Source organism: Glycine soja, chromosome 6, assembly GCF_004193775.1.
Source record: "Glycine soja cultivar W05 chromosome 6, ASM419377v2, whole genome shotgun sequence".
In the NCBI taxonomy this organism is placed as follows: domain Eukaryota; kingdom Viridiplantae; phylum Streptophyta; class Magnoliopsida; order Fabales; family Fabaceae; genus Glycine; species Glycine soja.
The window spans coordinates 16,259,559-16,331,118 of record NC_041007.1 but is presented as its reverse complement, the minus strand read 5'-3'; the positions used below and the strand labels follow the sequence as shown (position 1 = coordinate 16,331,118).

General features: G+C 32.3%; 6 protein-coding genes across 15 annotated transcripts; 2 read left to right on the top strand and 4 right to left on the bottom strand.

The window, feature by feature from the left end:
- Positions 1 to 928: 928 nt before the first annotated feature.
- Positions 929 to 4,454, bottom strand: LOC114416490 (protein EDS1L-like). Its single transcript, XM_028381372.1, has 3 exons — positions 3,904 to 4,454; positions 2,466 to 3,275; positions 929 to 1,943 (listed from the first exon to the last, which is right to left on the bottom strand). Exons 1-3 carry the CDS (start codon positions 4,216 to 4,218, stop codon positions 1,206 to 1,208), a joined length of 1,863 nt encoding a protein of 620 aa, XP_028237173.1. The 5' UTR covers positions 4,219 to 4,454; the 3' UTR covers positions 929 to 1,205.
- Positions 4,455 to 9,118: 4,664 nt separating this feature from the next.
- On the bottom strand, positions 9,119 to 11,989 carry LOC114416489 (formin-like protein 4). The gene is made up of 2 exons (XM_028381371.1): positions 10,937 to 11,989; positions 9,119 to 10,664 (listed from the first exon to the last, which is right to left on the bottom strand). Exons 1-2 carry the CDS (start codon positions 11,776 to 11,778, stop codon positions 9,335 to 9,337), a joined length of 2,172 nt encoding a protein of 723 aa, XP_028237172.1. The 5' UTR covers positions 11,779 to 11,989; the 3' UTR covers positions 9,119 to 9,334.
- An 11,202-nt stretch (positions 11,990 to 23,191) lies between these two features.
- LOC114416488 (two-component response regulator ARR6-like) lies at positions 23,192 to 25,544 on the bottom strand. Its single transcript, XM_028381370.1, has 5 exons — positions 25,200 to 25,544; positions 25,033 to 25,109; positions 24,861 to 24,938; positions 24,627 to 24,697; positions 23,192 to 23,699 (listed from the first exon to the last, which is right to left on the bottom strand). The coding sequence occupies exons 1-5, from the start codon at positions 25,336 to 25,338 to the stop codon at positions 23,450 to 23,452; spliced, it is 615 nt and encodes a 204-aa protein (XP_028237171.1). The 5' UTR covers positions 25,339 to 25,544; the 3' UTR covers positions 23,192 to 23,449.
- An 8,119-nt stretch (positions 25,545 to 33,663) lies between these two features.
- Positions 33,664 to 35,308, top strand: LOC114416487. The gene is made up of 3 exons (XM_028381369.1): positions 33,664 to 33,836; positions 33,927 to 34,015; positions 34,947 to 35,308. The coding sequence occupies exons 1-3, from the start codon at positions 33,810 to 33,812 to the stop codon at positions 35,098 to 35,100; spliced, it is 270 nt and encodes an 89-aa protein (XP_028237170.1). The 5' UTR covers positions 33,664 to 33,809; the 3' UTR covers positions 35,101 to 35,308.
- A 2,863-nt stretch (positions 35,309 to 38,171) lies between these two features.
- On the top strand, positions 38,172 to 59,939 carry LOC114416485 (E2F transcription factor-like E2FE). 10 transcript variants are annotated; one of them, XR_003667475.1, is made up of 11 exons: positions 38,173 to 38,407; positions 38,505 to 38,625; positions 38,718 to 38,795; positions 38,885 to 38,941; positions 39,263 to 39,374; positions 40,151 to 40,218; positions 40,306 to 40,366; positions 40,727 to 40,788; positions 41,048 to 41,456; positions 57,749 to 57,844; positions 58,780 to 58,916. XR_003667475.1 is itself a non-coding variant. In XM_028381359.1 (10 exons), the coding sequence occupies exons 1-10, from the start codon at positions 38,340 to 38,342 to the stop codon at positions 46,181 to 46,183; spliced, it is 1,215 nt and encodes a 404-aa protein (XP_028237160.1). In that variant the 5' UTR covers positions 38,172 to 38,339; the 3' UTR covers positions 46,184 to 46,236. The 10 variants fall into 10 exon arrangements, 9 of the variants coding, with proteins under 9 accessions (XP_028237160.1, XP_028237162.1, XP_028237163.1 ...); XM_028381359.1 differs by lacking the exons at positions 57,749 to 57,844; positions 58,780 to 58,916 and adding an exon at positions 46,005 to 46,236 and having other exon boundaries at positions 38,172 to 38,407; XM_028381361.1 differs by lacking the exons at positions 57,749 to 57,844; positions 58,780 to 58,916 and adding an exon at positions 59,347 to 59,939.
- Positions 59,940 to 60,245: 306 nt separating this feature from the next.
- On the bottom strand, positions 60,246 to 66,023 carry LOC114416484 (mannose-1-phosphate guanyltransferase alpha-B-like). Its single transcript, XM_028381358.1, has 15 exons — positions 65,741 to 66,023; positions 65,210 to 65,307; positions 64,996 to 65,096; positions 64,826 to 64,904; positions 64,598 to 64,658; positions 64,389 to 64,435; positions 64,205 to 64,297; positions 64,006 to 64,096; positions 63,791 to 63,839; positions 62,835 to 62,951; positions 62,606 to 62,753; positions 62,147 to 62,239; positions 61,997 to 62,065; positions 60,688 to 60,730; positions 60,246 to 60,558 (listed from the first exon to the last, which is right to left on the bottom strand). Exons 1-15 carry the CDS (start codon positions 65,796 to 65,798, stop codon positions 60,458 to 60,460), a joined length of 1,248 nt encoding a protein of 415 aa, XP_028237159.1. The 5' UTR covers positions 65,799 to 66,023; the 3' UTR covers positions 60,246 to 60,457.
- Between the last annotated feature and the right edge of the window lie 5,537 nt (positions 66,024 to 71,560).

Here is a 71,560-nt window from a genome sequence, read left to right as displayed (position 1 = left end):
TAAATGAATGTTGAAAATCAAATTAAGAAATATAGGTTAGAACAAGGAGATTCAAACACAATGAATACGAGATAAAAAAAAAAGACAACACATACCAACATCTTTATTATTTTAATCATTTACTATTTTTCTTACATTTTGACCACATATTTTCACATTATTTATTTTTGCCCTTATATTTTCCTAACGTTGCAAACTTTGCCACCGTATGTTCATACTATTCCATTTTGCCACTATATTTTTCATAATGTTGAACATTTTATTTCACATATTTTTACAATGATGAAATTGATGTTTAATTAATAGAGGAGTAAAATTCGTGACAATTTGAATCATGGAGGAAAAAATGTGTAAACAAAAATGAGAACAAAATTTACAAAAAAGTAATCAATTAGAGAAAAAAATACAATCAAGTTAAATAATTATTGTTCATCTTTTAATTTTTTTTCACAATTACATAAACTCAAATATATTTTCGGTCTATGTAAAATTAGTAAGTTTTAATTTTAGTCTTTTGTGAAAAAAAATTCTTTGATTTTCATCTCTCAAAAGGTTGAAATTTAATTTTAGTCCCACTTATTTACTATTTTGTAATGCATGTGCATTGATATCTACTATCCATATTCATATTCTATATAATAGCAGTGTCACTTTGTAATACTACTTCCTGAGTTACAAAATAATTGTCTTCTTAAATTATTTTACTCATAAAAAAGTAAAGTTAAAATATAATTTTAATCACTTTATTTTTAATAATTCACAATTTTAGTCTTCCAAAACCAAAACAAAAGAATCAAAATTATAATTTAACCAAAAAGTAAAAAATAGATGAAATAGAATAATAATTTTATAAAATTAATTTTATATCATATTAATTCATTTTTAAACTTCACAGTTCATAAGACAATTTTTTTCTCTTATCCTACACTTGTAATGGAACCAAGGGAGTATTATATATGTTTTTCATGGTAAAACTATGTATTGAAAATGAAAAAAAAAATAAAAAAATCGTCTAGTTGTACATAGCCGCAACCTTGGTTGTGGCATTTATTAAAGGAAAACGATATATAGAATCACAAACCGCACACGAGAAGGAACCAAGAAAAACTACATAAGAAACAAAGTAAACAAGAGAAACAAAAAAAGCTCACTCAGCCAATTAACACTCGCTGAATGGACTTATTGCAATGCATGTTTGTCTCGTGTCACTCTCTAATAAGAGTTTTAATGCATGAATGTTGCTTGTGTTGTTGAGGAAGTGCTTTCCACCACTTCACCAAGGTAGAACCCTCCAAGAAGACATCCTCATCTAGTTCCTTTCTGTCACTCCATGCTTTTATTTGAATCTCTAATTTCTCAATCCTTTCCTTAAATTGTTGATCCAATGAGACAATGTTACTACTCCTACTTGTCTTGTAGTGAAGTTCTTCCACCTCGGCCCAGAAGCAAGATGCTGAGAGAGATTCATGTGACTTTCTCTCAGCATGTTCCAACCATCTTTGAGGATATCTATATCGTTTTGGTCTTCCCTTAATCATGTAAGAAGAAGAACTGTCCTCATAATTCCTCCCATGTCGGTAATAATTGGCAATATCCAGAGGTTCCATAAGTTTCCGAAGCTCAGTTCCAAGGTCAATGTAATCTTTGTTGCCTTCAAATTCATCTGGGAGTTCATAACTTCTTACCTTTTCCATCATCTCGTCCCACACACCTGCCAGCTCTAGCCTCGTCACGTTTGCTTTGAAGTCATCCTCACCTTGCTTATGCTCCCTGAAGCCATCGTAAAAACCCACCCTTTTATCCTTATACATTTTTCTGTATTCCCGAAGAACGTCCAATTTTTTCGCAACAAAATCTTTCTTCTCTTTGATCTTATTCTCGTTGTCAGTTCTTCTTGCCTCCCACTCTGCTGCTGCCCGGAGGCACAGTCTTGCTCTTGGAATCTAAAATTCCAAACAAAGGAGTTATCACATATATGTTCTGTAAATTCGTAGCTAAATCGACTACAATAAGAAATTAATGTCATATCCTAAGGTAATGACTTTTAAGGTAATTGTCATAAAAATAAACAAATATCATAGATAGTGATTTGTAATTAGATGATAGTGTAAAACTGTTTACACTGTTAATATATAGCCTATTTTCTCTCAAGATATCACAAAAAACCATGATGATCTTTACTAATATTATAATTTTCATTAGTCAAAAGTTATACCGAGGACTTAACGATTACTTTTTAAATTTGTTATAGTACGACAGCTTCTTTTTTCTCCTGAAATGATTAATGTATTGTGCCAGTTGTTCAACAAAACCAATTTGTGATGGTTAAGAAACATATATCTGGGATTTTATGATGTGATCTTATTAGATAGTATATTAATTTCCTAAGTTGCTTATTAAGGTCAAACCAGTACATGCTTATACTTTTTCCAATTATGTAATGCAGAAGAAATGTTAGTACTTACCAGGCCAAGGTCATTTAAGGCCGTGTTAATGGTTGCATTTGAGCCACCAGCACCATCTTCAGACAAAGGAAGATTCTGGAGCTGATGTTGATCCAAGTGCACAACATTCTGAGGCCCCATTTGTTGCAGTTCGGTGCCATAAATTGTATGATCTCGTAAGCTCCTATAGGGAACTTGAGCAGCTTCTGCTTCAGTGCTTAATTGAGCAGAGAAAAACAGGACCTGTAGAACTGCATTTGAGTTTGTTATCACAATTTTCTTCCCTGACTTTCCATTTCCAGTGCAGAAATAGTAAGTGCCAAAGGGCCTATAAGGGCTTAAGGTAATGAAATTTGACCAAGTTTCTAATGTGGTATCTGTGGTTCCCATTAACTTAGAAGCAGCATGGCTTGTGACAGTTGCAGCATTTGAGATTATGGCAAAGTAGAACTCTGAAGTTGTTTCTGCACTGGCTCTTCCCACTGAGTCACTCATGAAAGACTTGGATTTGGGGTTGAAGGACTGGGAAATTGGTTCAAATTTTGGGTCAAGGGAAGAGAGGGGAGCAAGGAGGATTCGTGGCACTATGTCATATCTCATCACATAGTGAAAAAAGTAGTGAGACCAATTTTCACGCCTTGTGGCATGGGAAAATATGTGGTTCCCAACTAAGGGAGAACCAAAGGTTACACACAGGGGAGGGATGCCACCGTGTGATTTAGGAGGTTGGTAGTTTTCCAAGGCCCAAAGGGTTGCCAGAATAGCCACCGCACCACCAGAGGAGTGTCCTGCAAACACTATTTGCTTCTTTTTACTCATTGCTTTCTCCACCTGCAGATTCATTCAAGTATATGTTTTCCTTAGGCAGAAAAGTTATTTGATGCAAAATAATTAGTAAGAAAAGGGATGGATATCGAATGTTTGACCAATTATGTTGTGCAAGACCATACATGAATGAATGAATTGGAACAAAACTGAGTTACCAATAAAACTGTAACACCTATTATTACTAGAGAAATTCTATGATACTATTACATTTTTTTAAGGGTTTTTGTAGTGATATTTTTTTTAAGGGTTACAAACTGAAAGTGTAAAAAGTTGGTAGTAATATTTTATAATTTGATGAGAATGTAAAACTTTTTTAAACTATTGGTTCATAAATATTGAATTTTTTTTTTCACTAATAGTTGAACGAGGTTCTATTCAATGAAGCACTTTCTCTCTACGTGTACCCATATTCATTCATTCAATTATTTACCCCAAACAATAATTGTGCCAAAAATTTTAGCAACTTTGGATCTTATTACTAGTTGACAAATCAATATCAATTACTATTTACGAACAAATACAGATGATTTATGATAGTGGCACTGGCAAAAAGGAAAGAAAAAAGCCAAAAAGTGATGGTTTGCATAACCAAATCATAAAGGGTAAGAGAGTTGTTGTTGTCATACAATACCTCATCCGCAAGTGATGGTTTGGCAGACAAAATTTCTTGGAATTTTTTCTGAAAGGCCTCATTCACCAAAGCTTGTTCATCGATACCAATGCTTCTGAGTGAGGGAAACAGACCAAGATCTATTTTTGTTTCACCAAAGTTTTTCTGAGAGTACCAATCCCTGACAGCACCTGATCCTGGAAAACAAAAGATAACTTCTTGAGGGTCGTTTCTGTTGATCTTTTCAATAAGGTAAGGCTTGTCTGGGGACTTGTGAGCCTTCCAAGACCCAGCATAAGCCTTCTCAATCACCTCTCCTCTCATCACTTGAGTCATTTCTATTCTCTCTAGCTACTCTACTTTGCTTTTCACACCCTCTTGCTTCTTCTTGGTCTTATAATGATCTAATAGAAGAAGGTTTTTGAGGTTTGATCAATGTTTAGTTACTCACTCAACTGCGGATGCTTCTATCTGATCAGATCAACATTACTAGTACCGTTGGCATTGACTTAAATCTCCACCGTTCGATGAACCAAAATGATGGACTCACCAATCCGCGGAACATTATGTGTAATGTATAAAACCAAGACTTGGCAAGTTGACTCATAAACTAAAAGTATCCACCCACTGTCCAATAAACTAATGATGGGTTCACCCGTCAGAGTTGAACATGTGTATAGTTGTGTGAAACCAAGACCACCCTGCGAAGTAAATAATATAAACAAATATCACCAATCAGTGTTGAACATGTGTATAATTGTGTGAAACCAAGACCAACCTGGGCTGCGAGCAGGGTTTCTCACATTTACCTGGAAACTCATATGGAATGACTTTCTGAAAGGGTCAGGGCCCAGGGATTACTTTTTGCATAATATTTTGTTCTGGTGGTAAGAATCAAATCAAAGATCAATAGAAAAAATTTATAATAATTCACATATATGATGTTTAACAAATTGAATTAGATTCTCTTAATCTACTCGTCTTTCTTACTTGAGATTATATATGAAAAATATTGGCATTACTTTCTCAAACTTGTTTTATGGTTAATTATTTTTATAATATTAATTAATTTTCACATGAAATCTAATCGAATTTTGTTAACCTTTTTTGCAAATTTAAATTTTTTATTGTATATGAAAATTGGTTGATACTATGGACACAGTAATCTCGAAACTTATAATTAGTGGCAAACCTATAAGGAAGTGAGTATGTACAAATATACCCCTTACTTCCCTCTCATTTGAGGAAATAATAAGTATATATTAAGAGTTTTTTTTACTTTTTCTCTCTTATTTTTACATATTTGAATCTACTATCTCTAATTTTTTACTCTATTGTCAATTTTTGTCTTTTAATTACTAATTTATTTCTTACATTCCATTCCACTTTTAGGTCTCATTTCATCAGTGCTTTCATTTCATTCTATTCTATTATAATAATTACATCCTTCTTATAAGAAACAAGTTTCACCATAAAATTTGTTTCTTATAAAAAAGAATCCAAGAAAATTTTATTTTTTATTTTTTAAAATAATTTGTTCATGCTAACTTGTGGTTTTGAATCCACTAGTACAAATAAAAAATTTTACTCTATTGTCAATTTTTGTCTTTTAATTACAAGCTTATTTCTTACATTTCATTCCATTCTTAGGTCTTACAGTTGGACATTTCATCTAAGTTCATATTTCATTTTATTTTATTATTATAATTAATACTACCTCCTATCTTTCTTATAAGAAACAAATTTCACTGTAAAACTTGTTCCTTATAAAAAGAATCTGAGAAAATATTATTTTTTTTATTTTTAAAAATATTATGTTCCTACTAAGTTTGTGGGTTTGAATCCACTACTATAAATAATTTTTTTCTTCAAACACATGTTTATTGACTGAAAATTGTTAAAAATATTTTCTTATTTAACAAATTTTACTCACGATTCTGTAGGTTTTAATAAATTTTATAACTTGCCTTAAAAAAATATATAACTAACATAAAGAGTATGTTAGTAACAAGTATTGGAGACTCAGATTAGAGACTGTATTGCTTGTATTATTATCGTTACTCTTTACCGGTGTAATGCAAGCAATGTATTGTCGGGTATATTCTTTTTTTTTTTTTTTTTGAAAGCTTGGGTACGTATATTCTTTTCCAATGCAACTTTTTTGTTATTGGATAAATTTCATATGATTCTCATTAAAAAAAATCCACATTAATAAATAAATAAAACTCGTAAAATTTACCTAATAAACCAAGGTATATTACATAGAGGGTATTAAAAGAGTCTGTTGTTATTTTTTCTTCGTTGATCAAAGTACAAGGAGTATCAACTTTCATGTGGGTTTTCTTTTTCTTTTGTCATTTTTCTGTTTGTCTCTTATTAATTTGAGAACTTTATTTTTGGAAGCTAGCACAACAATACGACTCACATTATAGCATCTACAATGAGAATATTTATGTGAATTATTTAATTTTAAGTAATGTTGTTTAAGTTTTTTTCTTACTATAGCGTATGACATGAAATTGCTTATATAAACATGGGCTTACTAATATTGTATCATATAAATAATATATTTGTAAGCATAATAAAATCCTTTAAATTAATTTAAGCACTCATTTTAATAATTTTGATATTGAACTGACTTTTTGTTTAAAATATGAAGTTATAAGATCCATAAAATTATGATAAACAATTCCTAAATAATTATGCCCTACACCGGATATGCTCTTAATACGGTTATTATTCTTCACTGAACCGGTAGCCATTGATAACTTCAACGGTTGTTGAATAGGACTTGCCCCGTTAATTAATAATCTAATTAATCTACCGAAGCCTTTAACAACCTTATTATTTGAACAGTAATAGGCCATATGACAATCATCAAGTCACATAGTTTCTTCCTACTTTTTGGTCTATTTTTATTGCAGGGACAGCTTGCCCTGTGCCCGTAGCAAATTTCTTTTATATGCTAATTGCTAATCATCGTATTTTCTTGTGATAATTGTTATGTATGCGTAATTTGTAAATTTAAATCATATAATAATTATCTAATTTTTATCTTTCTTTTTTTGTTTTTTTTTGTGTGTTTAAACATTAGAAATTTAATGTGTTTTTGAGTTTTTATCCGGTAGATATTAAAGTTAGTAAATTTATAGTGTTTTTAGTAATATATTTTTTGTAAAGATACAACAGAATACATGGAAGAAGAGCTGGAGAGTCGCCCTCAACGCGACTGCCTTACTCAGCGCATGAGGATCGTTCATCGCGACAGCCCTGTTTAGTGCAAGAAGTCACATGGGAAGACAGTTGTCACGTGCAAGCGCACTTAGCGCATGATGCACACTTAGTGCGTGGTCACTTAAACCAATTGGATTTTTTTTGTCACGCTCAACATTCCATCTCACTCAGCGCATAGTCAATGTCGAAAAACATGATTGTATTGCGTTTTAAGAAGAAAAAAAGAAGGGATCTTATTATTATTCATTCTATTGGGCACCAGAGAGTTGGGGCACAATCGGTGGAGCATTCCACCTTCACTTTTCTCCATCTTCCTCCATTTTCTTCCACTTCATTTGCCCCTTATTTTATTTATAAGTCTTTCATGACAATGAGATGTTAAACTTCTCATTATTGGGAGCTTAACAACCAAACATTATTGATATAATGATTCTAACTATCTATTTAATATTATTTTGATATTATTGTCTCTTTTTTGTGCTTATTATCGTGTTTATGGCTTGATCACTTATGCTCATGTAGTGTTATAAGGTTTAGGCATTGAAAAATATTTATCTCAAGAACTAGAAAATAACATCTAGATAATCCATCTTTAGGGATAGAATGATGTTTTCTAGCCTAAATTATGCATGTTCATAATGCAATTTGTTTGATTTATCTCTCAAGGGATTAGAAATGAAATTAGGTAAGTCAGGCTCTTTCATGTGAGGAATCATGACTAGAGTATGCAAGTGGATGTAGGTAATAATTGAAATAATATTGAATAGAGAAAAATCATTGACGTTGCATCAAGGGTAGTTATGATAGACAAAGCACCCAACATGTTCGTATTTCTATATCAACTTTTACTTTACTGCTTCAAGTGTTTGTTTTCTCACCCTTGCACATGCTAACTTTGTAGTTTAATTTATGTCGAATTTACATCTATGTGTCATCACGTTACAAACATTCGATTCAATTCATTAACTATTTAAAATTGGACACATATAGATCCTAAGGATAATCAAAATTCTTGTAAATTCGAAACTCGATCTTATCGTTTTAAATTAGTACTTGAACAAATTGATATATTTACCAAGGAGTTAACACCTTGCAAGAAAATGAAAATATATAAGCAATGAAAAATGTTTAATATCATGAAATAGATATGATGTGAAAATTTTGTAATCTATATTTTTCCTTATAACATAAACATTATATGGGCAACATTAAATAGGTAGACCCTTATCAAAAATTGCAAATATTTATGAAAAGAGAAATTTGTGTGTGTAACAAGGTCAAGTGAAAATTTAATGAGATGATTCATTTCTCCCAACAATTAATCATTTGTTTATTTTATCATGCTTAACGTGAGATTTTGATGTCCGGATTCATAGGAAAAGAAAAAGGTGAGTTGCTGAAGCCATGCTTCATGACACGTTTCATTTAAATTCATTTATGTACGACCAATTAACACAAGTTAATAATCATCATAATGTTTAGGCTATTTCATACAAACTATACCGGATATTATATCAGATAGGTACTCGGCTAGGATAGTCAAATACCTATTCGACCCATTATAAGATAAGAAAATCTCCCGAGAAAGTGACGGTAGAGGTTAAATTCCTGCTTAGAGTCAGATTACTAAGATGGTAGTTATGCCAAGAAAGCCCAAAGTTGAGTCCGATTACTAAGATGATAATTATCCCAAGAAAGCCCAAAGTCTAAGGTCTAAGGTCCAAAAAGATTTATGTTAATGAAATAAGATTCAAGAGGTAATATTGATTGTTGACACTCACATTTATTATCCTTATATATTGTTCAAAGCCAAGACCTAAAGCATCTCAGTGTCTTTGTATCCACCCTTTAGAGAGACATCACACAAGAAGGTTATACCGAAGCGAAGGATGTAGCAGAGAGAAAAGTATTTGGCCATCTTTACCCAGGAACACAGACAAAATGCTAGAAACATGGATTAATATAAAAGGTAGAAATATCTTAAAGTTCATTACTCCAAAATTCTACAGCAACTTTCTGACTCAAAACTAGTACCCTTAATTTCAATTGAACCAAATCACCATTATAACAAACTTATTAGAGTATATTCATAGTCATATCTTTTGTACACCTTCGAAATCCATCAAAGTTAAAGATTTTATATAACAAATATTTGATCATTGAGGGAACACCAGAGAACATTTTGCTGAACCAAATTGATACAAACTCAAACCCAGCTTCAGAAATCATCTTCTGATTGGCTAGAAGATGTAGTTTCTGACACATTCGATAGAAAATACAAATCAAAGTTAGGGAATCTGAGCGGCGTCCTCTTTGATGGTGACAAAGGTGGTGTTGTTGACACAGCCTCTCCTCCCACAATATTCTTCTTTTCTACCTTCTTTTTTAGTTCTATGCAAGCCTTATCTACCATGTCAACAAAACTCTTCACAATAACAAACAGTTGAAAAGGGTTTACCATGTTGTCTTTAGATGCTCCTGCTAGATAGTACTCGTTTGTTTTCTTCACAAGCTCCATGATCCTTGTCTGCTCCTCTTTCACCACGTCAAGTTCTCCCTCACATTCCTCTAGGAACCCTTTCATTTCATTGATAAATCCACCACTCCTAATATTGCCACAGCATGTTATAATCTGTCTGATTTCACTAACATGAGCATTGAGAGTTGAACACATAGTGATGAAATTATGATACTCAAGACTAGCTGCTTTCTTTGCTTCAGATAACTCTTCACTTAGCCCACCTAATACTTGCAAACCAAGCAATACATGTTCTTTATCTGCCTCTTGTTGTATGAGGCTATATGAATAAGGTCTATTATTCACATTGCTTGTTTCACCATTGCTTATGTGAAGTTTGTGCTTTTGATAGATAGCTTGTCTTTTTCCTTCTGATTGAACCACTTGTTCCACTATGAAGTGAAGCAAACTAGTCTTCCCATCTGTGCTTTTCACATCAGAAAGTTTTCTAAGAGAACTCAAGTTGAAACCTTGTGCATTGCCTCTTGATGTTCCGGCATTCATCCGGTTCCCAGCTTTGAGAATGGCCTCAAGGAGTTTCAAAAACAGGCCACTAGTTCTCAGTTCCTTGCAACCCATTTCAAGTGCTTGTAGCTGTTCCTTGAGCTGAAGAACTTCGCAATTGTAACTCGACCGGAAAAGCATTGCTTTCAAACGGTTGAATGCTGTTGGAACTGCTTTAAGAATGAAGTATAGGAAAGATTCAGCATCAGCAAGCTGATCCGGGTTGCCACTGAATTGGATGATTTTGGCTTCCTCTTCTTGTGTGGGAGCTATTTTAGTTAGTCTTTCTAGTGTCTCAACACTTAGTCCCTGACCATCAAGAACTGCATCCAAGATTCCCTTGCGAGAAATAGCAAGTGATCTTAGCACAATTGCAGTGTTCTGAGATTTTCTTGGCTCAAGAATGAATATTTGAGCTGGTGCATTGGAATTGGACTTGGCCAAAGTGGAAAGAGTTCTGTTTCTTTCTTGGGTTTTATAGCTGCTTGAATATCCAAAGAGTGATTCCATTAGTTCATCATCAAACCTGTAAAACGGGGAAAGAACTTCTTGTCAAGTTGCCTACCAAAAAAAACTTCTAGTCAAGTTGAAAATGCATTGATATAAAAACACTCTTTTAAGGTTTTAAAAAACAGTTCACGACTACAATTTTGGCTTTAACTTCGAGATTTTGTGACTGCAATTATTATGACCACTTCAGCAGCATTGCGATATCAAAAATTATAACGAACGCAATTTAAAATCTTGGAAAACAGATAATAGTCAAATTAACAATGAGGAGGATATATATATATATACCTGAAAGAGCCATCATTGATCTGATCCCACACAGTTGAATGATCAACATTTGCTGCAACCTTATCCCAATGTAGAGGCTTCAGCCTTGTTTGACCAACACCCTTCTCTCTTGAACTCTCCCCTACCATACCCTCTTTAGTGCTTCTTATGTTTGTTTTCCCTTTGGGAGCAGGTGGGGGTTTCAGTGATGAAATGAAGCCACTGGCCTTAGGAAGTGGAGGTGGACCAGGTGGTGGTGGTGGAGGACGAGTTGGAGGAGGAGGAGGAGGAGGAGGAGGTGGTGGTGGTGGTGGTGATGGTTGAGTTTTCTTGTTCTCATCAATCATTGGTGAAGATTGTGGTAGTGGTTGAGGTGATTGTGGCAAGTTTTGTCTTGGTGTTAGTGATGTTGAAATTGATGATGCTTGTGACACTGGCTTAACTTGATTCTCATGACCAACAACACTAGGAGATTCACATGCCTCTGGAATTTCAGGCTTGGATACTTTGGACCTTTGGACCATTATATCTATTCTCTTTTCTTCCTCATCAAGTTCGTAACTTGGATTGAATATACTATTTGGAAAACCAGTAATCAATGGTCTTCTTTCTGTGTCCATCACATAAAGAACATCCACCCCATTTTCTTCAACAATTAGTCCCTTCACATTGCCACCAACTTTGTTAATATACTCAAGGTTCACTCCTGATTCTCGAAGCAAACTTGCACCAACTTTGTGTCTCTGGTGGTATCTAGCAAGAACAAATTTGTAAAAAAAGTAAACAAATATCGCAGCAATAAGTAACATAGCCCCAGCTGTGGCAGCCACAGCCTTTACAATTGCATGACTAGGTGCTGACATTGATATATATTTTTGAGATGAGAATTTGAAGACTCAAGTTTTTGTTTATGTTTCTTAGCTGATCACATTCAGAGGCATGAGATATAGCAGCAAACTATGAATTATCTGGTTGAAGGACAGAGGGAAAGTGCAAAGCATAACAAAAATTGAAGAATAGTAAGATGACAAGAAAAAGAAAATGGAACTCTCGAAATAGTATCACTTGTGTAGTATGTTTTCAATGTTCTTGGCTACGGTTGTTGATATTTTCAATGAGGTAGTTGTCATTGGTGCCATGTCAGTAGGAGGCTTAAATTGGCCATAAAGGGCAATTCCAAATTCATTACCAATGAAATTATACACTAGTCGGCCAAAATTTGGATGTTAGCATAGATGAAAAGGAAGGGACAGAATTAGCCAGTTAAACGAAAAAATTCCTTTAGGGTGCATTTGGCAAAATTAAGAGGTAAGTTAGTTCAAAGCTAAAAAATAGCTTATTAGATTGAAAGTATTTAATAAATTTTTAGTTATTAGCTTAAGTGATAAAAGTAAAAATAAAATACAGAATGACATAATTAACTATTAGGCTATAACTTGAAATTTGATAATAATATATTTTCAAATAATTATAAATTTTAATATTTTTGTTTATTCCAAATCATTTGTTATCTTAAAAATTAGGATTTTTTTTTTTAAAAAAAAAAAACTTATTGCCGTTTTGTCAAACATGTCTATTTTACTGAACAAATTCTTTTAACCAGTAAAATAAGTTTAGTCGCTAAGAAGTGTTGCGCAATACACTCTTTGCATCAAATTTGTTCAATCCACTAATTGGGGAAGCCAAAGAAAAAGTTCAAAACAGACCGAACTGGTAACGGTAACAATTGTTGGTTTATTAGTTTGAAATTTGAATCAATTATTTTTGTTAAAAAAATATCCTTGGAGTTAAAAACAGGTTCAATTTGAAGTTAAAGGGAACTCAATGGGTTAAACTAAACTTTTTGATACCATATTCAATTCTAATGAATAAAAAAAAAAATACACACACCACACTTAATATACGCACCACACTTACACAGACTCAAGTTTAAGTAAAGCACGACAAGGGTTGTCTCCCCTCTTCACCAGTCCCTATTTTTATATATTGTATTCTTAAAGAGAAAAATATCTGTGCATGGATAATATTGTTATATAATCATCATTTATGATAAGTTTTATAAAATTATGTCATAAATTATGTAAATGATGATTTGTCATTGAATAACACTGTACAATTATATTATGAGTATACTTATTTTTTAAACTTGTATATCCGTATTTAGAATTTTTATACCGTATGTGATTTTGAAGCAATAATTATATTTTATAAGATATTTGTAACAATTATATTTTACTTTTATTGGAAAATCTCATTCGAGTCACACCTTGGTTGAGATACAGCTAATCACCTCAAGTTCAAATTTTGTACCATTCCATTCCAAGTTCCAACCAAACCACATCTCAGTTAGTACATGACATAGCACCGTCACTCTTTAGGCTTAGCATTTAGGAGACTGTAAATGAACTCAGCCGATCCACATCAAACCACACTCATGCATGCATTAGCCAATTCACAACTAAGAAGTTACTCTAATTCTCTTCAGCTTATGGTGCTATCTCGGTCATCCACATTAGATGCCAACATAGACAGCTATATCTATGGAGTTGTATTTATTATTATTATTATTATAACTAGTCTTTATGTGTCTATTGGAACATTTTCTTTCGTTTTAACACTTGAATGTAGACCAACATCTATATAAATGTAATAAGCATCAACTTTTTCACACAATCTTGTGAAGCATATTCAGAAAACATTTTAGATGTTATAGTCATCAAAATTGAATATTGTTTTACTTATGTGATTTTAACTATTTTTCATCATTTTAAATAATTTCTGATTCAAGAAAATTGGTTACATTTTTAATTTACAAATTTTATTTCTTAAAAAATAGTACAAATGATATTCTTATTTTTAAAAAAATATTATTTCATAATTCAGTTAACAATAACATAATAAAATTAAAAAAAATTGTAAGAATTACTTATGAACGTAAAAAAAAAGTTATATAACGTTGAAAATTCACTTAATATATTTTTAATAAAAGAAAAGGAAAATGCTAGGTTGGAGATGCTGATGACAAACTCTAGACAAAGTTACACATCTTAGAGACACAGAATCCACCCTCAAATACTACAAGACCCAAGGAAGGGACCTAGTCGTTTCTCTCAACGATAACACTTAAACTATTATTGTTCACTATCTTACAAGAAGTATAATGCAATATAATACTACTGATGAGTTAAAATTTTACTGAATCAAAGTCCAATCAGGGTTTCGGATGGGTAAATCCCGAAACAATGCTTTTCTGAGTGCAGTGCAACCACCGGTTCAGTGTTTTTTATGAAGAAAATTATATATGGCTAGTGATAAATGCTCCCTCCGTTGACGGTGAATATGTAATGGTTCTGCCGTCCCACCTCCAATTTTATTGCAATAGTTAATTAGGCACATAACTAATTGACGTTTATCTTAGATATAATAAATGCTCCTATGTTGTGTCTTGCTTGCTGTCTATGAAAATGGTTACTTGGGAGGCCACATCAATAATCTTGCTCCAGCTGTTGCATTGAGGAAAGGTTGTCGGAATCTTAGCTTGAAGGGGTCGAAATCGAATGATACTTATTTATTGTATAACTTATGGTTGATCGTGTGACTCAGAATGGTTAGGAATGGCACAGCTTGTTTAAAGGATATTGTCCCTATTCTATCTTTGTTGGATGCAACGTAGTTATTTATGGTGCTACTGTTTTCTTACAAGAATCACGCTGGACAAGTTAAATTGTCAATGATAAAGATCACGGAATTTGGACTTACTTGCTAGCTGCCGTGTGACATGATTAAAGGAGCATACCATAATTCATGCCACATACCATACGTGTTTGGATGAGCATTCAAATACTTAATTTTATAAAATTGATCTTTGTTAAAAATTTACTGTGAAGTGTATGATTTATGTTTGAATTTATAAAATTGAGTTAGAGTAAAATTTACTGTAAATATTCTTATTTAACGTAAAAATTATTCAAAATTACTTTAACTTAAAATTAATCTTAAATATAGACTTAATTTCAAGATGTTATTCAATGTAAAAGTTGAAGTCTCATCTAAGATAAAAATGAGAAATTAGAAGTTAGAAAAAAATTATATATTTAAATTCTAAGATTTTAAATTAAAATATAATATTAAATTTACTTATGTAATTATTTATTTTTTGATTGATTATCCCCAGTTAAGCCTAGGCAAAGTGGAAACTTTCATATCAATGCAAAACTTTTGGTGCTTGATAACAACTACAGTAAAATATATTGGTATTATCCCATTGTTAGAGACAATAGGAACTTCCTGGAATATAATATAATATTTATTGTTCCTCCAATTCTGTTGATGATTGTGGAGAAAATAAAATTAGTTTGACCATGTTCACTCGATAAGAGTGGCATCTCAGATTTTGGATTTTTGGGTTTATTTAGATACTACCATCTACATTGGAAAGTTTCAACAGAAATGGGATCTATGATGAACAACTCAAATTGATTTAATTGAGAACTTCTAGAAAATTGAGAAATAACCTTACTAGCACGTCACCTAGAAAAATGCTAAACCACTCTATGAATATCTTGTAAAAATGTTTCTTCACATTAAAACTAGTATTACATCTGCCATTTGATTTTAAACTAGCTATATTTTACTTTGTTTTGAATATATTATTTCATTTCCATCCGCCACTTACGGTGCATGCAGATTATCTCTTTTTCGGGTCATTCATTACATTTGTTTTATATTTATAAAATAGTAAGAAATATCTTATTTATATAATAAAATTATGTAAACTTTTTATTTCTTATTTCCAACAGATTATATAATTTTCTCTCGCTTATTTTTTCACTTTTCATTTATAAAAAGAAGCATAATTTTTATTACATATATAAAATCTCTGATAGTAAAGTAATATTATTTGTTTCCTTGAACTTTGGTATTATCTCGAAATTTTTAAAATATACCTATGCTAGTGGTAGGAATTTAAACTCATGATTTTTCTCCCTCTCATTCAACCATCGTGATTTTTGACTCGTAACATCGCATGAGTGTTGGGAAGGTCTTCAATGCCAACTTGCTAGTGAGACCGCTGTTGTGATCTTCAATGCTCAATCATGAAATGGTCGATTCCCAACCAGTTAGCAAAAACCCCATTATTTTTGCTCCTCCTTCGTACACAATTTCCTACCTTGTGCAACTTCTCCTACCTATTTTTTTGTGTGAATCCCCAGCTTCCACAATACCATCCGTCAAATAGAGAGAACACTTCCTTTCATCGAATACACTTGCTCCTCACTCAGATCCTTACCCATTTTGCCTTTTTCTTTTCCCCCTTCTCTTCTCTCAACTACTGCATTGGCTGATAAAATTTGAAAAATAAAAATGCTCTCCTCTTCCTCTTCTACTCTCTCTATATCCTGGGATATGATGATAATCTATATATGGGTTGTATCCCATGCTACTTTTTTTTTTCCATTTTTTAATTTGCAGAGTTGGGGAGTGTATCCTATAAAAAGAAGATATTTTTGAAAAACAAATCAAAAAGAAGAGTGAATAACTACCAAAGAGGGGAATGGATATAGCAACCACCTAAACAGATGAATGAATGATCACAGTAAACATATGTGGTAAATTATTTAAAACATAATATGTAATATATTCAACTAAATAATGATACTAAAAATTATTAAATATGATAATAAATCAATGAATAGTAAATTAACAATCATAAAAATATATTTAATAAATACTTGTGGAGAAAATAAGATCTTATGATTATTGATTTACCAATTTTTACCCATCTTCTCAAGCTAAGTAGTAGAATCTTGATTCTAATGACAATGTTCTCAATCATCAAGTTAACCTAATTTGTTTGAATTTTATTTTTTTTAAATTAGATCAATAAATTATTTTATTTATAAGTTTTTCTATTTAAAATAAATTATTTAATATTCAAATTTGTATAACCTTAACATTTTTGAAGAGTTTGGTGCCTGTTATTCACACTTAGTGTGTACATCTAATGTTATAAGCTCATGGTCTAACACAATAACAATAAAGTGTTGTTGTTTAAATGGGACAAGAAGTCACCAATAGATATAGTTAAAAGGTAACAGGTTGTCCCAAAAACTTACTACAATTTAAACAGAATTTGTATTTCGCATTGGACATCGTCTAAGACCCATAATGCCCAATGGATTTGAGAATTGGTGTTCCCTTTAATGTCAAAACAACTACCCAAAAACTTACTACAATTTAAAAGAATTTGTATTTCGCATTGGACATCGTCTAAGACCCATAATGCCCAACGGATTTGTGAAATTGGTGTTCCCTTTAATGTCAAAACAACATCCACACAAGTATTATCATCATGGGCAACGGACGGGAGGAAGAAGAAAAAAAGGAATGCAAGATTTTACATTGATAAAATATTGTACACACTTTCACTTGCACCATAACAAAAAGGAAGCAAGAGAGAAGCGAGAATAAGTATATGGACATCTATCTTTGTCTACTACCGTGAGTATACATAATATTTAATGTTTTGTAGAGAATAAGTGTAATTTTTTTAGAGCATTTATCAACCGATTCTTAAAAAAATACAATTCAATTAATCCATACTCTAAACATTTATTTGTCTGGTATTATATTATACTTTTATTTGGGAGTAATTTCTCATTTTGGATCTTAATAACTTTGAAGCAAGAAAAAGAACAAATAAATCTCTCAAATTGAATTTTGTTAGTCAAAGAAGTGTTGATTTGTGTATAGTTGGGTGGCTTCTAGGTTCACTTGATATGGTGATGCACTTCATGGAGTCACTACATTAAGACCAATTGATATCAAAATCGTAATGACCACAAATGTCATTACATGAAACACTAAAGCTTTAATGTAGAAAAAATCATTTTTAGTCCCTTTAAAACTCTTGAATAAGTTTAATTAATGAAAATGTGCATAATTTTTTTCCATGAATACATGCATGTCATATAAACTTCATTTATAAAAGGTCCTCAAGTCGTAAAATATAAAGGTATGTATGCTTCAATGCATTACATCGTCAAATCTCATAAACAAATCTCCAAACAAAACTCAAGGGTCCAATTCAGGGAATAAATACAACATAGATCCATGAAGATACATAAACCCTAAGTTGATTCTCACCAAGACAAAACATAAATAAATAACAAAGGGTCAGATCTCGTCCTTAAGTTCACCAAATCCACATCAATCACGAGTAACATGTTCCTCATAAACTACATCATAATTTGCTCCCTATCAAATGACACAATCATGACAGTTCAACAGAAAGTGCAAGGATAAACTCATTTTAAAAGAAAACAACATGTAAAAGAAATATAAGATCAATATGTTAAAAAAGATATAGAAATCCTTCATCTTCCCAACAACCATGTACTAATACAACTCCTCAAGTTCACATCATTCTCAAGTCACAATTATGAATGCACATGTCTAACTATCATGTTATGTCATGTTATCTCTGTACTCCCAGAAGATTTCACCTTTTCAACGATTAACCCAAGTACATCCCTTAACATGTCACACTCTATGATCTGATCATTTAGGGAGACTTGAATTAACCATGCAGAAGAATTGTGGTTTTATCGAAAATGGATGAGTGTGGATAGTGGCTTATCTCAGTAAAACTTGCAAAGACCTTGACCTATCTAGGGATTCACCTACTCATTCATTCTATAGGCCCATTCGGCATTAGCCACCATGAAAACCTCCAGCACTAGGTTGAGTGTCTTCCTAGCACCCCCCCAACTTACATGTCTACTCACATACAATGTCATTTATCAATGCATATATATTATGATCATTCAAATTAATATCATACATCATCACAAATTCATTCATCAATTTCAACATCATAAGAGACTCACCATTCATACGTTCATCACACTCATGAACTCACATATAGTTCAATAAGCATAGTAAGACATTTCAACATCTTGAATTATTGCAAACAACTCACCAAAAACTCATATGAATGTGAATTTCATGATCAAGATAAAGTCAACTCTAATAATAAAATAGCATCATCTCAACCGCATCTCATATCATCATAAATTCATTAAGATTTTAAAATAGTTCATTTATGCAAGAAAAACAAATATTAATCACATTCACATCAAAACTTATCATTGGACTCAAAATGGTTACTTTACTCAAAGCTAATCATTGGACATCACTGGACGCGAAAATAGTCACTAGACGCGAATTCTGCAGAATTTTAAAATTACTATAGAATTGCCTCTGATGGCTTCCAAATCATCCAAAAACAAACTCAAACTCTTTCACATCAATTCCAAATACATAAACAACATCAAAACACTTCACAAATAGGAACTTTTAATCAATATTCATTAAATAAATAAGAACTTAAATTTTAAAACTCAAAACCTCAAATGTTCAAACTTCCTTTTTTTTTACAACATGGTTCATTTTCCAACAACCTTGAAACCAATTCTCAGCAACCCAAGCATAGAAAAGGATGAAACTTCCTTTACCTATCAAACCCAAGATGATGACTCTTTGAAGAAGAAAGAAAAAATGAGTGAGTTTTGGGTTCAAGTAAGGGACTTTCCTTCAATCCCACAACAACCACACTATACTAGCATCAACTCAACCCAAAAGCCAACCAAAAATAGAATCAAAACCACTTAAAATCAAGCTTTTTCATGAAAGTTCATGGTTGATCTTGGGAAAAAGAAAATGAATTCAAGGAGAGAAAGAAGAAGAGATTATCTCACCTAGGGCCAGTCAACAACCGCTAAAGAGAGAAAAAATGAACTCTCCTTTTTTTTTTCACAACACCAAAGTTCAAGGTTTTCTAATGATGATTTCTTGGAGAAGAGAGAAGTATGTTGAGAGAGAGAGAGAGAGAGAGAGTTTTAACACAAAAGAGAGTTTTAGGGAGATATAGGATTGAAAAGATTTTTCCTTCATGCAACTAAGTATTTGCTAGACTCACACCACTTTTACTAATCATTACAAGCTCATCTTTCTTCATGTCCAAACTCACCAAAACTCACTAAACATATATAAATATAAGCAAAGCACCATCACACCAATCACTAATTAATTATAGACACTCAAATATAAATTTAATTACTCTTATAATTTAATTAAATCACTTCAACAATCAACTACAAAAAATACAAAATTACACGGATGGTGCACATGGTTTTGACAAGAAAATCAACTTTTGGAGTTACTTGTCAATTGAATTTATTCCCGGCTGGGATTTACAGCTTATAGTTGTCAACTTTTGTAATAACGGATCTTTGGATCAAGTTAGAGTTAGTTATTTTCTAGCAACTCTGGTTATATTTGCTAGTTTGAATGCAAGTGATTCCGTGGGAGTTTCTACTCCCCGAATTATTGTCTTTTAATTGTTTATTTTTGGGCTTAAAGTTCCACGAATTTATAGGAAAAAAATTATAAAATAAGGTACATATATAAATTGGAAAATATTTTAAACTTGTTATAATATTTTATTGATTCAAATAATTACAACAGATATTAATTTATTGATTCAGATTCAAATTCAAATATTTATACTGATTAACTTATAATGATATTAAATTTGATTATGTTATTTTTTTCTACACAAAAATTAATCATCTTAATATTATTATTTTATTAAATATTATTTAATGAGATATTATTGGGACACAAACTTAGCACCTCATTCTTACACACAATCAATAGAAAATTGACAAATGATAAAATATAAAACAAAATATTCATCATTTATTAGATTTAATTTGATTTACTTCTAATAAGGATTATGATATAATTTTTCTTTGATGAAAAAATTGATCTAATGACGATATGTTAAATATTTATAGTTTTTTTTTTTACAAAATTCTCTTATTATCTTGTGTTTATGTGAATGAAAAAAGAAGAACCTAATAGAACGTATTGTATCGATTTTTTATTAGTTCTTATTTAATTAAAACATAATAAAAGTGATGCGACAAAATTGAACGTTGTAATTAGTTGTGTGTGTAAAGGTGCTTTACCTGACATGAACATTTTTATTTAAAATAAAATATGTAATCAACTTAATGAGAAATTTTATAAATATACTCTCTATCTTCTTTAATATATTTTGTATTATTAATTAAAATTTATAAGAGAATCATTTTTTCAAGAATAAAATAAAAAATAATAATCTCTTATTAATTTTTGTTTTCTTAAACAAATTAAAACATAGTTCGTCTCTTTTTATTTTTCTACATTTGACATCTCCCTACAATCTTTATATACTTTGTCTTTTATTTACATTATTTTATTAACAATTTTTAAAAACTTAAATTTATTTAAGATTATTTTTTAAGATACGTGACTAACTCTCCAAACTTTATACATGCCTTGTATGTCATTTCCTTCTCAGTCTCTCTTAATAAAAATTTGAATTATAATACAAAATTATTAAAAATACACAAAAATATATTTATAAAATTTATCGTTTATAAGCAAGTTTATTATGTATTTTAGTTTATTTACATAAACAAAAGATAATAAGAGAAATTGAAATTTTTAATTATATAAAAAATTATAAAATCAAATCTTTATCAAATGAAGCTAAGTATATCGTATCCTTATTAAAAGGAAATCAAATCAAATTTAATAAATGATGAATATTTTTTCTTTATATTTTATCACTTGTCAATTTTTTATTGATTGTTTAAGAATAAGGTATTGGGTTTGTGCCCACAAAAAATTATTGCAGTAGATATTAATTGATTGATTTAAATATTTGTTTTAATGAATCAATATTAGTTTTAGAATTACAATTTTTACAAATTATGCAAATATTCTGTTATTCAAATTATTAATAATCTTAATTTCATTATTTAATAAATATAATTTTTTGTGGAAATAATAAATAAATTTTAGTTTAATTGACCCAAGTAAAAATCGGATTAAACAATTCCATCTTAAATAACCAATAGAATTTAATCCTATTTTAACCTTGGTCAATTAGACAAACCCTTTGTAACAACCTTTGTCCACACTTTTTTTTTTTAGTGATTGTATTAATAATCAAAGAAGATCTACCATAACGAAAAATACACGCTGGATGCTGTTAGTTACACATGCATGAGTCATGACGTGCAAATATGATGTTCTGTCCAAAACTATGTACAACCTTTTTATTTTCGTGTGACTTTGGACAATTTCATGTTCAGTTGCTGATTGTTGCATGCTTTTTTGCTGTACTACCTATAAACATTGGGGGAGGGGGTGTAAATGCCTTGTCGGATGATTCAGTAGTGCTCTTCAGCAAAATACTTTCAAGTACGATTGCTTCCAAATTATAAGGAGAATTCAGAAAGCAATATGTTTAAAGCTAGAATTGAGGGACAAATCATGTACTTCAAACCAGTAGATGGTGTTTCTTTTTCACATGACAGAAAGTTGGAAACAAAATTGTGTTGAACATTAGAATGCTTGGTAAGGAAGAGGCAGAGGCTTATGGCGTGTTTGATTATGCATAGGAAATGATTGGATGCGCCTAACTTTGAAACAAGATGACTTAGTTTTTCTACATTTTTTTACTGTGTTTAGATGCACATTGTCTTTGTAATTTATCATGTATAACCATAAGTTAATAGCTATAACTTTCACATTTTTAGACTAAATTAATGTGATTTTTCTCTTTCTAATGTGTTCAAATATGCACTTAGATGGTTAACATGAAAGTTTACCTAAATGTGTGATAAATGTAGAACCAAACACACTTCTGGATCCCCATTTGGCAGACTCATATCCTTAACCACAACTTAGGCAAACATTCATTAAACATGGGAATGCTAAGGACGGTGATCAGTATTACATAAAATAAAAGACACCTTAGAGTGAAACCCCTACGGCAACAACAATGTTTATGAAGCTCCAAAAGTGAATAAATCAAACAAATAAAATGCATAAAAAATAAGAAAAATAGAATAAAAATGACTACTCTAAATTGTTTGTTTGCTTGAAGTGAATTGACATGGAACGAAAAAGAAAGAGAGAAGAAAAGTTGAAACGGTCCTCTTCAGAATAAAATACAAAGTGAAAATTGACAACTCTTGTCCTTCTCTTACATTTAATATTTTTTCCTCTCACTTTTCACTACAATACATATTTTTCACTTAAAATCCACTTCAGTTTCTACCTTTTTTATTTCAACTCCCATCCAAACATAGGCTAAGTAGAGGGTCCAAAAATTTGACATAATTCAGAATGTTGTTAAGTGAATATAAAGAGACAGAGTAAACAAAAATTTGAAGACCCCTCAAAATAGAGGGTTTCATTAATTTAATGAACTTTCTCTGTACAGCAGCAAAATCAGCAAAAAAATATGTAAGCGACCGAACTAAAGAACAAAATGACTCTGTCATCCTCTTCCTCATTCCTAATTCTAGTAGTCGTTGTCAGCAATGTTTAGTGTAAAAACGCAAATTACATCAGAGGCTTTTGAATATGAACAATGGTTAGGCAAAAATGGAGACATAAACATTGCTGCTCAATCTATATGCTCAATCTAGATTTCTTCGATTGCGATACACATGGTGATGGAGGTGATGATAGATCACATGGATGAGAAACTGATGCAAATGCAGTTGATAGAGATGGAATGCAATCATCTGATCGGCTTCTTTTTTTAGATCTTTTTACTCCTTTCATCCCTTCGCCTCGCATGATGAAATCTGTTACGCGTTTTACATCTGACAACTTGACAGGTTTCAACAGAAACTCCTCTGCTCCTTCCTCCAAGCAACTGCCAATCAGTAAAAGTAAAAAAAAAATAAATGAATAATTGGGTCTACAAGTCAAAATAATTATCAAATTTGAGAGGTAAAGATAAAGAATATGGTATGAACTTTGTTCAAATGTTGAAGTAATTATTAACAAACTATATTCATAATCAATTGAAACACTGAGGGTGAGCATAGCCTAATGGTGTTGGCTAATAATTTCATGTATAGATGCATAGAAGTATTGATAAGATGTATGATTATGTGGCAATTATAGTGACAATAATTGCTTCCATGCCAACAGGGTCCTTTACAACAGTTGACCGTTAGGCAAGTGGGAATCTGGATTTCTTCATATGCTTCAATCATTGTAGCCACAAGTGCAAGTTGGAAGCAACATGTTCCCAAAACACTCCATGTGACTAACATGATGAGATTATTAATGAATTAAGTCTCAACAGATGAATTTTACCAGAACCAACCTAGAATGAGAAAGTATATGGGGATCTAATGCAACATCAACAATCTTATTCCATTAGGTGAGATCAACTACACGGAATACAGAATATCATTGACCTGTAACAAAATCCAAATTATTCACCATAATATTCCCTTGACTCTTTTAATAATTTCCTCAGATATCATTGTCTCCTCTCTCCATCCCTTTTTCACATGGCTAAACACCATGTGATCTGGGTGCCCTAATCCTGTCCAAACCCTAGGTGATCTAATCATATCCAAAAGTATGTTCATCATGTCTTTCACTAATGCAATTCAAGTCTAGATGTGAATCATGTCCAAACCATTAGCATAGGTAAAATCAACAAACATCATCCAAATCTAGTAAATATCATCACATAAATCAAGCAATTATATCAAAGAATTCAAACAAAAATAAAGGCTTATATCTCCTAAAACCAAACAGCATCTTATCTTAATCAAGAGCTTACCTATCAATTCTGGTCAAGATATTCTCAGACGACATAACCACCACTGGAACCTCTCTAAAAACAGATGACTCCTGCAGATATTAACAAAGAGAATTAAAAATCAGGGAGAAAAGGGGGAAAACCACTACTAATAAATCAGGAAAATATCAATAATTCTATCTTCTCTTCTGTTAATCTTCGACAAGAAATTAAACCAAAATCAAAATAATAACAAAAATCATTATCATTTCTCACCTTAATCTTTTTGAGCAATTCGTATCCTGTCATCCCCGGCATGGAATAATCCGTCATTATCAAATTAACATCCACACTCTGTCAAAACAATCATCAAATAACAACATAAGCTTCACTTCCGAGTAACCTGAAAAGAAGTGCCTTTAACAATTCAAAAGCCAAGTTTTCTTACATCAAAACCAATGGAACTTTTTTCTCCATCCAACCCCAGATACTGTAGAGCCCTGCTACCACTTTCCACCACCGTCACTGCCAAAGAACCCATATCTAACAACCATCAGAACCCAATAGAAAAAGAACAACAAAAGACACTCAAATTCAGCATCTTTAGCTCTTTACCTTTGCAAGACGAGATTTTGAGCAACCGCTCGATCACCTTGCGGTCCACGTGGCTGTCATCAACAGCAAGCACGTGTAACTTCCCGGCACCACCAACTTCCGGCAAACCATGCCTGAAAAGATCGCCGGCGGCAGCCATCCTTGGATTGAATAAGTAGTGATTGGTAAAAAGAAATAAGAAGAATGGTATAAAATGAAAGAAGACCTCAAGAATGAAGAGAGAGAGATGGTTATGCTTTATAATGAATGGTGAAGTTAGGGGAAAAGGGTGAATAAATAATAAGAAGAATGTGAAAATGAAAAGAGGGAGATTCGGAGGATCGAAATCTGAGAGATCTTGTTTGTTGTTTTTGGAAATGAAGCAGAGAGGATTATCCCACCTGCACTTGTCGCTTCTCCTGTCACAATCATACTTTTTTATCTTTAAAAAAAAAAAAAACATTAAACAGTAACATTGTTGATGGTCAGACACGACCAAACGTATCTTGTTCGGGTCCACCTTCGCTCTCTCTGTTTCCTTCCTTCCGAGAGCCATCTTTGACTTTCACACAGTTTACTTTCACTTTCACACAGTTTACATTTTGAAACCATCTACGCGTACCTAGTTAGTTGGATTTGGATTTGGATTTGGATTGGATCATCACGCTTTTTACCTGCTTTTATTATTATTACAATTTCGTGGAATTTACGTTGCGAATTAATTTTTCAATTATCAAAATATTATTCAGACAGATATTTTAATTGATTTAGATTATACTACTGTATATGCTTTTATTCAAAAAAATGTGAGATTTGATTTTCTAACTTATTTTTTTGGTGTTAAGCAAAGTCCAACAAACTGAAAGGAACAATCCAATACTATACTTTTTCTTTTTTCTAACTTTTGAATAAACATATCCTTACTTTAACAACACAATACAACACGGTTGAATCTTTTTCTTTTCTTTTTTTTAGTATTTGCCTTTTGCCCACATGCAATTTCTCAATTTCTCGGCAGTTGTAAATTTGCATAACATTGTAGCAAATTATGGTGTACTCTTTGACTTTATTTTTTTACACGATATTTGTATGTTTATGTCCTATTTCTCTATTTATCAAAGAATATTTTAAATATAAAATTTATCATTTTATTTTATTGCAAGTGTTAGGAATACTCACTAATATCTATCTATAATGGAGATTGAGCCATAATCTAGGAGAGTACATAATCCTTTCACAGTGAATTAGCATTTTGATCTCTGACTTTTGATCCATTTTACAAATTAGTTCATATTTTTTTGAAATGTAAAAAATAGTTTTTATCTTTGCATAAGTTTTACAAAATAGTCATTGCCGTTAAATTTAAAAATAACGTCGTTAGTGAGATACATTGTTAACAATTTTAGTGTCACATAAACTATCCAACGTGACAATTTTAGAGGTTTCAGTTAACTCCTTCCGATGAGAGCCATGGAGGAGAAAGATTGGAATAATGACAGTCTCACCATGACCACCGTTTCTCAGCACTGTTTCGGCAATGATTATGAAGCACCAAGCTTCTCCATCTCCAACATCAAGGTTTTTCACTTCCCAATCCCACTACACTCTCCATGAATTTCCCAACCAACTAACATTTACTCTTCTTCTCGCGGAACATGAAGGACGAATATGGCCTATTCCTGTGGCCCTGCAGCGTAGTTCTCGCCGAGTATGTTTGGCAGCACAATCATCGATTTTTAGGAGCCAACGTTGTTTAGGTACCCTCTTATTTCAAATTCTTGTCTAATGTTATGTGCTCATTTATTATTCTCCATTATTTTTTCTTATTGTATTCATGCATCTAGGTGTTGGAACTTCCTTGCCTAGCTTGGTTGCAACAAAACTCGGTGCCTGTGTCACTATTATCGATGACTTCACCAGATTAGGGGTATTACACTGTTACCATCCAATTTTTATTTTATATACTTTTATAAATATTTCAAATAAACTACTGTCAACCACTAAGCACGTGGATCAATTGCTACATGATTGTTTTGATTTAATCAGTCATCTTTAGTTTGAGTCCTACCTTGGGTTTGCAGCTGTGTTGCGATGAATAATTGGGGAGAGCACTTACGTGTGATTTTTACAGATAAAAAACTAATTGTCAATATGACTCATTGATTTCTATTAATAGTATTCTTATATGATTTTTATAAGCTTGTGTTTAAATTAATGGTTGGATCCTAAAAGTTAATATATCTAGCAGCTGATTGCTTCTTGTTTGGTTTGGGCCTGCAGGGAAGTTTGCCATTGATAAGTGATTACATTGGGCATGTGGTGAATAAGCGGAAGTTTGCCAATGCTTGTTTGTGCATGTTCTTGATGTTGAAATTTTATCATATTGTTTTTGTTAATTTGAATGTTTGCCTTCTATTTGTAGGTGTTGGGATTGACATGGGGAGTTTGAGATTCATTCATATTCAATTTACAACCAACAATTATTCTAAGGCTGATTTGTTGTATGATTCAAACGGTGAGAAAAAATGGGTTGCGTTAGTTATCTGTCACCTTCCTCTGTCTATTGGCAAAGCATCACTGTAAGTGGTAACATTCAATTGGCAGAGATAGCTCTTATCTCAAAAGATAATGCCCGGGGTAGCTCAAAATTGTGATAAAGCTTAGCAGTTCTTTTTTTATTTATTTATTTATCCGGCATCCATTGTTATTATTTATGTTCTTTTTGCTTTGAGAAAATTCCATTTCATATATAGATGATCACCTTATTATGTTTTTTTATCTAATTCTAACCAAACCATAACTGAAAAGCTAATTAAAGTAGCAATGTAGATGAGATACCTAATACCCAATTGAAGATTAAGCATCAAATCATAATTCTTATGCCCTTTAGAAACCGTATGACCCGGTTTCTTAACATCCCCATCAATAGAACCACAAGGGCTCTTCTGCAACTGTACATCACTTTCACACACTCTTCCGCCATCATAAATCATAGAAGCCTCCACAATATCACAAGTGATATCCCCAGCTTCATCATTAAGCTCCCAAATACAAATTATGGGAAAACTCACTCTTATTATCATTATTATTACACTTATCCATCGACACATGTTTCTCATTCACAAACTTTTTCCCCCAATTCCCAAAAGAAGTGCTTCCATCACGCCACATAAACACCCCTCTCCCCTTTGAAACATCGTTCTCCCAACACCCTTCGTAACAGTTCCCGTTCTTCCTCACCAACACACCATTATCGGAGAGGGCGCCGTTCTTCCACTCTTCGACGTACTTGTTCCTATTGCGCCATGTGTACCTCTCTTCCCCTTCTTGCAGGTTGCACCTCCATAACCCTTATGACTAACAGTGGGTTGTATCATAATTTTTCAATTCAATCCAAAAACTTGCCATATGAGTTTGCTTACATGGACAAAGACTTGCCACATAGACATATGATTAATAGTGGAAATTGAATTTTAACAATAAGGACTTATTTACATAACGGAGGTAAAAATATGAACTATTTTTTACATTTCAAAAATATAGGGACTAATTTGCAAAATGGGTCAAAAGTTAGGGACCAAAATGCCTATTCACTCAATCCTTTCATCTTGTGCGTGAAAAGCATATTACAAAGTTACGCAATAAGATTTGGAATAAGTTGATTTGCAAATAGGAATTGATAAGTGGAAATCGACCTAGGAGGATACAATTTCAGAAGGATTATTTGGTTCACTTTAAAAATATAAAAAATTAAATTAAAATTTTTAAAAGATAAGAAAACAAATTGAATATAAAAAATAACAGTGTACTTTAGTCTAAATTATTTATTTAAGTACAATCTGAATAAAAAAAATGTTTATTGTTAACCATGTTTATTTATTATCACTCTTTTAATTATTTTTATTTCCTTATAGTATTATGAGTTAAAAAGTTGTGTTGAATTTTTAACTTATTATCGTTCCTATGTCGTAAATTTTAATTAATCGTTCATACCAACCATTTATAAATCTTTTTAAATTTAAAAATATGCTAAGAAAATAATCACATTATTTATAATATGTTTGATTTAAAAAAAATCAGTTAAAATTCTTCTTATTTCTTCTTTTTTTCTCTTCTATCAGACACAGCGTAAAAACCAAAGATTGATTCTCGTTATTTCTCTTTTCTTCCCGTCATCTTTGTCTCCAATTTTTACCTCAATAAATATGGGGTGAATATCACTTTATACACAAGTACCAAAATTAAAGTTTGAATAGCGCGTTTATGAGATCACATTGGAATGGCAAGACGACCAAGGCCGGCAGATCGTAAGTCCAATTAAAGATATAGAGATTGACTTCGTCATCAGTCACCTGAGCAGCGTTTACTCGTAGTACAGTCTTGATGGTTTGAAACATCAACATTCAACAATACTTATATCACATAATCTCTCGATTTCCTATTATACCACGTGTACATATATTAAATAATATAATTAATTTATTGAATTTTAAAATAAATATATTATCTTTTTTTTATAAACAATAAAATGTAATTTTTTTGTTCTTAAATATGAACAGTGTTTTTAATACTTTCACATTATTTAATGAGATCATATATAAAATATTTCTCATTTAATAGGAGAATTATTCTTTCAAAGAAAGATAATTTTAAAAAATAGTTTTAATTAGAAATAACATAAATTTAAGGAATTAATCTAACTTTCTTAATAAATACGAAATAAGTTTTTTATACTTATAAAATAGGACGGATGGAATATTAGATAACTTTTTAATATTTTTTTTTATCTTTGTAACTAATTGTTCATTTACTTTTTATATGTATTATTCTCATTATTGATTAAGGATAATTTTTTTAAAAAAAATCTAATACAATGCTAATTTTATAAAATAACATATATTTTAAGATAATTTTCTTTCTCTAAAATATCATAAAATCTGAGAGTATGTGATATTATTATATAACGTGATTTACAAGTCTTCATTGCATTACCTTGCTTTTTTTATCTCCAAAAAATTGCTTATTTTCAACATTTATTCTCTTTTGTTCTTGTCTTTTTATTGTAAAATAAATTATAAATATAACTTCCAACTTCCCTCTATTTACTTTACAGTAGCAAATCTTTCTATGTTTACAAATGATTCTGATATGGACTGCACAGCACCGAGTCACTCAGGTGGTGGGTCCTCCCTCCGTATATGTGAGTGTGAATCTGAAAGGAGGAATATCTTGATTTTGTGTCATAGGATTCGATACGCATCACTCATCCCCTGCTGTCATAGGATTCGCTTCTCTTCTATTACGCTCCCTCACATGATCTATGATCAATCCATGATCCATTTAGTTTTCTGAGCTCCATTCATCTGCTTTTTTTATTTTTTAGTACAGATCCCAGGTGATTTTTATGGTACACAAGTATTTGTATAGTACAAAAGCCTAACTTTACTTTATAAAATCATGACCATATTATGCAAAAATAGAAATAATTATATATATATATATATATATATTCTTCTAATAGTTGTACGTAGGACTTTTAGTTTTTGGTGGTAAGACTTCATGAAATTTCGGATGGGTTCAAGTTCTGTTTCAATTGTTTTTTCTTGTTGTAGTTTTTTAGAAAATTTATTTTCTGAATCTGATCCATTTTTCTTCCACGTTCAATCCTTATTTCTGTCACGTTCATTAACAAACTCACGTCTCTATTCTCAAATCCACGTTCTGATACATACAAATCTACTTCTCAGTTTTGTATCAACAAGTCTACTTCTTTATTTAAAAAAATATACAATTTATTCAGAGTGAGTAAGAGTCTGAAAAACAGAGCTGCATTCGAGTTCGTGCTTACGCCACTTCGTGTTTGATTTGCAATGGCTGAAGGTAGGTTGTGCTTTTTTTAGCTTCTGCTGTTGATCTGAATATGACTTTAAATTCATTTGTATGTTTAGATCAATATGTATATATTTTACAATTGGCATCAGAGCGTTAAAATGCCTCTGCCTTGCTTTTGTTTTGGTATTATATGGAGTAAAATTGTTCTGTTTTGTTCAATATAGAAAGAAAAGTAGAGAAAAAAGATGAACAGTATAATGGTCCTTTAGAATAAGGTACAATACGACACTATTGAAAGCGTAAAACAAAAGTTTGAAAGCATAAACTTTTATATATTAAAATAAAAAAAGGAAAGAAGATTTTGGATCCTCTCTTTCTTGAAAGCAGATTAATATTCTAAATATTAAAAGCGTAAACTTTTTGAAAGCGTAAACTTACATATTAGCGTGTTTGAATTATTTATTAAGATTAATTGTATGTTTATTTTGGTATTTAAGCATTCAATATTAAGCTAAATAATTTATGCACATTAAATTTAATGGTTAAGAGCTTATATGTTTGAAATATTGGATATGCATATATTATTTATTTACTTTTAAAGTTTTGTGTGTATGATTTTATGATTTTATACATGCCAAGTTATCTTGAATATTTTTATGCAATGTTATTCAATTTATTTACATTATTTAGAATATTATGTAAATATTAATCTCTTATTAAGAATTAATGTTAAGTGATTAATATGATTTAATTAATTATAGAATAGCCACTTAGCCACAACTTCTTTAATTGATTAGGTTTATATATTAAGTATAAAAAAATCACATTTAAAAAAATTGGTTATGATTAATCATATTTAATATGATAAAATATACCTATAGGAATTTTGTTATGTTTGTATGATTAATTAGGATAAAATATCAGGTTATATTTCTTAATTTACCCACAGGAATTGAGAAAAAAGAACATAATTTGATAGTTTTATCATAACTATGAATCTAATTGAGTAAGACTTTGGCCCACAAGCAAATTGTATGTCATCAGGTTCATGAACTAATAATATTTTACATTGGTAAAACATGACAATTTATTGAGTCTCAAATTATGAATAATGAGAATGTATTCTTGAACTTTACAGTTAATCAATCTACAAACATTTCTGATATTAAGTGCGATATTCCCAAATTGAAAGGGGACAATTATAAGGTTTGGAGGGGGAGAATTCTCCTTCATTTAGGTTAGATGAATATTGACAATGCTATTAGGAAAGACGAGCCGCTAGGCATTACTGAAACTAGCACTCCAGACGCTGTCGATCTTTATGAAAAGTGGAAGAGATCTAATCGTCTGTTGTAATGTTCATAAAGACTAATATATCTGCTAGTATCCATAGTTCTGTCGATAAGCATGAAAAAGTCAAGGATCTTTTGAAGGCCATTGATGATCAGTTTTTTACATTCGATAAGGCCCCTGCCAGCACCCTTATAATGCAGTTCTCATCCTTAAAGCTCCAAGGGATAAGGGTTGTACGTGATCACATCATGCACATAAGAGATATAATGGCTCAACTAAAAGCTTTGGAGGTTACCATGTCTGATTCATTCCTAGTACACTATATTTTGTGTACTTTATACTTGCAATATGCTCATTTCAAAATATATTATAACACACATAAAGACAAAATGGTCAATTAATGAGTTGATGATCATGTGTGTTCAATAAGAGAAAAAGTTAACTATGGAAGAGGGTGAAAGGGCGAACTTAACCATTCATGGAAAGAAGAATGGGGATCAACCCAAAAACAAGGGCAAGATTCCTACTCAGCCAGTCATAAAGAAAGAGTCCAAGTGTTTATTTTGCAAGAAGAAAGGACATATGCAGAAAGACTACTTAAAGTTTAAGAGTTAGATGGACAAGAAATGTATTCTATTTGCTTTTGTTTGTTATGAATCTAATATGGTAAGTATTAATCATAATACATGATGGATTGATTATAGTTATATAATCCATGTTTCTAATACCTTGCAAGGTATGGAAAACTTAAGGAGACCAGTGAGAAGTGAGCACCACATATATTCAGGAGGTAAGATGAGCCCACATGTGGAGTCCATTGGGACGTGCAATTTGATTTTAAGCAACGGTTTTATTTTACATTTAGAAAATACTTTTATTATAATTTTATTATTTAAATAAATCATAATTTTATTATTTTCAATTATTTTATATTTTTTAATTATTTTAACAATTAATTTTATCAAATATTCATATTTTAGTAAGTTAATTTTTCAGTTAATTTTATCTAATTTAAATTTAAAATAAAATTGTGATATTAATTAAAAAAACAAATAAAAATTTTCTTTGACACATGTTTCTGTCTATTTTTATATTTAAATAACAAATAAAATAAAAATAAAAAAAATACTCAAATTCTTTTGTTTATTCTGCCATCACACCGGTTTGAAAACTAGTGTTTTAACTTTGAAGGGAAGGGACGGATCCATTCAAAAAAAGAAGGGAAGGGACGGAGGGAGTAATGTTGAGCTGGCGTTTTATGATTGGGTGTTAGTTTTGCAGCGCATCGAGTTGCGTGCACAAGCACAACGCTGTATGGGTATCCTACCCTTGCAACTAGTTCTATCCACCAATAGAATTGCGTCTAGAAAAATTTACACAATATTTTAAGACGCACATAAACTTCCTCTGTCACTACCCACTCCTCTCTCTGTCTCCGCCTTTCGCATTGCAAGCGCTCTCTTTCTTTGCTTTCCCCCCTTTCTGGTTTCAACGCTGCAACTATCCATGGCAAACCACTGGCTCAGACCCGAGGTTCGTTTCGATCCATCATCGGAATATTTGTATTCCACCGTTGCTTTTTCGTTTTAGGGTTTCACTGTTTTTTTTTTGTTTCTTTTTCAGGTGTATCCACTGTTCGCTGCGGTTGGTGCCGCTGTTGGGATCTGTGGATTCCAATTGGTTCGTAATATCTGCATCAACCCTGAAGTCAGGTCTCTCTCTCTCATTTTCTGTATTGAAATTGGTTTCTTCTAGTTTTTAGGTTTTGATCTTTTAAACGATTGAAATTGGTTTTTATGCTGTGAGGGTTTTTTTTCTTGTTTGGATGGGATCGTCTGAATTATTAGGGATTTGGGATTAATACTTGTTGCGTTTTTTTGTTAAATTTCTCACTTGTTAGTCTTTGACCCTTTGTGAATTGCGATTATACGAATTCTTTATTTAAAGATAAATAAAAAAATTGGTATTTGTATTGATGATAAAATGGTGAAGGAAAGGGGGAAAATATGATAAGAAACTTGGTAGGTTTTGACTGTGAATAAAAATTCTTCCTTGACTAGCCAAGTCAAAAGCACATAGAAGAATCAGGGTGAATATTGATTTTATTCATTCAATTCGGAATCTTTGGAAACAGAATAATATACAATTTGGACATTGAAATCGACATCATATTTATCTTTAGACCTTGAAAGTGTTGGTGTATACAATTCGGCCCTTCAATATTTTAATCTTTTCAGAGCCTAATTAGTTCTCAAAAGTGTAAATGTGTCCAATTTGATCTCTTCTCTTCAGAATGTATTAATTTCGCTCACCATTTATTCACATTTTGAGTATATATTTGTGATGGAAAGACTAAAAATGTGATTTGGGGACTTAATTGTACACACCAACACTTTTGGGGAGTAAAAATAAATAGGATATCACTTTCAAAGATCAAATTGCATGTTAACTCTTTTTTAAAATAAGTTGAATCAATCCCAATTGTAGCTCGAGGGAACAGCCTCAATTGAAAAAAAATCAAATGTTTTATCAGGCATTGAGTCTTTTCATCATAAGAGTTGTTTCTGTTAGTTAATTTGTATTAGTGTTTTGGTTATTAATGGAAAACAATGGATGATTCTTTTGTTCTTGTTATGTATTTAGGGTGAACAAGGAGGGAAGAAAGGCAGGAGTGTTGGAGAACTTTGCTGAGGGAGAGAAGTATGCTGAGCATTTCCTGAGGAAGTATGTGCGCAACAGAACTCCTGAGATTATGCCCTCCATCAACAGCTTCTTTGCTGACCCAAGTCGCAACTAAGTTGCTTTGAATAAATAAAGGTTTATGTGAGATATGAATTCTATTATGGTTAAAGACAGATTGTATCGTGCTTTTAGAAAACAAAATGTGGTTGTTGCTTTCTCTGGCCGTGCAGTGTGTTTGCTGTGGTTGAGAATAATAATACTGATTTTATTGCATTAATGATTGCTGCTGTTTCAATGCCATAATCCTGTCTAGCTTTTGCTGCTGTTTCAATGCCATAATCCTGTCTAGCTTTTGCTGCAGAAATTTGTGGTGAAACTGGTAGTAGTATTGAAGGTAAACGTGAATTACCTAACTCGTTCTTGTTTGTTACAATTTGAACAACTTTTTTCGACCTTTTTAGTCATTCCATCTAGTTTTATGAGTTTTCACCCATTCATGGGTTTCTAATCGCTAACTTCTTAATCAATCCTTGAAACTTTAATATTTGTTGTTTGTTAACTTCACCTTGTGCGTTTAGTGCATTCCCCCCACTATTTGAGTTGATTTATGTTTGCATTCTATCTCAATTACATCATAAAATACACTCGGATTAAAAATTTGAAATCTGAATGTATTTCTGCAGCAAATTCAGTCAAGGATTATCGTTGAAGAAATTCAGTTTTTAGCCAAACTTGGTTGTTTGATTTTAGATTCTGTCTTAAACCGATCTTGAAGTTGGAAAACAAATTATTTTTTCTTTTCCTTTTCAAATCAATCATATTGTGCGGGTGCTTAGTGTTTATTGCTGGAGAGAATCTGATCTCAATTGACGTTTGCTTAACTGATCAATAGTTTAACCAATATTTTGTAGCAAGTATAGCTATTGCAACTAATTATTACCATTTTTATGAATTAATGTTTCTCATTAATGAATCATCTTTGCAATTTTATTTTTATTTTTCAATTTCACGTTACTAAATAATTTGTTTCAAGTAAAAATTACTCAGTTGGCCCTGAATTATTTTGAAAATTTTCAGCTAGAGTTCTAAACTATTTTTTTTTTTAATTGGGTCTATAAACTTAAAAGTCTCTAGAGTTAGTATATGGTGTGGCTTGAAATCCCCAAAAATGACAATTAACTGATTTAATAAACTTAGGAGTTCAATTAAAGAAAAATCCAATTTAAATCTTTTTAAGTGTAGGGTGCCGTTTTTGAAAATTTTCAAATAGTTTAAGTGATTAACGTAATCATTTAACCGAGTTTTAATTATTTGTGAACCCACTTTAGTTAATTTCAAAATCAAGGTTATTGTGCTGATGCTTTAGCTAAGTTAAGAGCAAGGTCCAACAATTCTTAAACCCTGTTTGATCAGTGCCCCTCTGCTATTCAGCCTCTGTTATCTATTGATGCTGTGGGCACTCTGTTTCTAGTTCCTTTTGTTGTTGCTTTTATTTTCTTACTAAAAAAAAAACAATGCCATTGTTTTGGTACCTTTATTGTAACTTCTTTAAAACTTCTCTTTTTACTTGCAGCTGCAAATGTCAATGTGTGATTATCTGATGTTGAATATGTGTATTGTGTAGTATCGGAAATTCTTAGAATTGGTGATCCCAAGTTAGAAAATAAATCCTTAGATTTTGTTTGGGGTATTTTTTGTCCTAGGTTTCAAAAAAATTATAAATAATTAAATTTTAGTTTTTAAAATTTAATTCTTAGAATTGGTGATCCCAAATTTGAAAACAAATCCTTAAGTTATGTTTGGGGTAAGTTTATTTTTTTATAAATAACTAGATTTTAGTTTTTATTTTTTTAAATTTTAATTTTAAAATAAAAAATAATTTTTTCTTAATAAAAAATGAATTTATTTCAAAAGAATTCCTATCTTACTAAATTTCTATTCCTTCTAGTTTCAAATATAAGAAAAAAATTTCAAATATAAGAAAAAAAAATATGAAACACTAACTAAGAAAGTTAATTAATCACATTTAATTACATTAATTTTAATTAAAAATATTTTTTTTCTAATTTATCATTAATTAGAATTTGATATTAAAGATAAGAAATAGTTATTGATAGTTTGAAATTAGCACCTAAATTAAATAAAGGATATTTTTCTCTTATATTTGAGACGAGAGGCAATATTTTAAATAATTTTTTCTCTATTTTATCTTTAATTTAAATTTATTTATTTTTACTCGACCAAACTTATTATGCTAGCTTGAACCTTTTAAAACGACTTTTATACATTTTACTCAATTTATATTTATATACGAGAGTAGATTTGACTACAGGAATTTTTTTTTAACTTTTATTGATAAAAATGATTTTTATTTTATTTTATTTTATCTTTAGTTTGAATTTATTTATTTTTACCCGACCAAACTTGTTATGCTAAATGACAAGATACTTATTGTGCCTTTTAAAATAAAAACAACAAAAATCCTTATTTCAAATTTGAATCCGGAATATTATAAATTCATGGCTAAATTTTAATTTTAATATCTTTAAAATTTTTTATCCATGATTTTAGTTCTTCTATATCATGTTTTGTGATTTTGATCTTATTTTGTAAATTTTTTTATACTTTTTGTCTAATAGTCAATTCAGTATATGTTTTATTATTTTATTTGGATCCATTTGAATTTTAATTCTAGACTTAAGGTATTATAAAAAATAATTGAATTTATTATAATAAAAATAATAATAAAAGAAATGTACACAAAATTATAATTTTTTTAAAACAAAGGAATAAAATTACAAATAAAAACTTAAAAAGAAATTAAAATTATAATGTAACCTAAATTCATAATAGGCACAATAACATCAACAAATCAACTTAAAAATTAAAAAATGGGCTATAATCCAACTAACATGTTACTCACCCTAAGGATCTATCCGGAAGGAGTGCAAGTTAAAGGAAAATAAAATTAATAGAAAAAATGACATAGTGATGTTTTTTATTTTATTTTATTTTGTTTGGTCTAAGAAAAAATAGAGGAAAATAAAAAAAAAGTTTATTTTAATTTTTTTTTCTTTCCTTCAATTTTTCGTTTAATATAAATTTATTTTATTTTCCTTATACATTTTCTTTCTTTTCTCCCCAGTAAAGATAGGTAATCTTTCCATGTTAAAGTAAATCTTGATTATCCAGCGCCTCGTCAGGTCAATTCCCGCTCTTCAACAATTGAAAATAGTTCACCCTGCCGCCCCAACCCAACATCGTCTTTCTCTCTCCAATATCTCTACCCTAATCCACCCTTTCTGAACAAAAATAAAAAAATAAAAAAAAAACCCATCGATTTCTTGGACCTCCATGACTTCTTTGTCTACCCATCACACCTATAGCCGAAAGCAAAAATCTCTCGGCCTCCTCTGCACCAAGTTTTTTTTCTCTCTTTTTTCTTTATTTTTTCTCTTTTTCCTTTTTTTGTTTGATTTAATCGGTCCTCTAGTTTCAACGCGCGTCTTGATGATGCAGTTTTCTGAGTTTGTACAACAAAGAAGGTGTGCGCCTGGTCGGTCTCGATGACGCAGCTTCGCGGTTAGGTGTAGAAAGACGTCGGATCTACGACATCGTTAATGTTTTAGAGAGTGTCGGTGTAATTTTCTGTCTTATCTTCTCAGACAAGTCGGTTATCTTTGATTCGTTTGCTAGCATGTTTTTTATTTATTTATTTATTTAAATTTTCAGGTGCTAACCAGAAAAGCTAAGAATCAGTATACTTGGAAAGGATTTTGTGCAATTCCTGCTGCCTTACAAGAACTTAAGGTTTTCTTATTTGAAAGATTAGACGAGTTTGTTTGACACCGACACAACTAAGATTTGACTTTGATTCTAGGTTTCTAATTGTTTTGTAGGATGAAGGTTTGAAGGAGAATCCTGGATCATTTGATGACTCCAATGACAATGCAAAAGTGAGTGATTTGTCTCTATTCTGTGGTTTTGAAAAAGAGAAAAAAATAAAGAAAAAAGAGAGAAAAAAATAGGATGCTTCTGATTTCTAGCTTTGATCATTGCATTCCCTTCCCTTGACATCGTTTTCTTTAACTTAAATTTTATGTCATGGCAGAGAAAAATAAATAAATTCCTGGGCGTATAAGGGTGGAAAAAGTATAACTTCATCTTTCTGTTCATGTCCGTGTTTAGGTTTAGAATAGGAAGGTTTAGAATAGGAAACCCTTGATAGGAAGTTTTGTCAATTGGTGATTAATTTAGTGTTAAACAAACTGTTTTAGGTGTCTGATGATGAGGAGGAGGAAGAAGAAACATTTCCTAATATTAACATTGGGAGTCAGAGTGAGAAGGAAAATCCTGATTACACTGCTACTGTCAAATCCTCCAAGAATGGTATGTTTAAATTTTTTGCTACAGTTACATCTAACTGATCACACGTTGAACACAATTCATCATTCACAATACTAGTATGTTTGTGCATTCGAAAGGGTTAAACTTCCGTTCAGGGCCATCCCAACCCATTTCCAGAATGCATTTAAAGTTCAATGGTTGGATTGGTTTAGGTTTAGATTTCATTTGTGCATTCCAAGGTGCTAAACTTTCATTCAGCGCCATTCTAACCCATTTCCAGACATGCACTTAAAGATGTTGATTATTGACATTAAAAAAAATATTTTTTTGCAAATAAAAAGATGAGCAAGGAAAAAAAAATGGTCATAAATTTCTGACATGTGACTAATGGGAGTTGGAGAGATATTGATTATTGACATTAAAAAAATATTTTTTTGCAAATAAAAAGAATTGCCAAAAGATGGTGGAAGTAATAAATGTGTTAAAGAGTATTTTATTTTTTAGATTTCAATCTAAAACCAATGACACTGAGTGGGACTTCCTAACACCCCTACACAGAGGCCTGCCTCTGGAATAGGCAAGAACTAAGATGGACTATAGACTTTGATACTATGTTAGATCTCAACTTAAAACCAATTGACACTAAGTGAAGTTATCCAAGAGATATATAAGTTGTATCCCAAGAACTAGACATGTGGGACTTCCTAACATTATTAACATTCCTTTTCTTTGAAATATGAAACATAAAAGGAGGGTGTGGTATTTACAAATAGAGCATTGTGATATTACAAGTATTGACACCACTTCATGTTTTGCAGAAAACAGAAGGGAAAAATCTCTGGCATTGCTTACTCAGAATTTTGTCAAGCTTTTTGTCTGCTCTAATGTGAGTGTTGCTAATTTCTTGAACGGTTCTTTGACATTTCAATTTGATTACGTGCTAATATGTTGATATTTTCCAACAATTACTCAGTTTGAAATGATCTCCCTTGACGAAGCTGCAAAGTTGTTGCTTGGAAATGCCAACAATAGAAGTGAGTGATACTAAACTTTTGTTAAATAAAAAGTGAGACTCAAAATTTGGTGATTTTCAATGAATTTCAGTGAACAAGAGAGAAACTATTTAAATGAGTGTGTTGTTAGCATTTCTCTTTTATATAATTGCAGATCCTTTTTATAAGTTATTCTGAAAATTTTATCGAAATAAGTTAAAGACAGCTTATGGACACGTCATAAGTTATTTTTATTAGCTTTCTCAAACGATTACAGAAGTGCATATGTTAAGTCTAAAAGCTCTTCCAAATACACCCTTATACTTGTTCATTATTGATTGACAAAGGAGGAAGAAGCATTTAACTTTCTCAGTTTTTACTTGTATGATATTTATCTTACAGCAAAAGTCAGACGTCTATATGATATTGCGAATGTGTTATCCTCCATGAACCTAATCGAGAAGGTGATATTCTCCTCAGTTCACTTTAAATTTTCCATTAAGAGCATTACAACAGTAGTTTTTTTATCAGTCAATGTTAGTTTGTTGGTTTTTGTTAGACTGTTTGTGGTGGGATTCAATTCATGCATAGGAGTATTATATTTTTTATTTTCACCATTTAAATTTGCCTCTGCACTTTTTGTATTCTAATAAATTACAATAAGCTTATGATGAGTTTAAAATGAATTACAATAAGTTTATGATGAGTTTAAAATGGATGTAGACCCATACAACAAACACAAGAAAACCAGCATTCAGGTGGTTGGGTGTGAGGGGAAAAACATGGGGTGGATCAGTTGACTTGGCTCAAAATTCAAATGTCAAAGAGTCACGGAAAAGGATGTTTGGAACTGACATTGGAAACATAAGTTTTAAAAGGAACAAAGTTGATTTGTCCATGGATGGCCAGAATTCTAAAATGCAAAATCAACACGAAAATATTAGTCCACGAGCTCAGTTAGAGAAAATCATCATAAAAAAAGATGCTAAGCAGACTTCAGAGAGCTATCAGTTTGGCCCTTTTGCTCCAGCTTATGTGCCCAAAGTTGGAACCTCTGAAAATAATAGTGTGAAAAAGGTGCATGACTGGGACAGCCTCGCACAGGAGCATCGTCCTCAATATCAAAACCAAGGTTAGAGGTAATTCCTTCTCTGCATTATTAGATATGAAATTTTGTTTGGTATATATATATATGCATACATATATATTTCTGCATGACTAATTGTTTTATTGACCCTAAATATGAAAAGTTTATAAGCCCAAAGCTAGTGCAATTTTACTTGTGTTCAAAGAAGTGAGATGGTATGGTAGATTTTTGGCACAAAATTGGTTACATAAGTAAAGGTGTGTTGTGTGAGAGATATCAGTTATTTGTAGTGAGTACCATTTTAGAGAGGGGGAATCAGAGATTCTCTTGAATATCTTTTGTAAAGAGATATGCCCTAGGGAACATCTGATAAGGTTTTGGGTAAGAAAACCCTATGAAGGATCTTGTCCAATTTGAGAGGGATGGTCTCCACAATAACAAAATAAAAGATCTAAAATAAAGATAACATTCTTCTATGGTATTTCATTAAGACAAAGCGATTTAAATACGAAAGGGTGGATATTTCCTTCAAGGAGTGTCCTATAGCTGGTACAATTCCTTTACTCTAGGAAATTTCTAGGATGGGAATAAAATAAAGCAGAGAAGGTCTCTAGCGATCCAATTCAGTGTATATGATCCATAAGTTTGTTGGCCTCTTTGAGAGTTCTTTTGGGCTTGATATAACTTGTGGGTGGTCCCATAACAATACCCCCGAGTTCGATAAGGCCTTTGTCCACAAAGGCCCAACGAGTGGCTAGTGGTGATGGAGCCACGTGGGTAATGACATGATTGGTTGAGTGGGTGGGCAAGTTGAGTTTGGATTGGGAATCGAAGAGCCTATCTTGGAAACATGAGAGGGAGCTTGGTGAGTATTAGAAAAAGGTGTTTCGATTTTGTCAAAGGGAGTGTTTGTGAAAATGGTGTTTTCGATAAGAGTTGGCGGAGGAGGGGAAAGTGGGGGTGGTCCCTTGAAACGGTGGTGGAGTGTGGCATGGAAGACAAGATGAACGTGCGAAGAAGGGGGCAAACAAAGTTTGTATGCCACTGTTCCTATGTGATAGATAGTCTGGTAGGGGGGCCATGATAGCTGCAACACAGTTTCTGAGATGGGGATGGTGAAATAGATATTTGACTGTATGATGGGAGGCGCAGAAGAACCCATTCGTCCACTTCAAAGGTAATGTCAATGCAGTGTTGGTTTACTTGATCAATCATGTGTTATTTAGTGAGAGGCAAGTTATTGCACAGGGATTAGAACACTGTTTTTCTTTCTTCCATGATCTGATCTAGGTGGACAATGATCTAGGTGGACAATGGAGGAAGTGCGGGATAATAAATTAGGCAAGGCTGGTGGGGGCCGATCATAGAGGGACTAAAAGGGCTCATGCAAAAGTTGACATAAGCCTTGACATGCTTATAGAGGCCTGGCCTATGGTTGCATGGATGATCGGGTGGCCTGCCATCAGGGTGGAATGCAGCTCTTGAAGAGTTATTTGTCTGAAATCGTTGACATCTGGTAGGAAAAATCTTTGTTGAAAAAACATTAAACCATTATTTAAAATGAATTTGGGAGGGGTGGACTGATCTGTAGTGTTCTTTTGGACAAGGGGCAAGCCATCTGGGTGGTGAGCACGGTAATGGTAGAGGTCATTGAGTAAAGTGGGAAAAGGGGAGAAAATTGTGAGAAGAACAAAAGAGGTATTCTTAGGATCAATGTGGCGAGAAAGGGCATCAACATCTGTGTTTTTGCAATCCGGGCGATAAACGATGTCAAAAGTGAAGCCATGTAGTTTGGTCACCCATTTATGTTCGTCAGGGGCCTGGAAACTACGAGAAACAAGGTGCTTAAGGCTTTGTTGGTTGTTGATAATACAAAATTTAGAGCAATTAGGAAATGCCTCCACTTTTTAACTGATTTTGTAAATGCCTCCAATTAGGTGTAAATTGTTTCTGTTTGCAGACGAGGGCCCAACTTTTTGCTAAAGAAGGCTATGAGATAGCCCTTTCGGGATAGCATCGTGCCAATGGCTATGGTGGACTCATTTCTTTCCAAGTCAAAGGGTTGGGAGAAATCCGTAAGGCAAGGATCAGAGCTGAAGTCAAAGCTTTTTTTAACTTTGTAAAGCAAATTTCAACTGCATTTGACTTCATATAAACACACTTAGCATAGTTGGCATAAAAACAATGGTCCTATAATAATTGAAGAATAACTTGTAGGTGGTGTAAATGGTCACTCAATGAGGCACTATACACAACTATATCATAAAAAAACACTAGCACAGACTTGCGTGGGTAAGGACGCAACATGCCATTCATCGCAGCCTGAAAAGAAGGTGCATTGGTGAGGCCAATCGGCATGGCACAATATCTGTAGTGACCATCGAATGTACAAAAGATAGTTTTAGGAATGTCGGCCATGGGGGGTGAGCATGAATTTGGTGGTACCCTGAATGCATGTGTATTTTGGAAAAGATCTAGCGTTACCTAACTCATCAAATAACTTGTACAGAGTGGGTATGGGAAAATGATTCAAAATAGTGATCACGTTAAGGGCTTGATAGTCTACACACATTCTCCATGAGTCATCCTTTTTCTTTTTGACAAGGATTACGACAAAAGAAAAAGGCTTTGGCTAGGGTGAATATGACCATCATCCAACAAATCTTGAATAATTATAGTCATAGCGCCTTTGTGGGTGTGTGGATATCAATATGGCTTTAGGTTGATAGGGGAGGAGTTGGGTTTGAGGGGAATGTGGTGATCATGAGGCCAATGTGGGTGGAGGCCTTTTGGAGTGGCAAAGACTGAGGCAGAGTGTAAGCGAAGAGTTTGAAGTTAGGATGGGATGCCGGGGGAAGGAAAAGTTGGGTTCAGGTTCAGGGAAGGGTATGAAATTGTAAGGAGATGAAAGGAAACAATTGCGTCCATGCGGTAGAGGTGATGTAGTTGAGTGGCTGAGGCTTGTATAGGGTGGGGGTTGGGTTTGTCAATAGGATAGGCATATTATTTGGCATTATTTGTACAAATTTGTTGGCCCTTTAAACAAGCATATCTTGCATGATTGTATAGTTGTAACTATGTAATTATATCCTTAATTAGTTAGCCAAGTTGTAGGTTACCATATAAAGTTTTTTAGCAAACTTCAAGTCTCGAAATCAGATTGTATCATATTATTTAAATGAGAATTCTCCAGAGGAGAAGACACAATTTTCATCCCAATTTCTCTAAGTTTAACATGGTATCAGTCTAGGTTTTGACCCCAACCTAATTTTTTTTTCTTCGCTGTGCTCTCAGTCTCTGAGTTCCTAGTTCTAGTCTCTTGTGTGGTATTGCTCAGGCATGTTACTGTTCATACACGATACTGTTTGCAAACAATTTTGTTCTTGTTTTTTCTCTTGTGATTTTTCCCAGTATCGTGTCTACAGAAAAATATGATGTCCTTTTTGTTTGTCTTAATGGAAAGAACTACTCCACCTAGGCATTCTAGTTCCAGATCTTTGTCAAAGACAAGGAGCTTTGGGGTCATGTTGACAAAACTGATTATGCTTCTGACAAAACTATGCACAAGAAGGCACATGCCAAATGGGAGGTCAAAGATGCACAGGTCATGACTTGGATCATAGGCTCTGTTGAGCCTAATATCATCCTTAATCTGAGACCCTTCACCACAACAACAAAGATGTGGAACTACCTGAAGAAAATTTATAATCAAAACAACATTGCTTGCAAGTTCCAACTTGAACATGAAATTGCCATTTTTCAACCGAATAGTCTCAATTTTTTATTTTTAATCTCATTTCATGAATCTTTGGGCTGAATATACTGACATTATCTATAAAGGTTTATCAATTGAAGGACAAATTGCAGTCCAAAACGTTCTTGACACCACAAAACGAGATCAATTTCTTATGAAATTGAAATATGATTTTGAGGTCATTCGAACCAACCTAATGAATAAAGCTATTGTTCCCTCCTTGGATGAATGCCTAAATGAATTGCTTTGTGAAGAACGTCTTCTTACTCAGGCAAACATGAAACAATAGAAATCTGCCTCCCTTCTTGTGGTGTGTGCAGTACAAGGCAAACCTTGAGGACAAGACATGAGTACTGTCTAATCTTTTTGCTGCAAAGGCCATGGACATGCTTCCCACTGTCCTAAAAAGTTCTGTAATTATTGCAAAAAGTTCACATCATAAAAGAATGTCAAATCAGACCACTACGGAGAAATGCAACAACCTTCACTACAACTACTAGCTCTTCTACTACTCCTATTTTCGGGGCTAGAATCCACCTGCTTCTTTGTCAACCTTAACCCCTAAAATGGTTCAACAAATGATCGTTTCAACATTTTTTTGCTTTGAGTCTTTCAAGGAAAGCTTCTTTACCCTAGTCTCCATGGTATTTTGACTCTGGCGCATTCATCATATGACCAACAATGTTGCTGCCCTTACCAATGTTACAAATTACTCTGGTAATTCGCAAATATATACTATAAATGGAAACAATTTACCTATCACAACAATTGGTGATATTTGTTCATCTCTTACCAATATTTGTAGAGTTGAATTCTCCAAATCTGGTTGTCTTGTGCAGGATTAACACTCAAGGAAGATGATCGCGAATGGACCAAGTTGGACATCTTTTTCCTTTTTATTCATCATTGTCACCATGTTCTTTTCTGCCTTTTATTTCTTGTCATTCTGCAACTGCTAATTTCCAATTATGGCATAAGTGTCTTGGTCATCCAAATTCCAATGTACTTCATGACTTGAAGAAATTCAGAGTTCTTGACAATAAAGATTACCCATCTTTTAGTGCTGCTCAATTTGATTGACATAATTCATTGTGATTTATAGGAAATCACACCTGTAATATTTCATGAACATTATAGGTATTTTATCACTTTTATTGATGATTATAGTCGTTTTACACGGGTCTACTTTTTGCGTTACAAATTCAAATTCTTTCATGCCTATGTTCAAATTCAGTTTTCATCAAAAATTAAAACTCCGCGTTCTGACAATGAGGGGAATATACATCTCATTTGTTTGAAGAGTTCTTGCAAAAAAAAGGGTATATTATCTAAAAGGTCATGTCCTTCCACACCCCAACAAAACGGGGTAGTTGAAAGAAAAAATCGTCATCTTCTTGATGTTGTTTGTACCTTAATGTTGGACTACTTTGTGCCCTCCCGTTTTTGGTGTGAAGCTCTTTCAATTGTTGTTCGCCTTATTAATCGGTTGCCTTCTTAAGTCTTAAACAATGATTCCCTTTTCTTAAGGTTGTTTGGTAAGCCACCCAATTATTCCACTCTTTGCACCTTTGGTTGTGTCTGTTATGTTCATCTTCAGCCACAGAATGCACCAAACTCAGCTCAATTTGTTAAATGACTCCTGCTGTGTTTTCCAAGATCTTGCCACGGGGAGGACGATTAGAATTGCTAAAGAGCAGGGCGGTCTATACTACTTGCAGCATGAGGACAATAAAGAGTGTACTAGATAGAAGACTCTCACTTCCAATCATCAGACATGTTCAAAACCTTGGTCATCCTCCCAAATATGACTTCAACACAGACGTTTGGGTCATCCTCCTTTTAGTGTCCTTAAGTCTTCATTTCCTTTTTTTGTTTACAAAAAGGCCAATCGAGTCTTTTCATTGTGATGTTTGTGAGTTTGCTAAACACCATCGAATAACTTTTCTTCCCAGGACTAATAAAAGTTCTAACCCTTTTGATCTTGTTCATTCGGATGTGTGGGGACTTGCACCTATCAGCAATATTTCTGGTGCAAAGTGGTTGTTTCTTTTATTGATGACTGCACTTGGGTCACCTGGATATTTCTCATGAAAGACAAATCTGAAGTTTTTCAATTGTTTGTAAACTTTTATCGTATAATTCAAACACAATTTGGGAGCCCGATTAAAAGATTGTGTTCTAATAATGGGAGAGCGTATGTGAATCAAAACCTTTCCAATTTCCTCAAAGATAATAGTGTTGTTTATGAGTTAACTTGTGTGGATGCCCTTCAACAAAATGGGTTGCAGAAAGAAAAAATCGACATCTCCTTGAGGTTGCCAGAGCTTTACTCTTCTAAATGTCTGTTCCTAAATCTTACTGGGGGAAGTTGTTCTAATCGCTACTTACTTGATAAATAGGTTACCTTCTCGTGTTTTAAATGGTGTTAGTCCTACTCAATTCATGATCACATTTTATTTGTCTGTTCCCTTTATGACCAGTCTTGAGTGTTGTGTCTTTATTCATGTTCATGGTTCCCATCGAGGAAAGTTAGATCCTCGGTCGTGTTTTCATAGGTTATGCCTCAAACAAAGAGGGGTACAAATGATATAACCCTCAAAATTGTCATGTCTATGTTTCCAAAGATGTCACTTTTCATGAAACAAAGTCTTTCTTCACTAGTCCTTTACTTCAGAGGGAGAATAGTTTAGAAGCTGAGGTCCCAAGTTGTCATGTTTTCCCTTGTTACAGGATTCCACTCCTACAAAGGATGATAAAGACTCTAAACCAACATCATCACCATTTGAACATAAGGCGGGCAGACGCTTTGAGAACCAGTACCAGCGAAGAAAAAAACTCAACCTGGTCCAACAACAACTTCAATCATTCGAACCAGAAGTAAGAACTTATACTCTTGAGGACACCTTAGATGTCTCTTGTGAATTTAACCTAGATGATTTGCCAATTGCCTTAAGAAAAGAAAAAAGATCTTTCTCTATAGCAACAGAGTTTTGTTTTAGCTATTGATTCTATTAGAATCCCTACATCAATACAAGCAGCCTTAAAGGATGAGAACTGAGTTTGAGCCATGAATGAAGAAATAGGTGTATTGGAAAGGAATGAGACTTGGGAGATTGTAGAGAAATCGAAAGACAAAAAGGTAGTGGATTGTAGGTGGATATATACAGTTAAATATCAGGCTGATGGCACATTGGACTAATATAAGGCAAGGTTAGTTGCAAAGGGATACACCCAAACCTATGGGATCGATTATGGGAAGACATTCGCCCCAATGGGAAAAATGAATATAGTTAGGATCATCATCTGCTTAGCAGTGCACTTTGGTTGAGAGATGCATCAATTTGATGTTAAAAATGCTTTCTTACATGGAAGCTTGGAAGAAGTGTACATGGAGATTCCACCTGGATATGGTGCCACTAATGGAGGAAATAAAGTTTGCAGACTAAAGAAGGTCCTATACAGTCTTAAGCAGTCTTCTCGGGCTTGGTTTGGTAAGTTCACTCAAGTTATGGTATCTTTGGGGTACAAGCAAAGCCAAGGTGACCATACTCACTTTATAAAACACTCCCAAGATGGAAAACTTACTTTGCTCTTGGTCTATGTCGATGATATAATTATTGCAGGCGATGATGAACTTGAAAAATAAAACTTAAGGGAGAGGTTAGCTGCCCAATTTGAGATGAAGGATCTCGGGAAGCTAAAGTACTTCCTCGAGATAGTGGTTGCACACTCTAGGCAAGGTATCTTCATTTCTCAGAAAATATATACTTGATCTCCTTAAAGAAGTTGACAAGTTGGGCTGTAAAACCTCTAGAGCAAAATCACAAGATTGGAAATGATGAAGAAAACCCAAAGGTAGAGAAGACACAATACCAAAGACTTGTGGGAAAAGTTATCTACTTATCCCACACCAGGCCGGATATAGCCTATGTTGTTAGTGTGGTTAGTTAATTTATGCATGACCCAAGAGAGAGACATTTGCAAGCAGTAAATAGGATCATTCAGTACTTGAAGTCTTCTCTAGGAAAGAAGTTGTTTAAAAAGGAGAAAAATTTATCCATGAAAGTATATATTGATGTTGACTATGTAGGATCAATTATTTATAGGAGATCTACCACAGGATACAACGTGTTCTTGGGTGTGCCAATAGTTGGAGTTCAATTGTGAGGTGAAATCTCATATTAAGTAGAAGTGAAAAAGTTGAACACTATATAAGTGAGGAGAAGACTCATAAACTTGAACCTTAAGGTTTTGGGTTAAAGTATGATGTCAAATTTTCTTATGTGGTTACTCATGACTCATTGGTGTAAATCTCATCTGTGTTTACTCCACTCAATTCTCCCACAACTGGTATCAATGCCAATGCTTCGACTTGGTGATCGACTCAGACGAATAAGATGGCGACAATGGATCTTGATCCCTTGGGATCCCTTGTATCGAAAGTTTTCTTGACGGTGGGTTTAGGCGGCATGTCCCATGGGTGGAGCAGAGGTGCAAGTAGTTAGAGCTTGTGGGCTCTAATGGCTACCATGGAATACTCGTGGATGATAATGACTTGTACTCAAGGGGGAGACTGTTGTAGTACAAGTAGATTATTAGTTATAAAATTTTAAAAAAATGCATAATTCTTTTTCATAGAAAATAATATATATATATATATATATATATATATATATATATATATACATACATACATACACGCACACACATATATGTGTGCTCGTGCATGAGGCAAAGCAGGGTGTATGTACAGTATTCGTACTTGCATCCATACCTGCATAAATTTGGGATAAATACTCACCCTCGTACCTAACACTAACATGTGGGTAAATATCGTCCCCGCTTGCGGGCGGATATTTTGTGGGTATCCATAGGATCCAAGTAGACTTTGCCATTCCTATTTTACCTTGTATCCAAACCTATTCTAGTTACATATTTTTTATTAGAACATATACATACATATAATATAAGATTTTGTTATAATTTTTTTCATATTTCAAAAAAATATAAATTAATTAGTTTGATAGTTAAATAATAATAATAATTAAAGAACAACAACAATAACAACAACAACAACAACAACGCCTTATCCCACTAGGTGGGGTCGGCTACATGGATCAACTTCCGCCATAATGTTCTATCAAGTACCATACTTCTATCCAAATCATTAAGTTCGAGATCCTTTTTGATAACCTCTCTTATAGTCTTCTTGGGTCTTCCTCTGCCTCGAATTGTTTGCCTTCTCTCCATCTGGTCTACTCTCCTCACTACAGAGTCTACCGATCTTCTCTCTACATGCCCAAACCACCTAAGTCTATTTTCCACCATCTTCTCTACAATAGGCGCTATTCTAACCCTCTCTCTAATAGCTTCGTTTCTAATTTTATCCTGTCGAGTCTTACCACACATCCACTGCAACATCCTCATCTCCGCTACACCTACTTTATTCTCATGTTGGCTCTTGATCGTCCAACATTCTGTTCCGTACAAAATCGCCGGTCTTACCGCAGTCCGATAAAACTTTCCCTTTAGCTTGATCGGTACCTTTGCATCACATAACACCCTCGATGCTTTTCTCCATTTTATCCATCCTGCTTGAATGCGATGATTCACATCCCCTTCAATTTCTCCATCATCCTGTATTACAGACCCAAGATATTTAAACCATGTGACTTGAGGGATAATATGGTCTCCTATTTTCACCTCTGAGTTAGAAACCCTCCTTCTTTTGTTGAACTTACATTCCATATACTCCGATTTGCTTCTGCTTAGGTGAAAACCATGTGTTTATAGAGCTCGTCTCCAAGTTTTCAACCTCTCATTCAACTCCTCCCTCGACTCTCCAAGGAGGACTATGTCATCTGCAAAAAGCATGCATCTCGGCGCTATCTCTTGGATTTGTTTCGTGAGGACATCCAGAATTAAGGTAAAAAGGTAGGGGCTAAGGGTTGACCCTTGATGCAAACCAATTGTGATGGGAAAATCGTCTGACTCTCCACCTTGTGTCCTAACACTAGTCGATACCCTATCATACATATCTTGAATAGCTCGAATATATGCAACCTTAACCCCTTTCTTCTCTAGAGCTTTCCACAAAATCTCTCTAGGCACTCTATTATACGCTTTCTCCAAGTCAATAAAAATCAAGTGCAGGTCTTGTTGGTCCATGCGATATTGCTCCATCACCCGTCGTAATAAATAGATCGCTTCCATGGTCGACCTTCCCAGCATGAAACCAAATTGATTCTCAGTAACTTGAGTCTCCTTTCTTAATCTCCGTTCGATCACTCTTTCCCATAATTTCATGGTATGACTCATGAGCTTGATTTCCCTATAATTTGCACAATTTTGTATATCCCCTTGTTCTTATAGATTGGCACTAACGTGCTTCTCCATTCCTCCGGCATGCGTTTTGACCTCATAATTTCATTAAAGAGTTGGGTGAGTCACTCCAGACCTCTATCTCCAAGAGTTTTCCACACTTCAATAGGTATGTTGTCTGGCCCCATCGCCTTACCGTTACTCATTCTTTTCAACGCTTCCTTTACTTCCTGTTTCTGAATCCGACGATAGTACTTATAGTTCCGGTCCTCTTCTCTTGTGTCTAGACTGCTAGAGTTATATCCATATCCATCATTAAATAAGTTGTGGAAATACGCCTTCCACCTTTCCTTGATATCTTTTTCATGCACTAAGACTTTGCCTTCTTCATCCTTAACACACTTTACTTGATCCAAATCTCTAGTCTTCCTCTCTCTACCCTTAGCAAGCCTATATATAGATCTTTCTCCGTCCCTGGTTCCTAGAGCTTGGTATAGTCCGTCAAAAGCTTGGGCTCTTGCCTCACTCACCGCCTTTTTGGTTTCATTTCTAGCTATCTTATACTCATCCCAAGTTTCAGAATTTCTACACCTAGACCACTCCTTGAAACACTCCTTTTTTACTCTAACTTTGCTCTGAACACTTTCATTCCACCACCACGATTCTTTACCCCTAGGTCCAAAACCTCTAGATTCACCCAACGTCTCTTTAGCCACTTTAATAATCTCTTGGGACATCTTGTTCCACATATCATTTGCACTTCCTTGTGATTGTCCACACCATCCCTTCCATATCTTTTGTTGGAAGATTCCTTGTTTCTCACCCTTCAAGTGCCACCATTTGATCCTTGGTGCTACCATAGGACTTCTTCTCTTTGCCCTATCTCTAATTCTTACATCCATGACCAAAACTCTATGTTGGGTAGTCAAGCTCTCTCCCGGGATAACTTTACAGTTCAAGCAATACTTCCTATCAGACTTCCTGATAAGGAAGAAATCTATCTGAGAACATGTCCCTCCACTTTTGTAAGTGATAAGATGTTCCGCTCTTTTCTTAAACCATGTATTGGCTATAGAAAGATCTAAAGCCTCCGAAAACTCCAAGATGGATTTACCCTCCCCATTCATCTCCCCTAGGCCAAAACCCCCATGCACCCCCTCAAAACCTCTAGCCACGCTGCCTACATGTCCATTGAGATCCCCTCCTAGGAAAACTTTCTCTCCTTGGGGTATATCCTGAAGTACCCCTTCTAGATCCTCCCAAAATTTTACCTTAAAGTGTTCTGCTAACCCAACCTGAGGTGCGTACCCACTAATAACATTAAAGGTGTCCTGTCCCACTACCAATTTTAAGGCTATGATACGATCTCCTACTCTTCTTACATCCACGACATCCTTCTTCCACTCCTTGTCCACAATAATCCCTACCCCATTTCTTAATCTGATTTTTCCCGTATATCACAGCTTAAATCCCAAGTTGTCTAATTCTTTCGCTTTTTCACCTGTCCACTTTGTTTCTTGTAGGCACATAAAATTGATCTTCCTCCTCACCATAACATCCACTATTTCCATAGATTTTCCAGTAAGTGTGCTTATATTCCATGTACCAAAGCGAATCCTCCTGTCATGAACTAGCTTCTTTACCCACACCCGTTCACGAAAATGTGGGAACCCTTGCTTACTTTTCACTACATCCGGGCGGCGATGCAGCGGCCCTTGCTCTTTTGACACTGTACTCGAGCCATACAGCGCGTTGCTTCCGGGCAACGACCTAGCATTCACATTATTACGTAATTGATCCATGTCATAGAGATTCGACAAAGTTTTACGTTGGTCGTTGAAAGCCTAACACAACCCTCTTCTTTTATCCGGGCTTGGGACCGGCTAAGAATAGCATAGCTAACCTAGGCAGGATTAATAATAATTAAAGAACAAATTTAAAATTATATTTAACTAAAATATAATTTCATTCTTAATTTTTATCTTTAATTTTTATTTATTTATTATTTTTATATATTATTTGAATTATAATATAATTAAAAAAGTTATATATAATATTTAAAAATATATGAATTAATTAAAAGTATAAAAAATAGTGTGGTTGATTACGTGTGGTATGCTCAAACTTGATAAAACTTGACGAGAATCAATATTAAAATTTTAAATTTGTCTCTTTTGTGGTATGTCTAGTGTGGTTGATTACGCGTGATATCCAAACCCATACCGGTTTTTCTGGGGATAGGGAGAGTGAAACTCGTCCCCACCATTCCTGTTGTCATGCCTATCTAGGATTAGCGAAGTAGAACGATCAAACCCCGAAAGGAACATAATGGGATATCGCAAAAAAAACACAATATGAAGTACTAGACATTTTAATTCAACTAGAGAAATACAACACCTTTATACATATAATTTTGAGCTAAAAATGAGTGAGTTGAGTAAAGTTGAACCTAAAGTGGATTAAAATATCACTAAAAAGAGGGTTAAATAATAACACTTGATTGATTATGACTTTTAAGTAACTTTAATTTGAATTTAAGAAGGCTCGTTTGGTACTTTGTATGAAAATAGTTTTCTAATAAAAAATACTTCAAAGCTACTTATGCATACTGCTTAAAAAGCTACTTGAAAATACCAGATTCTGTTTTTGTTTCTTATCCTGAAAAGTAGATGTTACTTTTGATATTTGAAAACTGTTTGTGAAAAAATCTTAAGGCTTATATCTTTATAAAATGTGTTTTCCAAACAAGAAAATATATAAGCAACAGACTATACTAGTTTGAACTCGAATGTTATCAACTTTCTTTTTCAGCTCTAAATCGATTCGATTTGATTTGGCGAATGATTCGGTTCAGCTCAATTGGATTTAAATTATAAGTTATAATAATTTCATAGTTATTTACTTCATACAAAAATTAAAATAATATGAAATTAATTAAAAAATCAATTGTATGAATTTAATATTTCACTTAATGCATCACCCTTCGCATTTTGTTTGCCAACACCTTATTCGTACAACCAATAACAGAGATAAGTATGTAATCACTAACCTTTTGGGGGCACTCCTTAAGAATCAACGAAATGAGAGAATTATTCGCACCTCTTACAATCTTGCCGTTTGTATGAAATTCTTTCAAAAATGACATAAAATCATGTTTTGCCACTTCCCACTGCATAAGAAACCAAAAATAAAATCATGTTTTGCCACTCCTCCTCTTTGGATGGTTCAATCACGCTTGAAGCAATATTCTCTAATTTTTTGAATTCCAATTCTATAAACTTTGCCCCTACATTTAATTTCTGTTCACAATGTTTCTTGAAATGCTGTAAGATCATTTCTTTCATTTCTTTTAAATGTTCAGGCTCATGAATATTGAACACCCTCGAATTCCGTACTTGAAATCTCATCCACTCTGATTGCATCTATGGAAATATCTAGAATTTGCGTCTCCTTCTATTAACCACCACTTTTTAGATTTTTGCCATGATACATCTCAACTTCTGACAACTGACACACTTTATTAAAACAACCTTTCCTCTCCTCTAGCTCCTCCCCTGATAATTCCTTCAACTCAGCCTTCTTATCTCATTCTCTTTCAACACATAATCACTCCTCTCAACTCTAGTTCCCTCCAGCTATTCAACAATTTGAATGGTTTAGACCCCAATTAACTTTTTCCCCCTCTTAACATCACAATACAATGATCAGACAACCCTCTTTGTAAACCCCATTGAGTACAATTTGACCACAACTCCTGCCACTCCTTTGTTACCAAGAACCTAGCAAGCCTGCTCATGAAAGAACCATCATCGCTGAAAAAATAAAATAAAAATTGAAAGAACCATCATCTCTGCACCATGTGAACCTCCTTCCAATTAAGGGAATATACCTCCATTACAAATACCAGTAGCCTTCCCAAAATCCCACACATAAGCTGCAACTTCTTTTGCCTCCTTATGTAACAACATTTGACTTCGATTCTCCTCATCCCTCCGCTTTTTAAAAATTTGTAACTTCTTCCCCTTGTCTGCTACTTTTCGTACCATGTATATACGTAGGGGTTTGTTAATATTCACACTCCTCTGTTTTAGTTGGAGTGCATTAACAATCTCCACCAAAATATTTTGGACATAAAATTCATTGTTTGTTTATTTTAATCTATTTTTTAAAGGTTATTATAGTAATTCAATATTTAATTTAGTTTTAAAAATTATTTTTTTCCTCCTTCCTCTTGAATGACCCACGTTTCAAGCATCCAGATCCTCATTACGTTTCCAATGGCATCGCCAATGCCAAACAAGAGCAGCATCCTGATCACTTCTTCCTACGATTATTTGAATTTGATCAAATTTTGCTGCAATGGTGCTTTACTTTTTTGCATATGTTCTGTCATGTGAAAAAAAGTGTTCTGCAATGGTGTTTTTTTGGCTTTTTATCTCGTAACAAAAAAATGTTCTATCGTGGAAAGAGAAGGGCACTGCAAAGAGTGAGAGTCAGTTACAGAGAAAACATTTTCCAACAATGGTGCCTAATAAATGGGAGAGGAGAGAGACATCTTTATTTTTTGTATTTTAAAAAATTAAATACATATTACTATTATCCTCATGGGTTCGAATCCGGAAACAGCCTCTTTGCATATGCAAGGGTAAGGCTGCGTACAACATCCCTCCCCCATACCTTCGCATAGCGAAGAGCCTCTGGGCAATGTGGTACGAAGTTTTTATATTACTATTATCCTCAAAGTAAATTTACCAAACCAAATGAATTTACTGAGTTTTTTTCCTAAATATTTTGGTGTTGTTTTTTAATGCACTTCAACTAAAAGAGTCAAACTCTTGGAATAAGTGAATCTCTCTACACACAAACATATATATTTATAGAGAGAGTTGATTCATGAACCAATTGATTCAAATTATACATAACTTAATGTTTAATGAAACAGCTTGGTCTTCAACAACCAGCTCTTGAATCCTGAAAAAGTCATGGATGAAGCCTTATTACATACTTGGGCTGAAAAAGTCATGGATGAAGCCTTATTACATACTTGGTCCTGGTTAAGGTGTATGGAGAAGGGATTCCAAACTCATTTTAACCATTGGTCAACTAACTTGAAGGAGGAACTCTCATAGAGGGGTTTGACATAGCTGGTCAGCTGTATTGTATTGTACTTGTCTTTTAGTTGGGTTTGACTTTTCGTTGGGTTTGACTTTTCATTGCCTATATTATCTGTTGTACACTTCAGTACACCTAGTACTGATTCTTATTTATAATATATAATATAAATTTTTGCTGTGCAAAAAAAAAAATGTTTAATGAGCTCATTTTAAACTCAAGTTTGTTCATGAACCCAATTCAAAAAATCAATTATCGAATTTAATTGTGAAATATGTTCATGTTGGTTTGATTATTGCCTACCCTAGTTTGCACAAATAAAATTAGAGATTGGGTCCGGTTTTGTTTCCCATTTGTTAATCCAGGCTTTTTCAAAAGCGCCAAGAGGTTGAAATATGCACATGGTTGTAAGACTCTCGACTTAATTCTTAAACTCTTACGATTGTATGATTCTAGAAAGACAAAACAAGTTAACTCTATCAAATTCTTTTTTGGGTAAACTTTAGAAAACTTAGTGTATGTAAACTCTCAAGTCAAGAAGTGAGTCAATGAACTTGAAATCGACTGTAATTTTTGCCCCCATTAACCCCACAATGACTATGTTTTATCATGCTCAAATGATTTGAAAAAAGTTAACTCTGTTTTAAAATATTTTCACTTTAATAACATATTTTTTTTTGAATTTATACATAATTTGGTCATTCATGTAGTTTGATCTTATATAATACTAATGTACTATTACACTTTATTATTCTGATTTGTTATTTTGCTTTATATTGAAGTTGAGTTGTTGAATTATTGTTGTGATAAGAGTGCATTGTTAAGCATTTTTTTTTTTTTGATCAGCAAAGATAAATATATTATATTGAAATAAAGTACCAGAGGTACTAATTACAAAGGTATGGACTATTATATGTAGTACATAAGTAGTCTAATAGGTCTACTTGTCTAATATTACTATGTGCATTGTTAAGCATATATGTCAATAATAGATTTTTTAATATTGTTTTTTTATCATATATACTTTTACAAGTTCACAAGTTAAGTTTACGGAAGTTCCATGAGTTCATGTTCATTTTAGAGTTTGTCAGCCTTGAGTATGCAGATTCTTCTGGGGACAAGTCTTATGTAAACTTTTATGATGACTTAGGAGTCACACGTGAAGGAGCCTATTGCCCGACTGTTGTGTGATGTATTGGATTATTTTCAACTTGATGGAAACTTGGGAAGTTAACTATCTCAAAAGGTACTTTAAAATTGGAGGGAAGATTGTTGAAATAACAATTTCAGTATTGGTGGATAATATGATCACTCAACTTTATTTTGTGAAAGATAGTGAATGTTCTTGCTATATATTAATCTTGGTTGTGCGCTTGATTCAATAAAGATGACTTGCACCACCCCTTCAGGAGGATTGATAGGTTGGTGAAAACCTAAAACTATGGTGGAAATAGTGGCTAAGGTGCTACTAGATAGTAGATAGGGATCAAACGCTACAACTCAAGTGCCATCTCCATCACACAACAAAGCAAGAAATATAGTTATTTCTTACTGTAGGCATGTCACCTTTGTAGGATTAAGTTTATAGCTATTCCCAAGTACTTTGGCCCTTTTCTAATAAACTCTTCTTGCACAGGTTACAACATTCAATTGTTTGATTGCATAAGAATTCACCTTCACCTGTATTCCATGTTTCTTATATGATATATACCCGTTTATGTTAGAAAGCAGAGGAATAGGCCTAATCAATTGCATGCCCATTCCTCTTTCTAACATTACTATATTGATTAAACTTACAAAGAACCACACTACAAAATCCAGTTGTTGTTGGAGTGTCCAACACCTTATAAATCATACATTGATATCACGCTTTCAACATAGGACTTAAGTCTTATACCTTTCAAAGATCCTAACATCGCACCACGAATTAGCTTAATCAATCTACGATTATTAAGATTGAAGTTTAGTTCGGGGGAATACATTAAACAAGTTTGGGTTTGGGTGTACAAGTAGGGGAATTCTCAAGTATAGATCTTTACTTTCTGTAGTATTGACAGATTATGGTAGGACAATTGGTTGCTATATGGCATTTCTATTTGCCATTTCAATGTACAATCATTGCAATATACTTTTCAAATTCAATTAATTTGATTTCATGTTTGGGTTTCTTATGAGATGCAGCTTTAAAAGATCTATTTTCCCACTACATGGAAGCATGGAAATCTTGGTACTCTGAAGCTGCTGGGAAAAAGTCAACGAAAACTTTATAATTGACTTGTCCAAAGTCAGTCCAGATAATTGTAGCTTTTCTAGAAAATAAATGATCCATTACTGAGTGTATGTTCCACATATGTTGGCATATTCTCAAAATGAAATGATCCATTACTGAATGCATGTTCTCCATGCGTTACTGTATTCTCAAAAGAAAATGATCCATTGTTGAATCCATGTTCTCCAGGGGTTAGCGTACAGCTACCCTGTGCTGATTTATTAACCGTCACATGTCATGTTAAAGATCAGTTAACAGTTCTTATAGATTATTTATCATGTTTATTATAAGGTTATGATTATTAATTTATTATAAAGCTTTATTAATTAAGTTTGATAATGATATACTGTAAAATAATTTTATACTATCTTTCAATCACAAATTTCTGTTGATTTTTAAGATAATTTTGTTAAAGTCAACAAAACTTATCATAAAATATGAATTATAACTAAATGATTGTAGAAATTATTTTATATTAGGAGTCTTAACAAAGCAACTTCAGTTCATCTAAAAAGGAATGATTTGTGAACTTGTCACTTGGGACAATGATATGTTAAAATGGAATAAGTGAAACGTAGCAGTCTAAGAAGATGAACTTGAGAAGCCAAATCTACAACAAAATGGATGGAGCTTGTATCTGTGGTAAAACCAAAGATAGGGAGGAAAATCCCTCGCTACTCCATAGGAATACTCTGAACATGATGTGAAAAAGAGGTCTATTGGGAAGCTTCTGAAGAATTGCTTTCTGAACAACTTGCTGATGAAGCTCCAGAAAAAAAAATAGCATTCTGAAGTTCAGAACAAGGATGCTTGTACCGAAGTAATTATTGAGGCACTGACTCAGCGTAGACTTTCTAAACAAATTGAAGAATCCAGCCCATCACTATCTTTGTAGATAATAACAGGATTAACAAGGCATTGAAGGCGCTTCTAAAGTTCTTCAGATGGAAATTGTAGACTGTTTTGAAGTTTATAATGAACAACAAATGAATGTACATGCTGCTGAGGCTCGTGATTATAATGTAATTATTTAAGGTTCAACCTTAGTTGGAGAAGAGAAATTTCACTTTTACTCCCAATTTTTTATTTATTTATTAAGGAATTAAAAGTAAATTATACAAAAAAAGTTTAGAGATAAAAGAAGTAATCAACTATTTGTTTAAATTCTGTAAAATCTTACTTGTATATGATTATCGTTGGCTCAATTTTTTTTCCATAAAAATTGAATTTGAATTCTCCTATTAAATAGATTATTTTCATACATGTAAATGCAATAATATTTTATATCACTGCATCAATCCTTTGGTATGAAAGACTATTATGTTTCTTGCGCCTGACAGTTATGATGTCACATATGCCCCTTTTGCACAATAGAATATATATTTGATATACTTTCATTTCTTTATTAAAATAGCAACATTGATGTGTGTACTACAATGAATATTTTGCTCCAAAAACAGTCAATTTTGGGACAAAATCGATTATACCCACTGTTTTTGGGTTTCCAAACTAGATACTAAATTAAACAAAAGTCGCTGCAAATACAATCACAAGGAAAATATAAAGGCAACAATGGGAGCTTTGGAGGTTCTATAAAAGAATCTCATCTTGAACACCCAAATTTAGGGTCTTATGTGGCAGAACAATGCTATTCAAAACCACTACCTCATCCTCAACGGTCACAGATTCACCTGGTCTCAGCAAGGGAACAAGAATTGCATAGTTGGTAATTTAACTTTGCCTTTTCATACTTCTCCATAAAAATACAAAATAGAAATAAATAATAAGAGACAAAATGTAGACAAGGTTAAGAAAGGTACCAAGTATTGTTACCCCGAGCTTTGCATTGTAATCTCCACTAGCCTGATTTAATTTTTTCAATTTAGCCAACAAATTGGCAATACAATCAAAATATTTACCAAACAAAATAAATTAAAAGTAAAGATAATGTAAGCACAACAAGTTGCATATTGATAAACGCTTTCGTTGATGACATCACCCTCAAGATGGGTGAAAATGTAAGAGGCTACAAAAGGGTAAATCTATGCCAGTTCAGGGCCTAGAAATTTACTTACTTAAGGTTGTTATACAATACTTAATAAAGTAATTAAATGGGAAATATAAAGGAATGGACAAAACTTAGGTGTAATTTTTTAGGAGTTTTTGCCTTTTTGGGTTACTCTCATTAAATTAGAGTTTTATTTTGGTAACATGCAAAATAAAGATTGACATTTAAGGTCAGCACTGGTTACTGAGGAAAAACTTTATTTTTGATAGAAAAACAACACAAAAAACACTTTGCACCACAATTTTGTCAAAAAATAATTGTATTGAACTAAATAACCCTTTATTAAGTGATATTAATCATACCAATCTTCTCTCACTTATGAAAACCAAACGTGAAGTTAGTAAAAAGAATAATTAATGACTCATTAGTTTTCTATAATGACATTAAATGGGACAATGAAAATTTCCTAACACAGCTGATAAAAGTGGACAGTTAGAGTATAATTTCCTAGTTTTCATCATGAATGATGACTCCCAAAACACAAGCAACAATTGCATTCGTAGGGTAGTGACATTACCCTGATTAGAAGAATAGTTGGGATGAGTAAACTCATCCAAACTCTCAGATTTTTATCTTCTTCTGATGTCAAACTAGTAATAACTGTGATGGTTAAATTCATATTCAATTTACATGCTGATAATGCCAATTGTTTAAGGGAGAAAAGTACACAATCATCCAATCACAACACATCATATATGGTAAGTTTGTTGACTTTTAAAATAATTCAAACGATGATTTGTGATTGAATAACCATGTAAAACCAAATCAGCCAAGCATTCTTTTTTTTTACTAATTGGCATTTAAGTCTCCAAGTCCGTGCTTAAGACTATGCATAATGCTATATAATGGACCAAGTGAAACTAAAAAATGTATATGATCAGACTTGATATAAAAAGCTTGTCATACAGGTAAATACGTGTTTTCTAGTTAATGAGAAGGGAATGCATCACTATAACTGTTTCTGAGCAATCTTGAGAGCTCTATATAAGTAGCAGGAAATACAATACATGCATTTTAGGTGGTGAAACAGTTTAATTTAATATTAAAATTTCTAAACTTGCCTCAACACATGCCCATCGACCAATAGATGATTTCCATCCAACAATTGCATGACCAACAAGAGCATTTTCCTGTAAGATGAAATAGAAAAATAAAAAATTGGAGCTCCAAAAATACTTATGCAATTTCAAACCAACTAACTGTACACCTGCCTTGATTTCAACGTCATCAAGGATGATACAATGTTTGAGCCTTGTACCAGCTCCTATACGAGCATTTGCAGATATTGATACACTTGGACCAATCTGTTCAATCACATATACAAATGTCATTTGCATATCATGTGGTATCTAAATGCATCTACGATTTCTTCTCTTATTCTTTTATATATATATATATATATCTTTTTTTTTTGGGGGGGGGGGGGGGACCAACATGAATAAAATGTCTATGTATGTTCATGAGTCATGACACAGATCAAGAGGCCAAAGATATGCAATTTGCCAATAAATTACAATATGAAATCATTTTACATACATCAGAAGTACAAATAATATCCTTAAGCTGTTGCAAAATTTAAAATTAGTACTATTTCATGACTGAAACAGAGAAACTAAGATGATTGTGAAAGCCTCTAGTTAGAAATTAAGGAAAAACAGGTGAATATTCACCTTAGCAGATGGATGCACTTTTGCTGATGGGTGAATGTAAACATCACCGGTGATGCTGGCTTTTTTAATACCATCTCCATTTGCTAATAAATGGGGGGATGTGTAACGAAATTGGGCAAGATACAAGCCAGAACATTTTATGGACATTCTGCAAGCATTAAGTCAACACATAAAGATAATTGCCCGTGAAGGAAATGATGAAAATATGTAACATATTACTCGGGCTTACCCTGGAGTTTTGATTTGTTCCCAAAAGTCATTGGTTTCATAAATGTACAATTGCTTCTTCCCCGCAAGAGGTGAGAGGATATCTTGATCCAATCTGACATAATTGACTGGAAGACTCCTGCAGCAGAACTCTTCAGAATCAGATGTCACAATAAACCTTGTAGAGTACTCGATATCTTGATCCAAAAGCACAAAATATATATGCATGGTATAATTATAAATGGCTTTGAAATAAGAAGATAGACAATTCTTCAGATGCAGGAAAAGCAACATGGATCCTGAGGTGGCCCTGAAAGTATGATTTAGGTATGCAAAACCAGAGTTATAAAGCCCTTAATTTAATAGTTTTTTTGACAACTTTTGGTAAGAGCACAAGTTACCCTCACACTATTTGGGTGCAAGACTAATCCTCACTTGGGCATTGCCGCCCTGGTCACAAGTTGCTTCTGGTGGATTTTGAACCCTCTGCGTTGCAAGTGCACCCAAAAAAGACAAGTTCCAAAAGGCACAATACTATTATGCGTGATTAACAAGCAAACATATTATAACTTCATATCAGAACTACTATTTCTGACCATATGTGTAAGCATGTGCTAAATTTCAGGAAATAAACCATATGATCTACTAGGTTAGAAGTAATAACATTTAAAATTCCTTTTCATAGTTTATTTGTTCATTCAGGTAGATCATGTAGGAAATATTTCATAAGTGATATAATTTCCAATTATAACTTTGCTTATATTGGGAGTCAATAGGTGCAGGAAGCTCATCCTTAAATGCTTTTTCTGTGACAATTAATTATTTGTCAGCTTCAATAAATGTTATATATTAATATATGTAAAAGTCAAGTGTATGCATACTACAGGGATCCTTGACTAGAATTTAAGCTTCAGCTCATTGCACAAATTTCTATAGTTGATATCATTAATAATCTTTTGTCTATTCATAAGTACAGACCTTGTGTCTGGCTGCATTGCTTCAAAGCTTGAGACACGTCTTAGGTTAGCTGCAATAAAAAAGAGTTAACATACAATAGGACAAACTTCAGTTATCTTCAATTATTTAGATCCAGAATAATGAAATAAAATGAATATTTTCACATTTTGAAGTTAAATATAAAGTCATTTTTTATAAAACAATCCATATGGTCCAGCCTAAGATGTCTCACCGACCTCTGTCTTTCCGCTGAGTAGAAACACCCTCAATGGCTGTAAAGATATCAGGTGTAAATACGTACACACCACAGTTTATACGATCACTTACCTGCATTCAGGTATGCTGATAGTGTAAGACAGTAAACAATGGGGAGGAAAGGAAAGATTTTCAAATTTTACTTCCACAATTCGAGGCATAAGCACAGGATGAACATACAAAAGTTTCGGGTTTCTCTGTGTAATGCAATAGTTCATTAGTGGTTGGATCAGCTACTAATTCCCCGAACTCACTTGCTGACTCTGCAGAAACCTTCAAAAGGGGGAAGAAATACAAAATAAATTTGGATGTTAATCAACAAAAATTAATGCTAAAAATACATTGTGTGTGTGTATTCTCCAACCTTGACAACTAGTATTGTTCCCATCCCACCATATCTTTTATGAGCATCTGTAACCATACATGGAAGAAAAAGCAACAATTAGTTGTTGCATAGTCACATAACAGTTAATTAAGAGATGTCAAGGAAGCTCAAGGTTACTATTCTGCAAAGAAACTCATCAAACAGTTGCAAGTAAAAGAAAATACAATCTATTTCAGAACAGAAATTACCCAGCATTTCTGGCAGTGGAAAACTGCAGCATACATCACAGTTCAGCAAGAAGATATGTGACTGCCATACAAAACATGATCAACACTATAAAAAAAAACATATAACACAAGTACTAGTGCACAAAACATTTCAATCACATAACATAGCAAAACTTTTTGAACACACAATCACAAGTAAGAAAGTTTCTTAGAATCAAGCATGACAAAGTCATAGGTGAAGATGAAAACCGGATCCTCTTCCATGATCAGATCTCTAAAATGATAAAGACCACCAGCTGAACCATGTGGCCTGTCTTCCTTCAAGTATCTAATATTAAAGCACAAATGACATACGTGACTATTCTTATATTAAGAAAAAAATGGTCATAAAAGATGATTAGTAAGAAAAGACAACACACCTAACAGGGACTTTAAGCTCATTTGAGATAGAAGATACATATAAGGCAAATTCGCGTTCCTCGTAGAAACCAAGCAGATAAATCTGAGCCAAATTAGGAATCTGGGACACAAATGACAGTTAGTTACTTGGCAGATTATATATAAATACATTACATGACATCATTTATCATTATTATTTAAAAAATAATCAGAATGATGTCCAATTGTGTATACCCTTTTACAAGCAGAAATTGGATGATGAACCATGGGTTGTCCTGCTAATGGAAAAAGTGGCTTGGGTACGTTGAATGACAATGGTCGGAATCTAGTACCTGCAAATGCAAACATAACAACAAAATACATAGAATCATTATCAAGCATAGAATGAATCATTCTCCAAAAATCACGTTAAAATACTAGTTTACATGATTTTAAGTAAATGTTCACATGTTTAATTTCACCTTAAGAAATGAATTGATTCTGGGTCTATAATTGATTATAAGTTAAAGCAACTTTACAGTTGGATGAGAAATTTTAACTGAATTTTACTGCTAACTTGCTTTTACAACGGAAACATCTAACGATGAATTACATCATTTCAAAGTCAATTTTGTCAAGGCTCATTTAGAGACACATTTAATTTAACAAGATAAACCAATGTGTGTGGTCTCAACTGAAGAGACTAACAGGAGGAAGTGAAATGGTGAGGTGGCATTTAGTGAATCAAAATTGTGCTATGAATGAATGAACGAAATGCAATAATACCTTTAGTGGGTCCTCCAACCATGATCACAGCGACGACCCTCTCATTTGCAGCTACCATTTTGGCTAACTGAGAGAAACTAGGATGCCCTGAACAGTTAAACACGAGAGAGAAGAGAAGAAAGAAGGTTGAGTTTCAGAGTTCAGAATGAGGCCACTTGTTTGTGTTTTTGGAAATTGGGGTGTCGCAGAGAGAGAGAGTAACGAACAAAATATCTGAAAGTGCAATGTAGTTTCGTTTTTGGGGGCTCTAGATTTAGATGAGGCTGTGTTGGATTTGTACATCAGATCACAAGTTTCATTGTCGGTAAATATAAGAACATGATGACACAACTCAGTAAATTACACTTCTCGCTTTGTGAGTTTCATTTCCTGTTTTTTTTTTTTTCATTGCTTTATTTTTTTTCACACAGACTTTTTTTATTTATATGAATCAAAAGAAAGATATCATGTTGATTTTTTTTATCACTTTATTGATAGAGAATATTAATAATTTTGTTGATTATTAATTTTTATTGAAAAATTTAATTAATCATTTTTAATAATATTTTTTCTTTTAATTAATTTTTTTCATTCATAATTTTTAAATATGAGATCTTATTTAATAAGACTAAGTAGTATACTTGTTGGTGTTATGCGGGTTGGTATACTATGGATGTTTACACTTTACAGCAACTAAAGTATACTCTTTGTTTTGTTTCTTTTCATTAAGTATATTTACTTTTACAATGTTACACTTATACTGATAAACTACTTGGAAGAATATAATCCATTTACTTTTAATAGGTAAAGAAATTAAAAATACAATTTCATTTAGGTAAAAAAATAAAATGTATGTATAACACTCATGCAACATTTTAATAAGTTATTGGCAAAGGTTAGTAAAGACACTAATTGAGAAAATAATAATTAAAAATATTTATTAAAAGCATTTATCATATTAAAGTTTACATTTTAAATAATTAATATATCAAAAGCATTTTTCATATTAACTAATAAATATTTAACATCGTTACAAATATTTATTAAATATTTTTAAAATATAATTATATATTAAATATAATAAATATTTATTATATTTAATATTTATAATAAATACTTATTTATAATTATTAAGTTTAAGAAAAATTTGTTATATTTAATACATAATTATTTTTAATAAGAATTTTTTTTATAATACTAACACACAGAATTAAAATTTAAAAGACTAAAATTACATAATTATAAAATTTAAAATATTAAACTTACTCTATCAGATCAAGAATCAACATGTCAAATCATCTATCATATTATAATGATGTTTATGTTAATGTTAACATATCTAAGTGTGATTCATATAATATGTTATTAATCAATATTAGGTCAATATATCTTAAGTAATTATTAGACTAAAATCATATAATTATAATTATAATATCTATGAAACTCAATTGGTGTAAATTAAACCTTTAAAGTTTAAAATTAGTGATACTTAAGAATCCCAATTAATATAATTGGAAACTAAAATATTAAAAGATAGATAGCGTTGGAGTAATAAATAAGGTAGAGAAGCCTATGTTAGGTTGTAGAAAAACATTTACACCTTATTTTGTTTTTATGGAAATAGAAAGAAAGAAGATAAAATGAAAATATTAAATTTTGATTGTTTATTTAAGAGAAAAATAAATATGAACAAGGAAAATCATGATTATAGTGGTAGCAAGTTTTCTTATATGATTTTGTAGTTTCTTAATTCCTATGAATTTATTTGATAGTTAATATATAATATAATAGAATAAAATAATCATTTTATTGCTTCAATAGGACATGATAACACTATCATCTTTTTTATTTTATCATTGAAATGTATTTCTTAAATCTCCAAGGGGGAGATAAGTTTGAATCAATGATAGAAAAGTTCTATTTCTTTCTTTCTCTTTTTCTTTGTCCTCTCTCTATATATTATGCAATATATTGAATTTATAATAATAATTATATTACAATTATATATATATATATATAATCAGTATATTATTTTATGTATATATATCAAATAATTTTGACATGTAAATTTAAACCATATTATTAATTAAAATATTAAAAATTAAATAATTGTTATTCAAATACTTTTTAAAGAAAATCACAGTAATTAAAATTTATAAAAACTTATATAAATTGTTTATTATTTTAAGAAAAATATCTACACAAATAAAACATAATTTTGTATAATTTAGTTAATTTTTTTTATAATTTTAAAAATAAATTAAAATTTATTTTAAAAAATTATGTAATTTTAATTAAACAATAATTTTGTTATTTTAATATAATTTATAGTAGTATTATATGTTATCGGTGTCTGATTTGTTATTTAGGACTAGTGCGAACTAAAAGTTAGATAAAACTTAAGTTTATCATATTCTTAGGCTACTTTCATATTCTATCATATCTTCATCACTAACATTGTTTAGCATTTATTTCACGATCCTTGCTGCATAGAGGAGCTGCAAAATCTTGTTCATAATGATGAAATCATTATTAATGTTTTGATGGTCGTATGTCACCTAATTCATTTTTTATGTGCACTTAATGAAAAGAAAATAAAGTGTTCAATAAATTGCAAAGTTTAGAAATAGATTATATTTATAATGCAAAAAGTTAAAAGTATTTGAAAATAATTATATACGCAAAAAAAAACTTTTAATCAAGTAATAGTAATATTTTAAAAGTAAATTTCGCTTTTATCTAATATATATATATATATATATATATATATATATATATATATATATATATATATATATTTACATGGACTTGGGACTTGGGGAAGAAAAGAAATGCTTTTCAATGAAGAGGTTAATGAACAAATAGCCAAAGAGGGTTCTGTTCATACAGGAAGGAATCCTTCAACGTGAAACATTCAGAAAGCTGTCAATATAGACAGATTATCTAATTTTGGATCTTGTCTTGTTTACTTTGTGAAAAGAAAAAACATATGCATTTTACAATCCCCTACTTGTGATAAGTAACCAATATAGTAATCTTAATATTATATTTAACTCTATAAAATGATAAAGAATAAAAAACATTCACATTTGTTGATTGGAAAATTTAATAATTCAAAATTTGTGATAAAATTAAATACACATATATAACAAAAAATTAAAATTATTATGAATTCAAATTTTAATTTTTTTTCAAATTACTAGATATTTATTATACTTTATCTTCTGAAACACATTTCCTTTGATTTAAAGAATCAAACTCCTTCAATTGAATGTGCATATCCGTGGTTTTAACTTTTAAGGCCGATTTCTCTCCCTTTCATTATATTAATTAAACAATAAGCTCATAGAAGTTGAGTTCAACCTAACGTAGCATAATTGCATTGGCTGAAATTTCGCTATGAAGTCGCACAAATGATGAGGACAAGAAAAGGAAGGAGCAATAATCTGTCTCGATGTATCGTACAAAAGGATAAATTGGAAATTGAATAATGAATTAACAACTTGCCTGCTAGTAACGGCTAATTAACAACATGTTCATGCAATCGCCCTTCATAATTTCAGAGAAAGAGAGAGAAGAAAATAAAAGGCAAAAGAGTGAAATTATAACAAATCTTCTTTTAAACTACTCTGAAGTGCAACGTGAAATTTATGAGTATAGTTATTGTAACTAAAAGAAAGTAAATTAAAAAATGATGTACATTATAATTTTCTTCATTTTTTTCAAACATTCGCCTTATTTATTTTATATATCTTTCATTTCATGTGCATCCAAATGTATCTCGTTTCGTAAGATAGACAAAGTTTGATATCTTAAGTTTAGTTGCAGTACTTTTGGTTAAGCAACTAGCTAGGTAAAATATGCCCCATATGGCCATATTCATTCTGTAGTTAAATCATCTTGTTTTGAGGGAATAGCAATTAAATTATCCATGAAAATCTAAAGTAGTGCGTTAATTTATGCCGGAAAATTTTATGGCATAGATATTACAGTGTTACACGTAAACAGGAATAATAATAATAATAATTTACATTATTAATAAAAAGAATATTCCATCTTTCGTGTATACAATTTTTTAGACCGTTTTATCTTTTAACTAATTTTGAGAACTATTCTAGACCAAAATAGTTTTGAAAACTATTATGTATCAAACTATTATAAACAATAACTCTTCAGACATGATAGTTATCTTACATCTGTCAACCATTTTCTTATTTTTAATTAAAAAACTAAAAACTAAAAGATAATAATGATAATAATAATTCAACATTTATTTCAAATAATAATATGTTAACTATGTAGCAAGGATACCATGCCATGCTTAAAGGGGGGAAAATGGTGAGAAAGAAGAGGCTATAGGTAGCCCATAGAGATAAAGAAAACCAGTTTGTTAATGAAGTTGCTTTCGTGAGATGGCGAAAAGGGAAGTGCGGATTCTAAATCTCGAGAAAGACAAATTGATACCCCCCATTGATGTGATATTAATGCCCAACCTCGCAATCAATTACTTTTGCATCAAGATAGCGGAAAAAGTAGTCATTGAAGAATAACTGGAATTTTCTTTCTTCTTGAATAAGCAACGAAACGAGCATGGATTACATAAACAACATCAAACTACGTAGCATTCATTTCTGTGGACCCAAAGGTCTAATATTGTATGATTATTAATTAAGCTATAAATAAAGTGATATTTGCATCATACTTAGATGCACCCTTACTAGGAATGGCATTATTGTAAACTACTTTCTTTAAGGAATATTTCATTGCTATAGTGTCACAAAATTACCTACGCGTGTGAAAGGCGTAAATTCATTAACCATTGACTCACATTATTGGATGCAAGTTCAACACTTTCGCAAGCTCTTTACAAACTCAAGGAAACATTACTTTATCTTTAAGTTGTTAGGGTCAATTATGTTTTTAATTTCTTAATTTTTTTAAAAATTTTAAGTTTTAGTCTCTAAATAAAAATTTGATCACTCAAAGTTCCTAAAGTTTTCTTACATTATAACTTCTAGTTTTTGCCATTAGAATAAACCATTAAACAATTATTCTAGTTTTTACTGTTAGTCTAAATTATTAAACAATGATGTGACATGTCATTTTTTAAATATTTAACTTCAATAATTTTTTAGTGATTTTTAACCACTAGAAATAAATCATATCAAATTGGAAAATGGAAAGATTTGTATAAGTTATACCCTTTGTCGCTACTTTGCGGTAAATCGATAGGTATCAATACGGTAGATACCTTTGCTTGCTTGATTTTTTAACATATTAAAGGTTTTTTGAAAGTTAAAAATCAACAGAAATTATTTCTCTACCCTCTCTAATCATATCCAAAACAAATCTTCTAAAAAAGAGTAAAAGACACAACCAAACCTAGATATGAAATTGATCCCTCCCCCTCCCCCCCAAATTTGAACACTATCACCCTCATTTTGAAACAAGTGCAAAAAATCATAACCCTTTTAAAAAAATCCAGCAAACTAAACAACAATCACAATTGTTTAAAATCACAACAAAGGTTATGTTTGACAAAATTAGTTGGTAGTTGGAAGATAGAAGTTAGAAGCTTAAAAGCTAGTTTATTAAAATATTATGTATTTGATAACACTAATTGTTGAAATATCTAAAAAGTGTAAAATGACAGAAAAATAATAATATAATGATTTATTTGAAAAAAGGTAATTGGAAAATTCAATAAATATATTAATGTTAAAAAGAAAACATATACAAAAAGCTACAACTTAGCATTTTCTAAGTAGTGTTTCAAAAAATGCTAGAAACTATTAAAAACAACTTGTTTACTGAACATTCAAATAAGTATTTTAGTTAGTA

What these genes read in the sequence shown, in the direction of transcription:
- LOC114416485 (XM_028381359.1), top strand. Translation starts at nt 38,340, where the DNA reads ATGACTTCTTTGTCTACCCATCACACCTATAGCCGAAAGCAAAAATCT. An exon ending in CTCGGCCTCCTCTGCACCAA is followed by an intron (nt 38,408 to 38,504) that starts GTTTTTTTTCTC and finishes TTGATGATGCAG; the next exon opens with TTTTCTGAGTTTGTACAACA. An exon ending in CCATGAACCTAATCGAGAAG is followed by an intron (nt 40,789 to 41,047) that starts GTGATATTCTCC and finishes AAATGGATGTAG; the next exon opens with ACCCATACAACAAACACAAG.
- LOC114416488 (XM_028381370.1), bottom strand. Translation starts at nt 25,338, where the DNA reads ATGGCTGCCGCCGGCGATCTTTTCAGGCATGGTTTGCCGGAAGTTGGT. An exon ending in AAAGTTCCATTGGTTTTGAT is followed by an intron (nt 24,939 to 25,032) that starts GTAAGAAAACTT and finishes TTGTTTTGACAG; the next exon opens with AGTGTGGATGTTAATTTGAT. An exon ending in AATTGCTCAAAAAGATTAAG is followed by an intron (nt 24,698 to 24,860) that starts GTGAGAAATGAT and finishes TAATATCTGCAG; the next exon opens with GAGTCATCTGTTTTTAGAGA.
- LOC114416487 (XM_028381369.1), top strand. Translation starts at nt 33,810, where the DNA reads ATGGCAAACCACTGGCTCAGACCCGAG. An exon ending in ACCACTGGCTCAGACCCGAG is followed by an intron (nt 33,837 to 33,926) that starts GTTCGTTTCGAT and finishes TTTCTTTTTCAG; the next exon opens with GTGTATCCACTGTTCGCTGC. An exon ending in TGCATCAACCCTGAAGTCAG is followed by an intron (nt 34,016 to 34,946) that starts GTCTCTCTCTCT and finishes TTATGTATTTAG; the next exon opens with GGTGAACAAGGAGGGAAGAA.
- LOC114416484 (XM_028381358.1), bottom strand. Translation starts at nt 65,798, where the DNA reads ATGGTAGCTGCAAATGAGAGGGTCGTCGCTGTGATCATGGTTGGAGGA. An exon ending in TACTCAGCGGAAAGACAGAG is followed by an intron (nt 63,840 to 64,005) that starts GTCGGTGAGACA and finishes TTTTTATTGCAG; the next exon opens with CTAACCTAAGACGTGTCTCA. An exon ending in GCTCGGGGTAACAATACTTG is followed by an intron (nt 60,559 to 60,687) that starts GTACCTTTCTTA and finishes TGCTGAGACCAG; the next exon opens with GTGAATCTGTGACCGTTGAG.
- LOC114416490 (XM_028381372.1), bottom strand. Translation starts at nt 4,218, where the DNA reads ATGACTCAAGTGATGAGAGGAGAGGTGATTGAGAAGGCTTATGCTGGG. An exon ending in AACCATCACTTGCGGATGAG is followed by an intron (nt 3,276 to 3,903) that starts GTATTGTATGAC and finishes ATGAATCTGCAG; the next exon opens with GTGGAGAAAGCAATGAGTAA. An exon ending in CCTTAAATGACCTTGGCCTG is followed by an intron (nt 1,944 to 2,465) that starts GTAAGTACTAAC and finishes TTGGAATTTTAG; the next exon opens with ATTCCAAGAGCAAGACTGTG.
- LOC114416489 (XM_028381371.1), bottom strand. Translation starts at nt 11,778, where the DNA reads ATGTCAGCACCTAGTCATGCAATTGTAAAGGCTGTGGCTGCCACAGCT. An exon ending in ATCAATGATGGCTCTTTCAG is followed by an intron (nt 10,665 to 10,936) that starts GTATATATATAT and finishes CCCGTTTTACAG; the next exon opens with GTTTGATGATGAACTAATGG.